Raw genomic sequence first — 58122 nt, 5'->3', positions numbered from 1 at the left:
CTCGGTGCGTCCTGCCTGGCGTCCTGCCCACTGTCACAATGCCATGCGTCGGTTCCATGGAGTGTCCAGACAGCCTGGGCCTCATGGTGCCGAACTGTGATCAAGAGGGAGAATCACATCACTTTGGGGCAAGACTGTGAAGTAGGCTCGCTGCTCCTGCTTCTCCTTCCTGAGGGGTATTGAAAAACCAGATGTCCTAGTCCGCTCAGGCTGCCATAACGAAATACTGTAGGACCCTCCTTCCCTCAGTTCCAAAGGCTGGGGGTCTGACATGGAGGCACAGCAGGGCCGGGTCCTGGCCACCCTCGCGGTGCTGGTGGGGAGAACACGAGCTCCCACTGCTTCACGGGGCCCCAGCTTCGTGACCACCTAACCCTACTCACCTCCCAACATCGTTGGGGGACAGCTTCAGTATATGAGCCCCGGGGGGTGGGGGGCACAGGCCCTAACAGCACGTTTTTGCCAGGCTGGTAGCTGCTTGCTGTGAACGGCACTGCTCGGCCCCAGGAGTCCTGCCTCCAGCACACCAGCTGCAACCAGGCTCCCCCTCTGAGTGTGTGCGGGTCGCTGTCCTCTGCCCCAGTCCCACCAGTCCTTATGGGGACCAGACTGTAGAATTTAACAGTGACAGATGTGACCCACTACCCTGAACCTCCATGTCTCTAAGAACAACAACGATTTCTGTCATTCTTCTCAGTATTGATGCTTTTCTTTTGGCTGGCAGGTGTGTGTGTGTGGTGTGTGTGGTGCATGTGTGTGTAAGCGTGTGGTGTGTGGGAGTGTACGTGTGCCAGTGTATGCATGAGTGTGCATGTTCCACGCACGAGTGTGCATGCAGCAGGAGTGCATTGTGAGAGTGTGCACGTGCGTGTGCATGCGTGCGCGTGCACATGTATGAGTGTGCATTAATGTGCAAGTGTGTGCACACGTGTGTGCTTGTGTGGGATTGTGCATATGTGCCAGTGTGTGGGTTAGTGTGCATGGGTCCGTGCGCAAGTGTGTGTGTGAAAGTGTGTGTGTGCACGTGTGTGAGTGTGTGTGCATTCAGAGGCTTGCACCTGGCCTTCCCTGTTACAAATGTGCTTCTTCTGTAGGCCAAGGAACCACTGTGTGGGTTCTGGCAGCAGCTACGTAAATCTATTTCAACTCTACATTCAGGATGCAGGGAAGGGAGCACTGGGGGCTGGGGAACCAGCAGATCCTGTGTGAGTTGGACAGGGCCACCTCACCCCAATGTGCTCCTAGGCTAATGGGGGCGGACATGATAGCACTTTGGACCCTAGATATCAGTGTCAACTGCATGAAATAGTCATCAAAATATCCCAGTATCATCTTACCCAGTTGTCTTTAAGAACAGGCACACCTTGCTTTGTTAAACTTCACAGATAATTGTGTTCTTTACAGAGTGAAGGTTTGTGGCAGTTCTGTGTTGAATAAGTCTCCTGGCACTATTTTTCCAACAGCATTTGCTCACTCATGTCCTGTTCCCATTCTGGTAATTCTCATATTTCAAACTCTTTTGTTGTATTTGTTGTGGTGATCTGTGTTCAGTGATCTTTGATGTTAGTATCGTCATTGCTTTGGGGTGCCATGAACCACGCCCATGCAAGAAGGCAAACCTGACCACTAAATGTGTTCTGACCACTCCACTGACCAGTTGTCTCTCTCCCTCTCCTCGGGGCTCCCTGTTACCCTGAGACACAACCGTATTGAAGTCAGGCCAATTAACACACCCTACAACGGGCCTCTGCTTGCTCAAGGAAGAGTCAATATCTCTCACTTTAAAATTTTTTTTTTTTCAACGTTTATTTATTTTTGGGACAGAGAGAGACAGAGCATGAACGGGGGAGGGGCAGAGAGAGAGGGAGACACAGAATCGGAAACAGGCTCCAGGCTCTGAGCATCAGCCCAGAGCCCGACGCGGGGCTCGAACTCACGGACCGCGAGATCGTGACCTGGCTGAAGTCGGACGCTTAACCGACTGCGCCACCAGGCGCCCATATATCTCTCACTTAAATCAAAAGCTAGCGGGGGCCTGGTGGCTCAGTCGGTTAAGATCTGGCTCTGATCTCGGCTCAGGTCATGATCTCAAGGTTCATGAGTTTGAGCCCTGTGTCAGGCTCTGTGCTGACAGTGATGAGCCTGCTGGGGATTCTCTGTCTCCTCTCTCTGCCCCTGCCCTGTGGCATGCGTTCACATACTCTCTCTCTTAAAATAAATAACTTTAAAAAGCTAGAAAGGACTCAGCCCAGCGAGAAAGGCATGTTGAGAGCTGAGACAGTCGAAAGCTGGGCTCCTGCACCAAACATTAGCCAGACTGAGAACACAAAGGAAGAGTTCTTGAAGGACATCGCAAGTGCTACTCCAGTGAACAAAGGACCATAAGAGGGTGAAAGTCTTGACAGTTTGAAAGGTCTGGAGAGAAGATCAGACCGGCCACAACACATACCCTTCAGCCAAAGCACAATCCAGAGCAAGGCCCTGACTCTTCGATTCTGTGAAGGCCGAGGGTGGGGGGAGCTGCAGAAGAAAAGTCTGGAGCCAGCAGAGGCTGGCTGGTGGGATTAAGGGGAGAAGGTGTCTGTCTCCACGACATCCGAGTGCAGGGCAAGGCAGCAGGTGCTGACGTAGAAGCTGCCACCCGTCATCCAGGAGGTCCGGCCAAGAGAATTCTCGAAGGTGGCTCCACTGACCCACAGAATCTCCGTGTAGATGGAGCAGCCTCCTTCTGGAAGGTGCCATCGGGACTTTCATAGCCAGAGAGAAGTCAGTACCTGGCTTCAAAGGACAGACTGACCCCTGTGAGGGGCTAACGGCTGGTGACTCAAAGCTGAAGCCAGTGCTCAGTGACTGCTCTGAAGATCCCAGTGCCCTTGGGAATTATGTTAACTCTGCTCTGCCCGAAGCCTGGATAAGACAGCACATGGGGTGCCTGGGTGGCTCAGTTGTTAAGTGTCCGACTTTGGCTCAGGTCATGATCTCACAGTTGGTGAGTTCGAGCCCCCGTCAGGCTCTATGCTGACAGCTCAGAGCCTGGAGCCCGCTTCAGATTCTGTCTCCCTCCTCTCTGCCACCCCCACTTGTGCTCAGTCTCTGCCTCTCAAAAATAAAGAAATGTAATAAGAAAAAAAAAAAAGCCAGCACATCTGCTCACAACATGGTTTACCAGATGATTTTAAGCCCACTGTTGAGCCCACAGTGGCTCAGAGAAAAAGATTCCTTTCAAATATTACCATTCACTGACGATGTGCCTGGTCACCCAGGAGCGCTCATAGATGTTCCATGCACTGACACGGCATCCATTCCTCAGCCTGGGTTCAAGGAGTCAGTTCACTTTCGAGACTTTATCGTTTGGAAGTACATTTCGTGTGGCCACAGCTGCCATAGGTGGTGATCCCTCTGATAGATCTGGGCAAAGTCAACTGAAAGCCTTCTGGAAAAGAATTCACCGTTCTGGATGCCATTAGGAACTTCCGTGATTTGTGGCAAGAGGTCAAACCTCAGCATGAACAGGAGTGTGGAAGGAGTTGATTCCAGCCTGAGGGAGGGCTCTGAGGGGTTCAGGGCTTCGGGGAGGAAGTCACTGCAGGGTGGCAGGAGCAGCAGGAGAACCGGCATCAGAAGTGGAGCCTGAGGGTGGACCTGAACTGCTGCATCTCGTGGTTACTGGACGTGGGGTCCATTCCTGGTGGAGATGCCCTGACGATTGTGGGAACGACAACAGAGGACCCAGGATATCACGTGGACTTTGTGGAGGGGGCTGCGGCAGGGTCTGAGCAGTTTTGGAAAGAAGTTCTGTGGGTAAAACGCTGTCAACGGCACCACACACCAAAGAGAAAACTTTGGTGAAAGGAAGAGAGACATCAGTGGCAGCGAACTTCCCTGTTGTCTTATTCTGAGTAGTAGTCACGGCCACCCCGGCCTTCAGCTGCCACCACCCTGATCTGTCGGCAGCCGCCAGCCTCGGGCAGACCTCCCCGCCAGCAAAAAGATGACGACTCACCGGAAGCTCGGAGGATGGTTAGCACATTTTAGTGATAAAGTGCTTTTAAATTAAGGTGTGAACGCTGTTTTGTAAGACATAATGCTGATGCAGCAGAATAGACCACAGTGTAGTTTCAACACGACTTTTTGTGCACACTAGGAAACCAAAACGCTTGTCTGGCTCACTTTATCGCGGTGCTCTGGAAGCAAGCCTACAGCACCTCTGACATACGCTGGCAAATAGCCACGGATCCCTATCACGTGCACCTGCTGTGGCGTCACAGGCTCCTTCCTCATGGGCACTCAGTTCCCCTTCAGTCGGCAGGTTCTGGACCTGGGAACTCACTTGCCCAGGTTTGGAAGCTATGCCTTTCTGTTGGGACTCTCCACCGGGGTGGCCGACCTCAGCCTTGTGCTCATCCTTTCTTGACCCTAAGGATACAACACCCTGTTAGCTTTCTCCTCAGAGCCCTGTAGACTAAGCCCCCGGGCAGTGAGTCTGACCTTGTCACCCAGCACCGTGATTATGTGCATTTTACTTCTGGTCTCTGCCATTAAGGGATCTGTCACCCCCCACCGCCACTGGCTGGGCATCCAACCCTGGTCGAGGGAGGACATCTCCCAGTGAGCCTCTCGGCTGGCGTCCCCGCACCGGCATGTCTCCTACTGCCTTGGCAAATAGACTGTCCTCCCTGCCCTTCCAAGAGCATGGCCAGCATGTGGGTTTTTAATCTCATGGAGCAGAACAGTGGTGATGGACCCATTTCTCCTCTTCTGACCACTTCCTCCACAATCTTCAATATAAACTCAAGCACTTAAAGTGAGTATTGCTTTTCTCAAACTTCCAAGAACTACCCTCAGCAACGTACTGAGCCGTCTCTCGTGACCCTTGCCAGGGTGCTAAGTCCTGCACCACTGAGAACACCCGTGTCAGCACAGTCTCTCTCTCCTCCTGCGCAGTGTGCCTCCCTTGACCCTGCACCTGCCAGTACGTGTCAGCGGGGCTCACAGCTCCTCGGGCATATTTCCTTCCCCTCCTCTCCTTGGTGGGTCCACCGCCTCCCCAGCTGGGCCACCCTGACATGTGGCCCTCGGTGTGGCCAGGAGGCGAGGCTAAAGCAGTTTCTGATGAGGGCTCGCCTTTCTCTTTGAGACTTCTGCTTGGTCTTCACGTGAGAGAGTCTCCTTCTACAACAAAGCTGTTCTGTGAGCCCAGAGGGCTCCTGGCAATCCTCACACCATCTAACCACACGCTGAGAAGACCAGTCACGTGTCCCTCTCCTCAACTCCTTGCTCGATGCCACGTTGACACACCTGAGATGAGCCACGGAGTATCAGCACCATGCGAATCAGAAGATGCCGCCACCTGCCGGCACCCAGCTGCACCCTGCAGCCTCCTCTGGGCCCTACAGTGCGTGCAGCACCTGCCCTCCAGCTCCGCCCACCTTTGGCTGCAGGAGACCAATGCTGCCGGGCAACCTCTTCCTCTGATGCTTCCTTTTAAATCCAGAGCCCCGAGCCAGCCGCTTCTTCTGTTTGGTGATCGTACCACCTCTCAGCGGCCACTCAGGTGCACTGACCCCTCCCCCAGAGCCTTGGTCCCAGACCACGTGGGTGGTGGCTCCCTTGGGCAGCAGGGGTGGGTGGGGGCCTTCGATGAAGTTTCTGAGAGCACGCTCAGAGGGTAAGACTGGGTGGACGCAGATTCGGGTCTGATCCCGCTAGGAGCTCTGGAGCGTGAACAGCGTCATGAGTTCCTCCATCATCCCTCCGGAGGGACAGATGCGGTACCCCTGTAGCAGTCCGCCGCTGGCCGGGGTCCGGCATGTGGAGGCGAGGGCGGCCAGGCTCAGCAGACGAAAGTTCAGAACGCCCAGTTAAATTTGAATTTCAGATAAACCACTAACGAAATGTGAATAAATGTCCCCAGTCTGCCAGTCCTAGGCGTGCACGATGTCGCCGGTATTTCCGGGTGGGGTGACTTCACAGATGGATGGGGGATCTCGGCAGGCCCCACACAGTATATTACAGACAGGACAGGTCTGCAGCAGCTCCACACAAACAGCCACAGTTGAGAGCTGAGGGTTAAGGAAGTAGGTACTTCGTGCTTTACACGCTTGCTACTGTGCAGAACTCCTAGGTGGACTGTTACACAGACAGAGTTTTAGTGACATTTGGAGATTTAGATGGAGTTTTCAGGTGGCATCCTTTTTTCCAATTAAAAACAAGTGGTGTAGGCTCCTCATGTTGGGAGTCAGGTCCCCAACACATTTTCCAAGGCTGCTGCACAGGTCACGAGTGCAATTCAAGCACCGTAATCAGGACACTCCGTGGGGAGCGGCGTCCTCCCGAGTTTGGCCAGTGGAGCAGTTACTCCCGGAGCAAGTCAGAGGGGCGAAGACAACGTTTCCCTCGATCCTTCCAGACATAGTGCACCCCACCCCCCATGTCTGCAGCTGGCAGGGCCAGAGCGAGGGGGCAGTGTGCGGGGAGCCCCAGCCACAGCCACGGGCTCTCAGACATGGCCCAGGCAGGTCAGAGGGTCAGGTCTCAGGAAGGCCGATCTGCTCACCCTCTCTGCTCAGGTCAGTTTTCCCGGAAAGCCATAACCTGGAAGGGAGTCCAGTCCAGCTCCTGCCTCGACTCCCTGGGCCTTTCTTGAGCCTGCCGTGTTGAAAGTAACTACGGGTTTGAGCCCCACGCCTTGCTTCCCACATGCGGCCGGTGTAAACACGGAGAGTCCTTCAGGCCACACCAGCCAACACTGAACTTCTCTGCAGGGTTCAGAATCTCATATAATGAACAGTCTGGAGTAGGTGGTTCGCAGCCCAGCACAGTGCCGGCCAGACGCCAGGCTCTGGGTCAGCTCTACTGACTATCTTGGCCTGCAGGCCACAGCGCCTCGGTCCAACACGCCCAGAGATGCTCCAAAAACAAGAAGGGCAGGACTTCTGCCCGTGTATCGTCCCCCGAGGCCTCTCTCTGCACACCTCTGGACATCTCACAAAGGAGGGTGTGTAACAGAAGGCTGGTCCGTCCCCCAGCACCGGGTGCATTGCCAGCGGGCCCTTGGGCGAAACAGAGGCTCCCTGGACAAGAAGAAGGGGGCTGGGCGGTGGTGGCCGGAAAGAGCGTGAGCCCCCACCCCTGGGAGCGTGGGCAGCCCCACTCACGGCCCAGGAGAGGCCCACCCTTCTGGCCCGAGCCAGGGCCCATGACCCAGTTGCAGAGATGGCTCCCAGGCCACTCTGGCCTCTGACTGTGGGGTAGCTGCTGAGCCGTGCGAACCTGTGAAGGGCTGGGGTGTCCCCTGGTGCTGGGGCCCAGGATGGATGGGGTCTCGCTGTCCTTTCAGCGGCTTCTCATAGCGATGCTGTCCAAGTGACGTGTGGCTGTGAGCCGGAGAAAGAGGAGCGGGATGTGGCAGGAGCCGTGCCTAGTGAGCCAGGGCCTCCTCGCCCCCGGGGATGAGGACGGCTCTGACTCGGGCAGAGCTGGCCAGGGCAGGGAGACTCAGCTGTCGTCCAGGAGACGACAGTCCTGCGGAACGCTGGGCTGCCTCTGCGCAGGTCTGGGCGGGGAGCATCGCTGGCTTCACAGGCACACAGACAAACCCACGAGGACGTGTGCTTGCCTGAGCCCTGAGGAAGCTGGGACCATGAGGCGCAGGTCCCAGGCCCTCCCGGGGAGAGCCCTGCCATGCAGGCAGGCAGGCAGGCTGTCTCTAGGGCCCTGTATCTCCCCTCCTCTGGCTGCACCCCTGCTCCCCTAGCCTCATCTGCTGCTCTTGGAGATGATATGCAGGCTGTAAAATTTACCTTTTTAAGTGTGCAGTCTGATGACTTTTGTCAAATGAACACAGGTAACCGGCATCACCATGAGGATACCATCCAGAGATTCTGTCTCCCAAATAGTTCCCTTGGCCCCTGCTCCTGGCTGTCAGCACCCCCTCCCTCTCCCAGGCCCTGGACACCATTGGTCTTTGGTTTTGCCTTTTGTTTCTTTTTTTTTTTTAAGTTTATTTATTTATTTTGAGAGAGAGTGTGCAAGCAGGGAAGGAGCGGAAAGAGAGAGACAGAGAAAATCCCAAGCAGGCTCCGTGCTGTCAGCACACAGCCTGATGTGGGGCTCAATCCCATGACCTTGGGATTGTGACTTGAGCCAAAATCAAGAGCCAGATGCTTAACTGACCGAGCCCCCCAGGCGCCCCTGAAGGAAGCCTTACCTATAAGTCAGAAAACTTTTCAAGTTCCCTTTCTCATGTCTAAAGTTGCCTGTGGATGCCTTTAGTTTATCCTTGATCAGATTACCAAGACTTTGCTATTTTATTGTCCTTTTCCAAGGGTTTGGGGTTTGCGGATCAACTTTACTGTTGGTTTTGTTTTTGTGTTTTCTGTATCAGTCATTTCTGCTTTTACCATTATTGAATTTTTAATTCTAATTTTCTTTAGGCTTACTTTGTTTTCTGCATGTTAAGGTTTTTAGCATCCTGAGGCGCATGCTTAGCTCACTGACTTTTGTAAGGGTATGAAATGTCCCTTTGAGCACTGCTTTGGCTATTGGCCATACGTTTTGTGTTCAGAACACTCATGGTTATTCATTTATAAAGGGTCAGTAACCAAACTCAAACTTCCTGTTAAGCCCAAGTGCCATTTACAACAGCCCCACTTGCTGGGTGTGTGTTAAGTTCAAGCCACTGTGAGTGTCTGTGTTTCTCCAAATGCTTCTGGCATTGTCTGCTGGCCCCTGTGCAGGGAATGTCACTCTCTACCTGCCATTTTCCACCCACACACAAGGGCTGTAGGAAGGAGACATGAGAGGCCCCGTCCAGAGCCCCGTCAGTCCCCTCCACACCCCCGAAAGACGTCGTGCTCTGCCAGCGTCAGCTTGAGCTGGTTATTTGCTTATTTCTTCTGCCAGATTGTTCGCAGCTACAGAACTGAACATGAGTCACTTCTGTAACCTCAGACAGAGCACAAATTAGGTACTCTATAATGGTAACTACAAAGCGATTCAAGGCCCTTTCTGGTCTCTGTTTTTGTTCACTGATGCTATCATTCTGGGTATTAATTAGGCCATGCTTAATTGCTGTAGCCAATTCACCAAAACAGGAAATATGTCAACTCCATGGACTTGTATCTCTCACTCCCCTAATAACCAGGTGCAGGTGTTAGCCAGCCACTGGGTCCTCTTCCTCATCTCCCTGCCCGAGTAGCCCACATAAAGTTTAGAAAGACCCTGGAAGCACCATTCACTTCTGAAAAGCCTGACCCACAAATGGACAGATCATTTCTGCTCAAATTTCACAGATACGAGTCACGGCCAGGGAGGCTAGGAATATAGAACGCAGGCCAGCCACATGCCTGGTGCTGTTACCATGGTGCATTGTGGCCCATACCCGGCAGTCTCTTCCACGGTCCACACACCCGGCCACAGCATGTCCACGAATGCCTATGTTCTTCACCATGGAATGCACACTCATCGCCTACAAAGGCAATGACATCAAATCACGCGCAGCCTCCATAGCAGGGGCCAGTGTGGGCATCTCCACTGCGTACACGCACCACTGAGAGTGAACCGGTAGTCTGGGAGCCATGGAAGCTTGTGTTCTTCCACACTTCTGGGTGAGGGGAGCACATGCAGGTGTCTTCAGCAAACATCCACATTGAAAGAGGGAAAGATAGAGAATACAGAAGATGAGCAGGTGGGGACACGTGTCTCCAGGGACTCAGGTTGCTCCCTGTGGAGAAAAAGCAGTGGCACAAGCCTCACACTTGGGGGGATCGGTCTGTGAGCCAACATTCCAAGAAAAAAACCCCTTCAAACCCTACTTCTCTACGACAAACTTTAAGGCCCACGGAATATTCTGTGGCTTGAGAGAGCAATGGAATTTTCAGGCCACACGCATCAGGCTTTCACAAAACAGTTCCACAAAAACTACGTAGACGTACCACCTGCAGGCTCACAGACAGTAACAGTAACCGGGCTCTCTCTCAGTTATGGTTTTCACATCTACTTTCTTCCTTCTTCCATAACCCTAACCCTAACCCCTAACCCTAACCCTAACCTCAGCTCTAACCCAACCCCTAACCCTAACTCTAACCCTAGCCCCTAACCCCTAACCCTAACGGTCCCCCTGGTGGCTTAGTAGCATCTAAGGTCATGGTGACAGGGCCTTACCATCAAATGAGTCTTCGCCGTAGGGCCGAGGCTCTTTGTTAACCAGACAACTGAAGGGGCCCTCTCAAAACACACTTCAGGCTTATGTCCAGTCCAGGGGGTCCAGAAGACGCTGACTTCCCTGCCCTGCTCACACCCCCAGTGCGAGGCACCTGCAGAGTGCATGCTTGAGTGCTGACCCGTCTGGGGAAGGAAGAGACATGATTTTACTGTAAAATAAGCAGCGTGGCCGTCAGTCTCTCTCTCTTTCCAAGTAGGTTCCACGTCCAACATGGGGCTTGAGCTCTCCACCCTGAGATCAAGAGTCACGTGCTCTACCGACTGAGCCAGCCAGGCACCCCCAATTCTCTCCTTTTTTATTGTGGTAAAACATAAAATTCACTACTTGAACCACTTTTTACATGTACAACTCCGTGGCACTGATTACATTCTTGATATTGTGGAACTGTCACCATTTCTTCCAAAACCCTTCTGTTGTCCCAGCGAGAAAGTCAGGAAGACCTCATCCCTCCTCCCACATTCCCCTGGGAGCCACGATCTGCTTACCGTCACTATGAATGTGCCGTATCTAACGTCAGCGGGGTCACCTACCATGTGTCCTTGGGTCTAGCTTAGGTCACTGAGCGCAGCCATTGGGTGCCACCATTGGGCGCGTGTCAGGACCGGATTGTGTCTCATGACTGAACAGTGTGTGTGCCCGCGTGTTCTGTTTGCTCGTTTGCCTTCTGGCCGTGGTAATAGCATGGTGACAGATACTGATGCATAGGTGTCTGAGTCCCTCGTTTGGGTTCTGCGGGGAGTGTACCCAGGCCTGCAATCGCTGGGCGGCCCATGTTTTCCACAGCAGCTGAACCAGTTCACACGGCTGCCAGCAGTGTGTGTGGTCTCACTCTCTCCACAACCCCAGCCACACGTCCTTTTGATGTGTAATCTAGCTGCCCGCGAAGGCTTCACGTGGCATCTCACTGTGGTTTGGTCTGTGTTTCCTAAATGTTACTGACGTTGAGCATTTTCTCGTGTGCTTTCTGTCCACTGGTCTGTCTTCTCTGGAGAAGTGTCTGTTCACATCCTTTGCCCGTTTTTCAACTGGGTCGTTTGTCTCTTTGTCGCTGAGTTGTGAGAGTTCTTTGTACTAAAACCTGCATATCAGACCCTCATCAGACAGATCCCGTGGGTGTCATCTCACTGTCCTGGCAGCGGGCTTTCATGTACAAGATTTCAACTCTGATAAAGTCAAATTTACCTATTTTGGGGGTCATATTTAAGAAAAATCATTGCCAAACACAAGGTCATGATTTGCACATACGTTTTCCTCTAAGAATTTTATGGTTTGAGGGGCGCCTGGGTGGCTCAGTCGGTTAAGCGTCTGACTTCAGCTCAGGTCACGATCTTGTGGTCCGTGAGTTCGAGCCCCGTGTCGGGCTCTGGGCTGATGGCTCAGAGCCTGGAGCCTGCTTCCGATTCTGTGTCTCCCTCTCTCTCTGCCCCTCCCCCGTTCATGCTCTGTCTCTGTCTCAAAAATAAATAAACGTTAAAAAAAATTAAAAAAAAAAGAATTTTATGGTTTGAGCCTCTTGAATGTGTATATTCATGTATTTCATTATGTCTGGGAAGTTGTTTCCCCGTGTTTTTTCCAAATACTTTTTCTGCCTCTTTCCGTCTCTCATCACCTTCTGGGACTCCTGCAATACTCACGCTGATGTGTTTCATGGCACCCTGAAGTTTCCTCGGGTTCTGTTCATTTTCTGTCACTCTTTTCCCTTTCTGTCGAGCACACTGGATAGCCTCTGTCTTCCCTTCGGGGTCACTGACTCTGTCTTCTGCCTGCTCACATCTGCTGTTGAACCCCTCTAGCATTTTATGTTTTTCATTTCAGCTATTGTACTTTTCAGCTCCAGAATTTCTGTGTGGTTCCTTTATATAACTTCTACTTCTTATTGTCATTCTCTATCTATTCATACATCATTTTCTTAATTCCCATTAGCTCTTTGTCTGTGGTTTCCTTTAGCTCATTGAATGTGTTTAATTGAATGTCTTTGGTAATTTCAATGTTTCCTCAGGGATAATGTCTATTAATTCTTTTTCTCCTATGAATGCACCGTATTTTTCTGTTTCTTTGTATTCTTTGTAATTTTGTTGTTGTTGAGAACTTGGCATTAAGTTTTTTTAAATGTTTACTTATTTTTGAGAGAGAGAGAGAGAGAGAGAGAGAGAGGGTGTAAGCAGGGGAGGGACAGAGAAAGAGGGAGACACAGGATCCTAACAGTCTCCAGGTTCCGAGCTGTTAGCACAGAGCCCGACGTGGGGCTCGAACTCACAGACTGTGAGATCATGACCTGAGCCGAAGTCGGAAGCTTAACCAACTGAGCCCCCCAGGTGCCCCGAGACCTTGGCATTTGAGTAGTATAGTATGGCAGCTCTGGACACTAGATTCTCCCCCATAAGGACTGGTTTTCTTGCTTGTTGAGGACTGCAGTTGTCCATTTGTATAGTGACTTTTCCAAACTATTTTCTGCAAAGTCTGTATTTATTTTTTAATGTTTTTCAAAGTCCGTATTTGTATGTGGTCACTGGAGAAGTTTCCGTTCTGATGTTTCTGCATCAGAGAAACCTGACCTGACAGAGAATTCCTTAAATATCTGGATTTAAAAACAAACAAACACACAAAAAACAAAAACAAAAGCAAAAAACATTGAACTGGCGTTGTGTATCTAAGTCCTCTGCTACATGTGGCCAGGGAAGCTGCTGGGGCTGGAGCTGAAACAAAGACAAGGTGTGCACTAGGTCCTCAAGAAACCCAGAGTAAGCAAAGTACACACACAGCCTCAGTCAGCCAGCTGCTCTCGGGACACGGGCTCTGTCCCCATGCCATGACAGGGATCAGGTGTGGTGGCTGGTTTGTGCACGCTGCTCACTCACAAGCCATCAGCAACCTCTCCCTTCTATAGCACTCCCCTGGCTGCTGTAACTGTCTGATCAGACTCCCCAGTTCCAAAATACAGCAGAATCTTGGATTGTGAGTAACTTATTCTGCGAGGGTTCTGCAAGATGAGCAAACATTTCTAACAATTTTAATTTGAAAATGAGGGGCGCCTGGGTGGCTCAGTCGGTTGAGTGTCCGGCTTCGACTCGGGTCATGATCTCGTGGTTCACAAGTTCGAGCCCCGCGTCGGGCTCTGTGCTGACAGCTCGGAGCCTGGAGCCTGCTTCCGATTCTGTGTCTCCCTCTCTCTCTGACCCTCCCCCCATTCATGCTCTGTCTCTCTCTGTCTCAAAAATAAATAAACGTTAAAAAATTTTTTTTTAAAAAAAAGAAAAACGAGTGATGTCTTGCAATACAAGTTGTACGTGACGCCAAATGGCACATGATCACAACTGAGCCAATGGTTCCTCTCTCTCTCTCTCTCTCTCTCTCTCTCTTTCTCTTTCTCTCCACCATTATTTGTGGTGTCCCCCAATCATTCTCTTTTCAGATGATAAGCCTCGTTGATTTCGGGCAAGGCAGGTATCAAAAAGACTGTGCTCCCTGCCTGTCTCCTTAGAACACTACAAAATAATCGGCAGGCACAGGGACAGAAGATTGGCTTTAGACCCACATAGACCTAGAGTATGGGATGGCCTGTGTTCTAAACTCTGACCCGGGGGCTAAAGCAACCTCTGGTAGCAAAAATAGCTACAAGTTATCGAATAGCGTGGATAGCCAAGAATCTTATCTGCACTGTCCTGTCCTGTCAACAGCGCTGTGAGGGAAGGAAATTGTTATCTCCACTTTACTGATAGGGAAACTGAAGCTCAGGAAATTAAGTGACTTGCCCAAGTCCTACAGGCAGAGAATGGCAGTCAGTCTTCAGGCAGTCAGTCCTCACAGTCCTGTTCTACCCCAGCACTACCCTGCCTCCCCCACAAGGGGTCCTGGAGGATCCATCACTCTGCCTACCAATGTGCAGAACCCTTCCTCTCCCTCACTCTCACTCTGCCCCTTTCTGCCCAGGCCTCCTGCCCCAGCCCCACCTGCTGTCAGAAGCAAGCCCTGGGCACTGCAGACCTCGGAGGCTGTGACGCTTCACCTGCCAGCTGAAGCTGAGGTCTCTGAACATTTCCAGCCTGGAAGCAGCTCCAGAGGCTATTTCCTGACCCCTGGTGTGTGCTTGGCCTTGACTGACCTTCTAGCACACCTGAGGTCAGGCTGACCTGGGGACCTTTCCCATGGGCCTCGGTTTCTCCACGTAAAAAGTGCCAGCCCTGAGTTCACAGGTCATTTGTGGTCCACATAAAGCATGTGGGACAGCAGACAGTGTGTGGAGGCCGCTGGGGGCTCGGTGTCATGACCCCTTATGTTCTGCGGCATCTAGGCTCAACTCCGCCTTGCTCTGTGCCTGGCACCCTCCCTCCCCTGGGCCCGGGCCGGCCCTCACACGAGGGCACAGCCAGTTTACCCCGCGGTAAGCAAACACTTGCAACACTGTGCTGACCTCCAGGCCCCGTTGCATCAGTGCAGAGAGACCCCGCACAGGTGCCCCTCGTGCTGGGTGCTCTGGCCCTGTTTTCTATCCCATGGGGATACAGGGTCAGCCAAGTTGAACAATTTGACTGTGAACCTCCATCCTTCAGAGCCTGGACTGAGTTCTTCTCAGGAGACCTCCCCTTAGGACCTGCCTGTCCTCCCAGGCTGGCACTGGCCAAGCCTGTGAAGGGTGAAGAATCCAAGAGAGAGAGCGAGGTGGAAGCCACTGTGTCTCTGACGGCCTCGCCTCAAAAGTCACACTGCCATTTCTGCAATATCCTCGTACTTACACAGGCTAGGCCTACTCAGCATCAGTGGGGACCGCACAGGGGGCAAATGACAGAGGAGGGCTGGTTGGAGGCCCTCTCGGAGCCAGCACATTCTCTTTAGAGAGTGTGTCACGGGCATCTTTCCACGCCAGCAAAGGCAGATCAGTCCTACCATCTTCCGTGACTCGTGAATGTAGCGTAACTGATTGAACTGGTTCCCTGTACTTGGATATGTGGGTCACGTGCCACTTTTTGTTTGTGTGTGCCACTTTTGATCCTAGAACCTCTATCACTAAACATGTCAGATTATTTCCTAGAGATAAATTAAGAAGAAAATGAAATAGTGCTGTTGCTCCGCTTTCTGAGTGATCAAGGGATGAGAATGGTTTCCTGTGACCCTGTTCTGTCACATGTCCTGCTGCCTCTCCCCATTAAGGGGGGGAGCCCACTGTCGGGCAGCTCTGCACTGTTGTTGTTTTTAAGAACCCTTAAGCAGAAACTATGTTTATCCACTCCTCTTTAGGACCACCTGTCCCTCATAAGCCATTGTCTCTGAGGTCCAGCCTTTCCAGGACCTTCTTCTCTGGACAGGTCAGACCCTCATGTGGAGTCCAGTACTGAGCCATTTGGTGTCACCTCCGCATCTAAAGAGGAAGCAGTGACATGGGGCAACTGGTGGTGCATAGGAGGGCTGGGAGTCTGGCTCCGCAGGACTGACTGGTGTGGGGACGTTGGGACCTTCTTCCTGCCACACTGGACACCCAGAATGCAAGGAGGTGGCCCCAGGAACGGGCTCTGGGGAAGGATGCAAGCTGGTCAGAGTGCAAGCTAGAGAGGGCAGAGCAAGTCCGACAGACTAGAAAGGTGGAGGCCTTGTCCACCCCTGCCTCCAGGAGGAGAGAGCCAGAGGACCCGGAGCCTCTTCCCAGGTGCTGTGCACAGGAGAAGGGCAGCTGGTCCAGAAGCCCTGCCCCATCCAAACCTGGAACGAGTGCCACTGCCTCGCACACACAGAAAAAACAGTGGCTCAGAGCCAGGGACTGGTGGGTCAGTGACCCATCACACTTGGGTATAGTGAAGGCGCTTTCGCTCTATTTTAGGAAAGGGATTGATCTTGTCAAGATTTTCTTCTGGGTGACCGCACTGGCCATTGGCGGGAGAGCCTGGCATTCTGTCCACCCACCATCCCTAACCCTAATCACTCAGGAGCCCCTGCTAATTTTAGCATGGCCTGGCAGGTGCCACGGGGCTTGACAAGTTCACTCCGCGGGCGGGGGGCGCTGTGCACCATCCAGCATCCAGAGCCAGTTCCATCCTGGACCTTGCAGGCCCAAAACCCAAGAATGACCTCCTGACCTTTAGAGGCAAGTTTTGACAGTTTGGAGGCAGTTTACGGTTTACAAGCCCGGAAGGAAACAAGTATTTGTCACCTGGGGGGATGGCCCTGGGCTCTCCACCCGGCAGACGGTCCCCCCACCTCCCCGCCCCCTACCTCCCACCTACCTCCCCGCCCTCTACCTGCCACCTACCACCCGGCTCCTTCACAGCTCACCCCACTTCTTCTCCCGCCCCGCCCCCGTCCCCGGGCTCCGCTCTCATTGGCCCGAATGAGGTCTTGCGCACGCCCACGGACCAATCCTGCGGCTGATTGGCCGAAGGGACACGCCCGCACCCCACCCCCAGAGGAGGGGAGGGGAGCCTTGAGCATCCAGCTCCCTGGGGGGTCTGCCTAGGCCAGGCGAGGGTCTGGTCCCCACCTTCTCTCCCGCCTACCCGGGAGCAGCACAGCCCTACCCCCACCCCACCCCCACCCCCGGAGCATAGGAAACGCAGGTCGGACCCCTCTTCAGATGAAAGTCCGCCAGGGATCCCCTGTCCCCCCCTCTGGCCTGTGCGGGCCAGGCTCTTCCCTGCCCCTCCATGTGTGGGGGGCTCTCCACTGCGGTTTCCTGCCCCCCAGCGTGCTGACCACCAGCCCTGGCACATCCGAGGACTGGAGGCCACATGGACTAGTCCTGTCCCCTCCCCAGAATCACTGGGCAGCTAATCCCCACACCACTGTGCAGAGGTCGTGGACACCGCCCCACGGCCTTGTCCCCGCGCCTGTTGTCAGCCCTGACCCCAGGCAGGCCCCGTTTGCCCTCTGCCCTGACCGACCTGGTGGCAGTGGGCAGAATATTTCAGCAGCTGCCTGCTGGGCTCAGTAGGTGCAGAAGCCCCGGGCAGTCTGCTGAGGGCAGCTCTTTGGCAAGGTGGCCCACACCTGCCCAGGTGGACCTCAATCTCCAGGGCTGCTGCCCTCCCTGCCCCTCAGCAGGTAGGAGTGTCCCCACCTCCCCAAAATCCTACCTCTTGGCCCCTCGGAGAGATGGCAATGGATGCCACGAGGAGCCAGACCCAGATGCCCTTGAATCTGGTGAGGGTCATCCCAGAGCCACGAGGGTGGTTCCTTGGGGGCACACAGGGCAATGGGTTCAGCAGAGTCGGGTGGTGCTGTGCCCCTGGAAAGAGGCATCTGGGCCAAGAGGCAGCTGTGCCTGTCACTGGCCCTGTCACTGCCTATCCTGACACCCATGGTGCAGACTTGCCAGGAGGGGTCTCTAGGGTACTTGCTCCTGTGCCAGCAGGCTGAGACTGCTGTAGGCCCCTGAGAGTCAGGGACTGAGGACCCTGAGCCCGTCCCAGCGCTCTGGAGGGCAGTGGGGGCCCTGCCACGTGTCCAGCTGCAGCCTGGCCCCTGTGTTCGTGGGACCTCGGCGGCTGTACACACAGTGGGCAACCCTGGGCCAGTTGCCCACATATTCCTGAGGAAAAGGATCCCCAGTGCCAGTCCCAGGCCTACCATGAGGACCAGAAGAACCAGTTGGACATGCCCCCGAGTTGGAGAGCACTGGGCAGTCTGTCTTCCTGCAGAGCCCAGGCCAGGGCGCCAGAAACACTGCCTGGAACGTGGGGGAGACAATCAGCAAGAGACCCCCCCCCTCCATGTTTGGGTATAGACATGAGCCCTAGTGATGTGTCCTGTGGCCTCCTCGCAAGCAGGGGGTGGGTGGTAGTTGTGGGGAAAAGGGGGACAGGCTCTGTGTGAGCTTTGTTCTCCCAAGGCTGGGTCTGGAGGGGCAGGCAGCTTCCTGGAGCTTCTCAGGCAGCACCATGACTTTCCCAGGCAAGTCTTTTAAGCCAGTGTGACTGACAGCAGCATGACACCCGTAGGAGACTTTTGTAGTGGGGTCTGGACCCTGAAATTGGGCAGGAAGCAGCCCAGTGGGGTGGGGAGGTGGGCCCCCGGCTGGCGCCGTGGGCTGGGGAAAGTGTCCTCATTTGTAAGAACAGGGACCCCTACGGTACCTGGGTCCTGGGGTGATTTTGCAGGATAAGGGAGAACTGCAGAAGCTCTGAGCAGGGCCTGGTCTGGGATGTTCCCAAGGGGTCTGTGAGGCAGACTCCCACCCCATGACTTGAGCCCCACCCATGTCCCCCAGACACTTAGCCTTGAGGGTGGAGGGGGCTGTGCAGGTCAGAGCCCCTTCTGTCAGGGTTGGGTGCTGACAACATGTGGCATCTGCGGGCCCTGATGCGTCTGAGGGGTGTGCACCTCCCACAGTGAGAGGCAAGGTCAGCTGGAGGCCAGTGTCAGCTTGCGGCCAGCCAGAGTATTGGACCACTGCCACAGACCCTCCCAGCATCCCTCCCCAGCCTGTACCCCCAGGAACAGGGAATGAACACAGCAGGGTGGGCAGGGGAATGAATGGGTCCCCACGGTCCTGCGGTGTGGACAGTGCTGGACCCCGCAGTGCCCAGCTTGGGCAGGGCATGCTGCGCTGGCAGGTGACCCCGTGTTCCCTGCATGCCCCACATTGCCAGACATGGGCCTCCACACCACACACCCTGCCCAAACAGTGGCCGCCCCAAGACCTACAGTTACAGAAATGCCATCAGAAATCCAGATTTGCCTGGGAAAGTGCCTGTATTTAAACGTTGGCAGCAAATTTAAGTTTTTGAGAATATTGCACTGGACAAATGAAACCCACATTGATGCAACTTTATTTACAGAATGGAATCAGGTTCTAGTGAACAAACATCACCTCACGGGTTCACTCCCCCTCAGACAAGGGGCTTCCTTACCTTGCACTGTCCCCTCCCTCCCCTGCTGTGTTCTGTCCTCTCCCTGCTGTGCAGTATCCCCCTCTACTGTGTGCTGTCCCCTCCCTGCTGTGCAGTGTCCCCTCCCCTCCCTGCTGTGCAGTGTCCACTCCCTACTATGGGCTGTCCACTCTCTGCTGTGGGCTGTCCCCTTCCTGCTGTGTGGTGTCCCTTCCCCTCTCTGCTGTGCAGTGTCCCCCCTACTGTGCACTGTCCCCTCCCCTCCCTGCTGTGCACTGTCCCCTCTACTGTGCACTGTCCCCTCCCCTCCCTGCTGTGCACTGTCCCCTCCTTGCTGTGTGGTGTCTGGGAAGGGACGGCAGGGACAGGAAGGTCTGGGTGACATGGGGTCTTCTAGAGTCCCAACCGGCCAAGCACCATGCTGTTGCAGAACAGGATCTTGGACAGAAGTTGCTGGGTGGAATGAAACATTAGTAAGTCCAGGTTGCTCTTTGACCAGGTGTGTGACTTCCTGTGATCTCTGGGGTTCCACAGAAGGATCTTTCTAGAGGACCTAGAAGCCGGCCAGCCAAGCTGGGGTTTCACCCGATGTCAGTGGCAGGCAGCCAGGTGGGCCTGGACACAGAGGGTGAAAAGCCCCTCCTGTACTGGGCTCCAGCCATGCCAAGTGTGTGTGTGGGGGGGTGTCACAGCAAATGGGCCGGGACGCGGCCCAGCAGGGCTTGAGGCTGGACCTGCGCAGGGTCTGCCTCTGTTTCGCGGAGTCTGCGATGTCTTACAGTCGGTCCCTGGGACAATTCTGTGTCGGGAAGCCGCCCAACAGCCTCTTGAGGGCCTCAGACAGCAGCTCTTGCATGTGCGGCCTCCGGTGCTGGCCAGGAAGCGAGCTGGCTGACGCACCTGCACTTGAGGTTCTTAGAGCCTTCGCTCCATCTGGAAGATGAGCAGCTGCTGGTGGCTGCTCCCCGTGCTCTGTGACGCTGTGACACTGATGCTGTGACGCTGTGGTGCTGTGACACTGTGATGGGATGGGAGGCAGCTTATGTGGTGCACTCAGCTCCAGGCACGGCGTGTTGGCAGAATTCTGCAAATGTTAATGTTTCTACTCCTTCCTGGCACTTTACGTTTGCGAGACTGCAGCCCCAGGCCTCTGCGAACGCGCCTGGATCGCTTCCCAAACGGTGAGAGCGGTGAGGGCGGTGAGGGCGTCTAGCGCTGTGCCCTGGAGAGACAGCCTCGGGCAGGGACAGCCTGGAGCCGCAAATGGCCCTGCAAACACTGGTGTGTGGTTCTGTGTCTAGTCACAAAATTTATTCAGCCCCATCCCTTTGTGACATTCCCTGGGCTCAAACTCTAAGTATGGAGACTCGAAGGGTCCTAAGGGAATGTCACTCGAAAGGAGACATGGTCCCTAAGCAAAGGTCTGTGTCCATCAGAAATGCTGTCGGGTGCAGGGAATGAAAGCCCTGCCTTAACTGCGGCTTTCGGTGATCAGTGTTCGCTCCCCCATCACTGCCTGGAGGTGGGTGGGTGCAGAGCCAGCCAAGATCCGCGACCCCCTCAGGCGGGGCCGCCCTGCCTCTCTTCCCACTGTGGGTGGTCTGCCAACAGCTCTTCCCTCAGCCTCGCCTCCGCCTTGCTACAGGGCAGCTGCTCTGGTGCCGGTCATCACACCCTTATAAACCTGCATTCACAGAATGGAGGGGCACTGACCTTCCAGGAAGGGACGGTCCTGCTAAAGCCAGGCTTCTCTCCCTGTCATTGGCTGGAACTGGGCCACCTGCTTGACGCTCAACCAGATCCCCAGCAAAAGGGCGCAGGATAGCTGTGCTTGGCTTAGCCCCATCACAGGCTGTCCCTGGGGCCTGGGGAGGCACTGCCTTCCTCGAATGTGCTACACCTGTGCCTCCGTGCACACTGCTCCCCTCAGTCCCTGGGCATGGATTCGTAGAGGCAGGATGACCAGAGCTTTCTGGCGGTAATGCCAGCTGCCCGCTGGCCGCCAGACAGGCTCCCAACAGGCTCTTGCAGCCATGTCCCACTCACTGTCCTGGGCGGCACTTTCCTCCCCCCACGGCAGGCATCTGCAGTACCGAGGGGGGCTGCCCTGTCTGCACCCCACCCTTCGGCATCCCTCAGGCCACACGTGTTGAGGGACTGCTCTCGGAACTCTGCTGTTTTCATCTGGGACCCAGGGCCGGAGGACGAGGGAGGCCCTTGGTGCGTGTGGGACCCCTGCACCCCCAGCTGCCCTCACCCGCCCAGCTGCCCTCACTCCCCCCAGCTGCTCTCTCCCCCCAGCTACCCCTCCCCCCACAGCTGCTCTCTCTCCCCAGCTGCCCTCACCCCTCCAGCTGTCCTCACCCCCCCAGCTGCTCTCACCCCCCCAACTGCCTTTCCCCACTAGCTGCTCTCTCCCCCCAGCTGCCCTCACCCCTCCAGCTGCCCTCACCCCCAGCTGCTCTCACCCCCTCAACTGCCTCTCCCCCCTAGCTGCTCTCTCCCCCCAGCTGCCCTCACCCCTCCAGCTGCCCTCACCCCCAGCTGCTCTCACCCCCTCAACTGCCTCTCCCCCCTAGCTGCTCTCTCCCCCCAGCTGCCCTCACCCCTCCAGCTGCCCTCACACCCCCAGCTGCTCTCACACCCCCAGCTGCTCTCACACCCCAACTGCCTCTCCCCCCCAGCTGCTTTCACCCCTCCCAGCTGCTCTCACTGCCCCCCAGCTGCCCTCTCCCCCCCAGCTGCTCTCTCCCCCAGCTGCTCTCACCCCCTCCACCTGCCCTCATGCCCCCAGCTGCCCTCACCCTCCCAGCTGCTCTCACCCCCCCCCAGCTGCTCTCACCCCCACCCCCGCAGGCAGAGCAGATCCTGGCCGACTTCCAGCTGCAGGAGGCCGACTTGAAGAAGGTGATGTGGCGAATGCAGAAGGAGATGGCGCGAGGCCTGCGGCTGGAGACCCACGAGGAGGCCAGCGTGAAGATGCTGCCCACCTACGTGCGCTCCACCCCGGAAGGCTCTGGTACCGAGGCCCGGGACAGGCAGGGGCGGGACCCACTGGGGAGCTGGTAGCTCCTCACCTGGAGGCGGCTGTCCCTGGTCCCAGGGAGCAGAGGCAGCCAGAGTCCGTGCTGACAGCTCGGACTGTCCCCAGAGGCTCAGGACGGCTCCACTGGCCCAACCCTGCATCTTAAGGATAACTGCCCCCTGCCGCCACCTCAGGAAAACTGTTTTTGTCATCTCGAGAAACCGGTTCTCTGTGGTCAGTGGGGGGAACCCCAAGCCCAATCCTGAGTCTGGGCCCTTCACTAGGCCTTCACTTGGGCCCTGGGCTTGGCGTGACTTTGTCTGAGGCAGGGGACTCCCACTGACTTCCCTAGCTCACCTTTGACTCTAGGGATCCCCAGATGCCTGGCGCCAGCAGCCCCTTGTCCAGCTCCTCTGAGCCCCACCCTGCCCTCCTCTCCTTCCCTCCCTGGTCTTGGGGTCCTGCCGGCTGGCACCCAGAGGCTGATGTGTTTCTCCCTGTGGCTGCAGAAGTTGGGGACTTCCTCTCCCTGGACCTGGGCGGCACCAACTTCAGGGTGATGCTGGTGAAGGTGGGGGAGGGCGAAGAGGGGCAGTGGAGCGTGAAGACCAAACACCAGATGTATTCCATCCCCGAGGACGCCATGACGGGTACTGCTGAGATGGTGAGCAGTGAGGGGCAGGGGCTGGGGGGCTGGGGGCTGGGGGGCCAGGGTGGGGGCTGGGCATCAGGGGCCAGGGGCCCGTGGGGCTGGGGCCAAGGCGCTGGGGCTGGGAGGCCAGAGGACTGGGGATGGGGACCAGGGGGGGTCAGGGGCCTGGGGAGCTGGGGGCCAGGGGCTGGGATCAAGTCTGCCTGGGATCTCAGCACTCCCTCATCCTGGCAGGACGGCCTACCTGTCCACCAGGGGCAGGGGCACCTATTGGCAGGAGAGCTACTCGGCCTCAGAGGGCCCAGGGAGGGGGCTGAGTGGCCACCAGGCATGGCCCCAGCAGGTCACATTCCTGCCCAGTTTTCCAGAAAGGCCAGACATGTGACAGCAGCTGCGGGAACACGCCCCTCCAATGGGCACACAGCCCATTCTGCCGTCTCCCTATGTGTCACCCCATCACCTTCCACCAGCATGGACATCAAGTGGGGTGATTGCAGTCATCACGTCTGTCCATGGTGGGGGGACTCAGGAGAGGGTGCAGAAGTACAATGAGCCCTTGGGGGAGGTGGGCAGAGGCAGAGGGTTTCAAGGCAGGAGTCCCGTGGCAGCCTGGGCCTCACCACACCCCTGCATGCTGTGGGACTGGACGTGAAACAAGGCAGCAGGGATGGTGCGGATGCCTCCTGCAGCCCCAGCTGCCAGCAGGGGGCAATACCCAGTGCTGCAGACAGGCCCACATGGGCAGGCTGGAGGCCAGCGGGTGGTGGAGACAGAAATCAGCATTACGGCCAGGGCTGTGCCTCTGTCCAGAGTCTGCGGCTGGATGTCACTGGGTCCGCCGGGAGGGACAGGCTGACAGTGCACGGCCTTGGGCAGGAGTCCCGCAGCAGGGGTCCCGCAGCCAGCTCTCCCATGGCTGACGGCCAGCTTGCTGTGTGTCCTCCAGCTCTTTGACTACATCTCTGAGTGCATCTCCGACTTCCTGGACAAGCACCAGATGAAGCACAAGAAGCTGCCCTTGGGCTTCACCTTCTCCTTCCCCGTAAGGCACGAGGACATCGACAAGGTGGGGCAGGTGCAGGGCCAGGGGCGGAGGGCCCCCATGAACCCCGCCGTGCCTTCACGTGCAGCCCCCCTTTGGGGAAGAGCCTTGGTCCAACCCATGGCTCCATCACTTACCTTTCGGGAGACTTTGGGAACCGGTTACACGGCTGATGCTGTCTGCCTTAGTCCCCCAGCGCCCTACAGGCCGGCAGCACCATCACCCATCAGAGATCAGGAGACAGGCTCAGGAGGCGGTGCTGGGGCTCAAACACAGACTACCAGACACCAGCACAGCTGTGTAGCACCACAATGGGCTGAGGCTTCCCCTACGTGCACACACGTGAAGTATACACACACGTGCATTATAGACGCTATGTACACATGTACGTGTCAACCATACACGCACATATACACGCAGGTCAATTACACGTACACACCAACACACGTTGGTTACACACGTGCATACACATGTGTGTACATCATACATACGTACACCCATCAACTGTGTGCCCTGAACAGGTGCACACACACCAACTACATGTGTACACATGTAAGTTGCACACATTAAGTGTAAACATGTTGCACACACATATGGCCTCTCAGAGACAAGCCAGCTCGGTACTTCCGGCAGGAACGGCATCCCATGCTGGTCTCCCAAGCCCCCTCCCCACAGCACACCAAGGGCCAGATGGTACCTTCTCATGCCTGAGGGGGCGTCCTGGGGGACATGAACCCTAGCTCCATATGGGGCTGCTCTCCTCAGGACCTCATCCCTACTCTGGGAGGATGCCTCTGGGCTTGACAGTATAAACACTGTCACAGTGGCTGGAACCCAGCCTTGCAGAAATAGGAAATACTCATAGAGAATGCTTCTCAAACTTATGGGTCCGCTTGGAGCCTGTTTCTTGCACTGTGCAGCGGGAGACCCTCACCCTGCCCCCAGTGTCCATCAGGAGCCACAAGACCTCACCTCTTCCCTCAGGGCATCCTCCTCAATTGGACCAAGGGCTTCAAGGCCTCAGGAGCAGAAGGGAACAACATCGTGGGGCTCCTACGTGATGCCATCAAACGGAGAGGGGTGAGGTGGCTCCCCATGACTGACCTGGGACCTCCCTCCCCTCAGGCCAGGATGCCAGGGAGGGCCTTCTGGGCATCCTTCACCTGGCTGGACACCAGCCCCATCACTGCTGCCTCTGTGCCTCCTGGCAGGACTTTGAAATGGACGTGGTGGCGATGGTGAATGACACTGTGGCCACGATGATCTCCTGCTACTATGAAGACCGCCGGTGTGAGGTTGGCATGATTGTGGGTAAGGATCCATGCCCTGCCCTGCCCTGTCTGGGGGCCTTGGCCTCCACGAGAGACAGAGCAAGGCTGTGCACCCCTGCTGGCCTTGGTCTCCAGGCCTGAGGACTGAGCAGTCAGTGATGGTCAGAGCAGGGTCCCTGTGCCAGGCAGAAACCCCAGAGGTGACAGGGTCTGGGGTGGTCTCGGGGAGATGCAGGGGTGTCCTGGGTGCAGCCAGTGCTCACTGCTGATGCACAGCACTGCACGGCACAGCAGCTATACATCTGTCGGGCTCATCAGGGTTTAATCACACCACCTTGTCTGGCAAATCGACCAAACTGGACACATTTGTCCAAGTGGACGAGGGTTAGCACAAGTGATGTCATCCCTTCCTGGACGGTCTTCCTGTGGCCCAGAGCAGCCGGCCTGTCCCACCCCGAAGTGAAGGCCGGTGCTGGGAGTGGAGGCAGCTCTGGCCCAGTGGGCCTTCCACACCGGCCTCAGGACTTCCCAGAAGTTCCTGAGGCCTCAGGAGTGTTTGCTGAGGATCAATCCCATTTGATTACTTATCTACTGGGCACACAGGCTACTCGAGTGTCCTGCAGCCTCCAGGCTCTGGGTCCCCAGAAAGTCAGTGGCAAAGTTGTTTGCTTCACTGGGCCCTTCAGAGCCAGACCTGCAGCTTGTCTGTGCCCCCAGGAACCCACTTCCAGCCATACACACATCCTCACCTTCAGCCTGACCGCTTCGTCCCTCTTTTTGTTTCTCACATCTTCTGCTTCCGTTCTTGACTTTCAGATGGCAAGCTGCCTCTGAGTTCACCAACGGAACAGAGGCTGCAGGAACCTGCTGTCCTGGCTCTCCCCTTCGGAGCTGCCCAGGGCAGCTGAGTGGGGGCACAGTTCCCCAGGACACCCGGCTTGGTGCCTGAGCCCTGCAGCTGCTGCCCAGCACAGACGGCAGAGGGGGCCTGTGCTCACAACCACCCTGCAAACACTCTGCTCAGGGCTTAAACGCATGTTTGTGGGGTGCCTGGGGGGCTCAGTTGCTTGAACCTCAACTCTGATCCCAGAGGCGTCAGGCTCTGAGCTAAGCATGGGGCCTGCTTGGGACATATTCTCTTTCTCTTTCTCTCTCTCCCCCTCTGCCCCTCCCCTGCTCATATGCTCTCTCTCTAAAAACCAAACCAAAACAAATATGTTTATGATAATTACCAGAGTCCAAAAATCGGGATAATGCACATCAAAGTCTGGGTTTCTGGGTTTTTTCCTACAAAAAACTGGAAGGGCCTGCATTACTGGGCCCCCATTCCCCCTGGGCAGCTCCACCAACTAGCATTTGAGATGATGTCCCTGATGGCTTTAGGGGCGTGCTGCCCATACAGTCACCCTCAGAAACCATTTTGCAACTTGATAATTTATCACCAAAGGACACCACCTTTTCACTCTGCAAGGGACTCTGCAAATTACAAATCCCAGAACCAGCGCCATGTGCAGTAACCCACGTGCTGCTCCCTGGGGCCCAGGCTGTGCCTTACTCACCTCTGAGTGCCCCTGAAAACAGGGCCCAGAGAAGCTCAAGCACATGCAGGGAAAATACAGGAAAGCAAGGCTGGTGCACAAACAGAATAAAACCATAACCCCACACACCTCTAGGTGGCAGAGTGCTTGGACACATTTCATGGAGTCCTCCCAAGTCCCCGGGTAATAGGAGGAGAAGGTGTCACCATCCCTTCCTGAGGAAGGGGAACAAGCCCAGAGAAGTGGCCTCATTTGTGCCATGTCACACAGCAAACCCAGGTCTTCTAGTGCCTGGGAGAGCCGCCTTTCCATTAAGGCGTGCAATGCAGTGGCGGGTGTGGAGGGCTCCCGGAAGACCCGGCCACAGGGGGCTTCCTGCAGGGTGGGGGTGGAGAGGCGGGTTCGGGGGGGGGGGGGGCTGACCCCGCGCCCCCCACAGGAACAGGCTGCAATGCCTGCTACATGGAGGAGATGCACAACGTGGAGCTGGTGGAAGGGGACGAGGGCCGCATGTGCGTCAACACCGAGTGGGGCGCCTTCGGGGACTCCGGAGAGCTGGACGAGTTCCTGCTGGAGTACGACCGCGTGGTGGACGAGAACTCCCTGAACCCCGGGCAGCAGCTGTAAGGACTACCCCTCCCCCTCGTCCTGCCCCTGCAGGCAGATGACGGGCTTGTTTTTAAACAACTCGGGGGCGGTGGGGGGAATCAAACCGACCATGCCTTCGCCAGCTGGCTCCTCTCTCCTTTGGCTCACACGCACCCTGTGAACCCGGAACAGTAGAGATGTGAAGGGTTAGTCCGCAGAAAGAGCGGCTGTGAGCGGATGAGCCGGGCTCTCCCCCGGCCGGCAGGTGACCACCAGCATAGGGCGGCTCTGAGACCCCCAAGCAACGGGTTCAGCCCAGAGTTCCCCAGAGTAGACCTCTGTTCACGTTCACAGGATGTACAGTAGGGTTTCGCAGAAGGCTGCGGTGTAGCCTGGACAGCTCTAAACCGGCCGCGCAGAACCTGAGTCGTTGCTCTCCTAATTCTTGAGCTTCGTCTCTGGCCCTCATGACCTCCGCTCTGTCAGTCGTACCCAGTGTACTTACCGATGAAAATACGCGGGCTCACAAATGCGGAGCACGTACGCGCCAGCTCTGCGCACACCAGGGCGCAGGGCCCAGGGCCGCGAGCGGTGGCCGAGGCCCCAGGCTGGTCACCAGTCCCTCCGCGCCCGAGTTTCTGTAACCGCACCGGTACTGGGCGGTGAACGCAGCACCCATCACACGGCGGTGGGGGTGGGACGATGCCTGGGCCTCAGAGGGGCTGGACCGAGGGGCAGGGTGCAGAGGCCCCAAACCCAGGTTGATAAATGAGGGAACAGGTAGGAACCCGGGCTTGCACGCAGTGTCAAGTGCCCCACCTGGCCCTCCTCGTGGCTGCGCGTGGGGACCTCCCTGGGGCAGCTGAGCACCGCACCCTCTCCCCCACTCCCCCGCCCCCGGCTGCGGGAGATGACCCGGCCGCCCTCTGTGCAGATACGAGAAGCTTATCGGCGGCAAGTACATGGGCGAGCTGGTGCGGCTCGTGCTGCTGAAGCTCGTGGACGAGAACCTGCTCTTCCGCGGGGAGGCCTCGGAGCAGCTGCGCACGCGCGGCGCCTTCGAGACGCGCTTCGTGTCGCAGGTGGAGAGGTGCGCGGGGCGCGAAGGGCTCGGGGCGGCATCCAGGGAGCGGGGCGCAGGGGGCTCGGGGCAGGATTCCAGGGGCGGGGCGCAAGGAGCGCAGGGGGCTCGGGGCGGGGCGCAGGGGGCGAGGTCTGGGGGCGGGAGCGCAGTGGAGCCCACTCCTGGGCAGCTGATGCGACCCACGCGCCCCCTCTATGGCTCCGCACCGCCGTGGACGTCGTCTCACTTGATCCACGCAACAGCCTCGAGGCGCGCCTGTGTAGCCAAGGTTAGAGCGGAGACCCTGGGCTTAGAGAGAGGCGCAGTGACCAGCTTACTGCTGGTCCCTGATGGAATCGGACCCGCCCCTCTCCGGAGCCCGAGCCCCAAGCGCTTTGCCTGGGTGAGGTGGGCAGGGGAGGGGTAGAGGCCGCCGCCGCAGGGGTCGGGGTCGGGCCGGCCCGGGGCCGAGCGACCCTCCTGCGACGCCCTCCCCTCCGGCCGCCCCTGCCCCGCAGCGACTCGGGCGACCGCAAGCAGATCTACAACATCCTGAGCACTCTGGGGCTGAGGCCCTCAGCCACCGACTGCGACATCGTGCGCCGCGCCTGCGAGAGCGTGTCCACACGCGCCGCGCACATGTGCGCCGCGGGGCTGGCGGGCGTCATCAACCGCATGCGCGAGAGCCGCAGCGAGGACGTGATGCGCATCACCGTGGGCGTGGACGGCTCTGTGTACAAACTGCACCCCAGGTGAGCGCGCGCACGTCTGCCCTTCCCGTCGGGCCCCCGCGGCCCTCCTGGGTGCGCGTCCTGAGGGCGCGACGCAAGCGGAAACGAGCTATCCCGGGACCCAAGGGTTATCTCCTCGTCTGCCAGACGAGGAGGAGGGAGGGTCCCCTAGGCTTACCCCCTCCGCGTGCTGCGTGCACCGTGAAGCTGAGCTGCTCTGAAGAGGCGGGGTGGGGGGGGGGCGGCGTTTCGGGAGTGCAAAGACAGGGGGCGCCAGCCCTGCTTCCCCTGCTCAGCTTCAAGGAGAGGTTCCACGCCATCGTGCGCAGGCTGACGCCCAGCTGCGAGATCACCTTCATCGAGTCGGAGGAAGGCAGCGGCCGAGGCGCCGCCCTGGTGTCCGCGGTGGCCTGTAAGAAGGCCTGCATGCTGGGCCAGTGACGACAGAGGCCACGAGGCAAGGAGGAGGCAGGGCTCGCTGGACCTGGGCTCCTGGGGACTCGCTCCCCACAGGAGCCCCCAGCCTGGCCCAGTGAGGAGGTCTCTTCGTTGTAAGGACCTGGACGCCTCGCTTTCCATCCCCGTGGTGACCCTGGAAGATGCGGAAAGGCCCGCGGGGAGGAGGGGACGGGGAATTGCAGCGCCCAGGGCAGGCCTCTTGCCTCAGAGGCAGTTGGTGGGACAGCCCAAAGCCCTGACTGGGTTGGGAGCTGAGATGAGCAGGAATGGAGACCACCCCCCCCCCCAAATCCCCCACCTATCCTGCTGGAATCAAGGACCCACACAGAGGGGAGCTGCTCACTCAGGACTTTGTTGCATTTCTGTACTGCCTGCCTCTTGGCGCCTTTGGCCATGTCAGCCTCCCGTGGGCCCTGCTCTGGACCCTGCGGTGGCATGGGGACTCAGCCCACTGGGAATGCAGCCCTGCTGACCTGGATGGACCTAGACCCGGGTTCCACAGGGGTCCCAGGCTGCCAGCCACCCGGGCCTGGCTGTTTTCCTGCCTGGTGGGGGTTGGGAAGTGGGAGAGGATGGGCTCCAGGACCGGTTCCACAGTGGAGGCAGCTTGTCCCTGAGGCCTGGAGATGGTGGCTTTTGTGCTGTCCTATTGCCATCCACCAGTGGTTTGTGGTTTTGGGATGCACCCTCACAGGGGGTGCAAGACACAGAGCCCCTACAGCCCCTGCCCAGAGGGACCCAGGAGGAAGAGGAGCCCCCCACACTCCCACCCACCGGCAGGCCTGGGAGCACCTCTGTGATGGAGTCTTCAGCTCCCATGGGGCTGGCCTGGAGAGAAACCTCGGGCAGCACTCAGCACCCAGGGACCCCAGGCCTCCCTCTTCCCACCAGATCTCCATGTGCCACACCAACCTCTCATGCCCAACCTGGGACTGTGTGGTTTTTTAAATAAAAGTTGTAAAAATTTAGAACGTGGCCTTGACCAGTGTTCTCTGATGTCTGTGCATACTGGCTGTGGGACAGTAGGGAGACCTGATCACATGCACACAGACACTTGCAAGCCTAGGTATGTCTTGGAATTCACACCCCCCCCCCTCCGGCCTTGATGGGGAGTGTGCAGTGACACACAGACCTAAGAGTTAGAAATGAGGTGGCATTGGCGGGTGGTGGGGGTAGGTGCTGCATTGCCCCGGCTGGCTGCCTGTGGGGACGTGGGTGTGGACCCACTGTATCTGCTCACTCAGCAGCTCTGTGGTGTCTGAGAGCCCCAGGGAGGGGCTTCGAGGAGTTAGGGGCCAGGGCACTGCTCTGGGAAGTGGGCCGGGCTGCTCCTGCTTCCGGTCGGTCTCTGCAGGGGTCCCCTTGGATCCACTTGGGTTGTGACAGGGATGGGGTGAGGGGGGAAGGGGTTGCTGAGGTGCCTGCAGTGCTCCTGGGTGAGGCCTGTTTTGAGTTAGCTGAGCCCAGGGCCTGACACTGCCGACTCTCACCTTAGCCCGGTTACCTACAAACGCATTTACAGGATTAGAACATATGCTCGCTTTTCAGTGACAGGAGCTACCAGCAAATCTGGAAAGACTATTATTTCACTCTGAACTCAGCCTGCAGCTGTGGTTGGGAGCTGTCACATCCCCGTCCAGATGTTCTCTTGTGTTCCCAGATGTCTCGTGTGGGACTAGTCATAGCCTTTGAGTTCTCTTATTTTTTTAAGCTTTTTTAAAAGTTTATTTATTGTGTGAGAGAGAGAGAGCACGTGCACACCCACGTGAGTGGGGGGCAGAGAGAGAGAGAGAGGGAGAAAGAGAATCCCAAGCAGGCTCCACACTGTCAGCACAGAGCCTGAAGCGGGGCTGGATCTGAGGAAATGTGGGATCATGACCTGAGCCAAAGTCAAGAGTTGGATGCATAACCGACTGAGCCCCCCAGACACCCCAGGCCCTTTCAGTTCTCTTGAATTGGAGTCACGCACGAGAATTTGCAGGAGCGTCACCCAGTCACTTTGTCATCACTACCACTTGCTCCTCTCCCCGCAGTCGCATGTTGGACCCGTGTCGGTGTAAACTACCTCCTAATTGTTCTTCACAGTGCAGTTCAGGGCATCCTGTTGATTTTTTAAGTTTTCTTTGCAGGTAGGTATATATTTTATGAATTTCATTATAGTCAGGGAGGAATTATAAAATAGTTACTGTTACACGAAAGGGGCGTTGGGTCTGGCGGACTGACGCGGATCCCTGCCACAGCAGCTGCCCTCTTTGCATCCCTCGCCCCAGGGGCAGAGCCAGGTTCTGGGGTAGAGGCGGCGGGCAGCCAGTGTGCCCCCAACTTGTGTTCTAGACAGGCCCCGGCCCCCAGCCCCTCTCTGCCCTGGGCCCGGAAGCAGCCGGTGAGGCTGCGACTCTGGCAGAGAAGAGGGTGACGGGCCTCTGGCTCCACAGTGGAGCCTCACATGAAGGGCTCGTGACCGCTGTCATGGGGGTCCAAGGGGGTACTTGGGGTCCGGGTAGGGCACCATGCTCCAAGAGCATCACATGCAGGTGCTGTTTGGGGCCACAGCCAGCTCAGGGCTGCCTTCTGCCCCTTTGTCAGCGAGCCAGAGGCCAGGACCAGCCATCCTCACCCAGGCCTCTGGGAGTCCCTGGGCTCAGGCCAGAGCCACACACTCAGAGCCACACACTGTTCTTCCCAAGCCAATAGAGGCCCCAGGCCAGCGCTCCTGTCCTCCTGGCCTGGGCAGATTCTGGGCTGGACCTGCAGTAGGGTAACAGGGGAGACTTCTCCTTCAGCGGGGACACCTCATTCAGCATCCAGAGTGGTGACAGCCAGGAGCCTGTGAGCTCTGCCCTTGGGACACGTTGCTGCTGATGGGTACATGCCCGGATGTTACACATCAGGGGGCCTGAAGGTCACCAGGAACGTGGCTGGAATCTGCCTGGGGCCCTGTCCTCCCCCAGCCCAGGCAGGGCTACCAAATTTGGGCCTGTCCTCTCCTCCTGTCCTTATTTGGTGCTCCAGGTGATAAGGCTGAGGCATAAAAGGGGCTGTGGGCCCCTTGCAGCAACCAGGCGGCCACAGAGAGAGGATGGTGAGTGTCAGGTAGGGTCGCCAGAGGCCAGCAGACTACCAGGTGCTGTCCTTGGGCTGCAGGAGGGGTTTGGGGGTGGTGGTGTCATGGAGCCCACATTGGGCCTGGAGAGGTGGTGTCTGGGGACAGGAAGAGGGCCCTGGCCTGGGCTCTCCTGGGAGCTCTGGGGGTGCACCTGGAAACGGGGGCCTCTCCCCACACACGTGTTGCAGGCCAGCAGGAAGGCGGGGACCCGGGGCAAGGCCGCAGCTGCCAAGCAGGCCCAGCGAGGCTCTTCCAACGTCTTTTCCATGTTCGAGCAAGCCCAGATCCAGGAATTCAAGGAGGTAAGTGGTGTACCCCCAGTGGCCTGGAACCTGTCCTGGCCCCTGTCCTTACTATGCCCACCATCCAGGACCCTCCCGCCTCCGGCCCTCCCTGGGTGGGGGCTGTTCCCGCCTAGACACTCTGCCCCCCACCTCGCAGGCCTTCAGCTGCATTGACCAGAACCGTGATGGCATCATCTGCAAGTCAGACCTTCGGGAGACCTACTCCCAGCTCGGTGAGCACCTCCCCCTTCTCCCCACCCTGGACCTGCTCTCACCAGGGCTGCTGGGTCAGCGGGATTCCACCGCCCACTGAGAAAGGACAGGCCCCTCACTCTCCACTGCTCTTGCCTCTGCTCCCCTCTGTCTCCTCCCCTGCCCCACCCCCACTGGGCCCAGCTTCCTTCCAGGGCACCTCCCTCCCCAGCCCTCTCCACATCTGTGGCTATCACCCCCCCAGGGAAGGTGAGCGTCCCGGAAGAGGAACTGGATGCCATGCTGCAGGAAGGGAAGGGTCCCATCAACTTCACGGTCTTCCTCACGCTCTTCGGGGAGAAGCTCAACGGTGAGCCAGGCCTGGAGTCTGCCTGAACCCCGCCCAGACCTCAGCTGGACCACCCCGCCGCCGGCCCTTGCCCACCCAGAGGATATGGAGTCCTCCTCTGCACCCCAGACCCATGGGCACTGCTCACCCCAGCTCCCGACTTGGAATTGGGAAATGTGCCTTCAGCCTCCATTCCCAAGTCCCAGATCCTAGTCTCCCGGCCAGGCCTGCCCGCAAGGCCCGCCCAGCATCCCTGAGCCCCAAGGGATGCTGTGGATGCTCCTACCTCTTCTGGGACATGACGCCCCCCCCCCGGGTTCCTCCTTGGTGGGGCCAGGGAGGCTGGGGGTGTGGGTGCTCACCTGTTCCCTCCGGCTCCCAGGGACAGACCCCGAGGAAGCCATCCTGAACGCCTTCCGCATGTTTGACCCCAGTGGCAAGGGCGTGGTGAACAAGAATGAGTAAGTGTGAGCAATGGGATGACAGGGGGTGAGGCCCAGGTGAGGGTGACCCCCCCGCCTGTACTGTGGGGCTCTCTCTGCCTTGGGGGTGGCCACCTGGGCCATAGGAGCCTCGTCCCCCTCATCAGGCCACCCGTCGGCTCTCCCCCACCAGGTTCAAACAGCTTCTCCTGACCCAGGCAGACAAGTTCTCTCCGGCTGAGGTGAGGATTCCTGGTTCCTCGGACACCCCTCCCTTGCCGACCCCTTCACAGGGTCCTCGCCCCGCAGGGCATGGGGGAGGCCTTGCGGACCCCCCACCCTCGTGGGCCTAGAGCAGGGCTCCGTGCAGGAGGGACTGTCTCTACCAAGGGTGACAGGCATGGAGTTAGATGGGAGTGTCCTGGGCCGGAGAAGCTGTAAAGGCCCGGGCACGAGAGAGCGGCACTGGCATCTGGAAGAGCCTCTGTCCGTGCAGTGTCAAGCAGCACGGGGAAGGGAGGGGAGGCATCCCTATGGCCCCCTCGGGCCCCCACCCTCCACCCCTGTGTCCCTAGTCTGCCCACGGTCAGGTAACAGAAAACATTAACTCAGAGTTTGGGGCTCCCAGCCGAAGAGACGTAGGGCCAAAGTACAGCCCTGGGAGTGGGGAGGGGGGTGAAGGGTCGGCCCCCACCAGGCTTTGCTGGATGGACTGCCTCTCACCAGTCCCTGCCGCCCCAGGTGGAGCAGATGTTCGCCCTGACACCCATGGACCTGGCGGGAGACGTCGACTACAAGTCTCTGTGCTACATCATCACCCATGGGGATGAGAAAGAGGAGTGAGCGGAGCAGCCCCCAGGGTCACCACAATAAATGCTGTTTTCAATCAGACCTGCTGTGGTGGCCTCTCTGTGACAGATGGGGTGGGGGCAGGCAGGAGGGGTCTGTGAGATGAGGCAGGCACTTTGCCAGCTCACCTCCAGGTGCCCCATGCAGTTCTGTGACTATGAGCCATCATCTGCCCGGTTCACAGATGGGGACACATAGGCCACACCTCTAGGAGAGGAACCTGTGGGCTTGGCACAGCCTCCCAGTCCCGAACCAGCCACACGGCGGGCCCTGCACTCAGCATCCTGAGGCCGCTCAGCCATGTTCTGGGAGGGTCCCGCTGGTGGGGCAGACCCTGTCTCTGTGTGCTGGCTCAGGTGGGCCTCCCTGTGTATGCGTGTGCTCTGTGTGTGCTGCGTGTATGCTGGGCGTGTGTGTGCATGTGCGTGCATGCATGTGCTCTGGGTATGTGTGTGCACATGTGTGCATGAGTGTACTGGATGTGTGTGTGTGTGTGTGTGTGTGTGCGCATGTGTGCTGGGTGTGCTGGGCTCTGTGTGGAAGGCACTGAGAACCCATCTGGAAATAGACTTACTTCACTTTGGAAATGCAGAGGTTCCATAACAGGAAGCAGGGGCCAGAACGGGCTTCATGTCTCCTGGCAGGGCAGGGCGGGGGGAGGGGATGGGCGGGGAAGGGTCAGGCGGCTGGAGAGAGGGAGAGTTTTTCTCTGGAAGGGATTGTTAGTGTCTGGTCCCCACCTCATGTGCAGAAAACGGGCTGGGGGCACGGGGGTCATGTCTCCATCTGGGAACTGGAGGGCAGCAGGGGGACAGGAAGGGCCAAGCAAGGGCTTGCACTGAACTGCCCCCTCCAGCAAGCCTGGCTGCAGCCCTCAGCTGGGGTGCTGGAAGAGGGAGGAGCTGATCACACTCCCTCCCTGCAGGCAGCAAGCAGGAGGAAAGAGCCATTTTCCCCTGGAGAAGTGTTCAGTTTTTATTTTTATTTGGGACTTGCACTTGCAATTACGACATTGAGACCTGAGATTTAAAGTCCGCAGAGCACTTTCTATGGCTGATTAGTGATGGCAGGAGTCGTGGAACTGCCGTCTTCATGAGGAGAGCAGGCCTGCAGGGATGGCGGGAGACACAGCCCAGCAGGTGTTATAATTCTCGCATGAGTCCTGCTTGTTCAGCAGACTGATTTCAAAAGATAAGGGGTAATTTCAGAAGTCAAGCTTCTGCAGAGAAAAGTTGTAAAAGACGCAAGGGACCAAAAACATCAGTGCCTTCAAAAAAGTGCTGGTCAGCAGGGCCCCTGTGACCTTGTTGTCTTCTGTAAGGTGTAGATGACCTACAGCAAGGCCAAGGGTTCCCATCCCTAGACACAGAGAAACACGTGACCCAGGGGAAGAACAAAGGACCCCCCTCCTCCTCTGCAGAAGAAGCCATCGTTGCCCCTATTAAAACAGCAAGTTCTGGGAGCGCCTGGGTGGCTCAGTTGGTTAAGCATCTGACCCTTGATAGCGGTTCAGGTCCTGATCTCATGGTTTCATGGTTTTGAGCCCTAGGTCAGGCTCTGTGCTGTCTGTGTGGAGCCTGCTTGGGATTCTCCTCTCTCTGTCCCACCCTCCCCTCCTAAAATACATAGATAAACATTTTTTTTCCAAAAATTTAATAAAAAATAAAATAGCAAGTTCCTGCCAGCATCTGTGAACTGCACCCTCAACCCTGGACAACACGGGTTCAAACTGTGTAGGTCCACCTACACGTGGAGTTTCCCTGACAAATACAGGACCGCCCCACATACCCACTTGTTTATGATTTTCTGAACATTTTACGTTCTCAGGCTTACTTGACTGCAAGAACACAGCATATAATACATGCGACACACAAAAGACGTGTTACACGACTATTCACGTTATCAGCCAGGCTTCCAGTCAACAGTAGGCTGTCAGTGGTTAAGTTTTGGGGGGGGTCACAAGTCATACACGGATTTCCGGCTGCGGGGCACACCCTCAGCCCTACGCTGTTCAAGGGTCAGGTGTACAAGCATCCGCTCCTTGGCTCTTCCTCTGAACCGGCTGTCACGTGCTGGTGGCTTCCTCGTGGAAGAACGGGCACAGAAAACCTTTGACCAAGGCTTGTTTTATCTCTGTGTGCGAGCCGCGGTTCTGCTCCCACTCCCGGTGTCATTGTCCAGTAAGGTTCGTCCTTTCTGCACCAAAACAGCCTGCACGAACTAGCTTGGGGTAACCTGACAGCAGAGTGTGTGTGTGTGAGATGCGGAAGGCACAGAAGCGGAGACAGAGAACAGACCTGGCACACGAAAGACACGGTACTGCCCGAAATGGTAGCCCCGGCCACCTGTGCCTGTTGGGCACTTAAAACACGGTGTGACTTGAGATGTGATCATGTTCTGAAGAGTGAGTACAAGAAAGAACATAAAATATCTCATTAATGATTTGCACATAGATTACGTATTGAAATGATAACATTTTTGATATATTGGGTTGGAGACAAATGTTACTAAAATCAATCTCACCTTTTGCTTTTTACTTCCTTAATGTGGCTACAAGGAGATTTTATAAATTTTTTAAATGTTTTATTTGTTTATTTTTGAGAGAGACAGAGCACAAGTGGGGGAGGGGCAGAGAGAGAGAAAGACAGAACCTGAAGCAGGCTCCAGGCTCTGAGCTGTCAGCGCAGAGCCCGACGCAGGGCTCAAACCCACAAACCGTGAGATCGTGACCTGAGCTGAAGTCGGACGCTTAACCGACTGAGCCACCCAGACGCCCCAACGAGGAGATTTTAAATGACGTGTATGGCACCATCTTTGGCTAACATCCCCTTTCCACTGGACACTGCTGAGCCAGCTGTGTGATGTGCCTGTGGTCTCTCAGGAGCTGGGGTTCTGACCCAGCACACAGGGGTCACGCCAGAGCTCTCTGCGAACCGAGCCCAAACGAAGCCCATTTCATTTGGGCAGAGCTGAATCTGCGTGTTGTGGCAGAAAGGAGAGAGGGTTTTGTTTGCAGAGAGCAGAGCCCACACTAAGGTGTTCCGAGTCCGGTGGAGCAAAGCAGGTGCATCGGGGATGGGCCGGGCCTGTGAGTCCTGCCTGCCTCTGCCAGGCAGTCCACCTCGCCGGACACGGACATGGGACATGCACACCCCAGGGACTCAGGGTCGGCAGCCACCTGCCCCAGTTCTTTCCTAACCTGCCCTCCCGGGGCAGGGCCCCATCTGCAGATGTCCTGGACTCCCTGGTCCTGGCGGTCCCCTCCCCACACCTCACCCACAGCAGCTGGAGCCCATGAAGGAGGCTTCCAGCCTCTTGTCCTCACGGGGACCGTGTCCACTCTGGGGGAACTTCCTTCAGCTCCGGCCCCTTCCTCCTCCTTCTCCAGGGGTTCACAGAGAAATACTGCCCCGTCTCCCCCAACACCCTGCAGACCCTAGATGCGAAGCCTGGCATCCCCGCAGCAGCCCAGGCCTCACAGGAGGGGGGTGGTGGTTGGAAACGCAGAATCTCAAGAGACCCCGGCAAACACTTGTTCAGGAGGGCCCTGGAGCCAGTGTGGCCTGCTGGGCCGGAGTAGTGGCAGGCAGGGACCCTGTGAAGGCAAGAAAACTTGAACCTTCTTCCTTGACCTCTTTTTGCGTCCATCTATTTGAAAGCTAAGAAGCCTCTTGCCAGTTTCACAACACGGGAAGCCCCCTCTCCAGTTTCCCGGGAGGGCAGGAGCATCAGTGCCAGGGACTGCAGCAAGCCCACTTCGGAAGGAAGACGGGAATGTGGTTGAAGGTGATCGGCAAAGCCAGGTCCCTGAGCTCAGCCGCTTCCGTGGAGAACGGAGAAGACCTGCCTGCGGGATCTCTTAGGGGACTGCTGTGATGAGCTCTGGGTGAGTGCCGAGTCAGTAAGAGACCCGGTCCTTCTTTCGGGACTCCTGTGGCTGGTTCCCTGCCTTCCCAGGGGACCTGCATCTCCATCCGTGTCCACCCGGCGCAGCTCCGTCTGTGTGGGCCTGGCCTGTTTGCTTCCCGTTTTATCCTGGGGTCCCTCCAGCGCCCCCCCCCCCCCAGCCTGGGCCCCGTCCCCTGCCCCGCGTCCTCCCACCTGGGGCCGCTCTGGCTGGCTGGCGGTGGCTCACAAGTTCTTTCCACCACCATAGACGGGGTGTGCAGCTGCTTCAGGGGCGTGGGCGGTGCTTAGGTTTCTGGGCGGTCGCCCCAGCCCCCCTCACCCCTCCTCAAGCCTGGACCCTCTCCATTCTCCAGTTTGGGCGGGAGGGTCTGGGGGGTGTTGCAGAGCTGGTGCTTTGCTCTGAAAGCAGGCGTGTCTAGTCAGGTGGGGAGACGAGTAAATAATAGGTCTAAGTACACTGGCCTCTTCTCTGCCGTGAGCCTTCTAGACTCTCGAGGCCTGAAAGGCTGGGGTGTGGAGGCACAGGGGCCCTGCACTGGAGAAGGCCCCCCGGGAGTCAGCCTGCAGCCTCCCTCCCTGTGCATGTGAGCAACCTCGAACCAGCCGCACTCCTCCTCAGCGGTGCGCTTTCCTCATCTGTGCGGGAGAGGCTGCCGGTGTGTGCCATGTGCCTCGGTGAGCTTCTGGCCCCAGAGCAAAGAGCACACTTCTCAGGCTCACCACTTGCTGGGAGATGTGACCCAGCAGGTGTCAGACCTGTATCGTGGAGCAGTTTTGTCCTCAAGAGACAGATGTGTGCCCTCCTCCACATCCGTCCCTGGAACACAGCTGGACATGGCCCCCGGGACTGTAGGGCTCCTGCACTGGACTCAGCCGGGACCCCAATGCCTGGCGGCACCACACAACCCAGATCCCCCCTTCATATCCAACACAAAGAGGAGTGAGCTCTGGTGTGACTACAGCCCTGATATTTGGACTTTCTTACCCTTACAGCAGAACCTGGTCCTGACCAGTACCGTCTGACCGCTATCCCCACTCCCAGATAAACTGAGGCAGCACATGGCTGAGCCACCAATCCAAGACCACACAGAGCCAGGAGGCGGCTGAGCCAGGTGTGACCTGCTTTGATCTTTGTGCAGACGGAGCCCAGAGCAGAGCAGTGGCCATCGAGGAAATGGGTCTGGGGCTCCCTCGCCAGGAGCGAAACAGGTCACGGGAGGCCCCGCACAGCCTGCCCACATGCTGGGTCTGTGAGCCCCAATGTCTCCAGGCTCCACACACACCCGGGGGGTTGAAAATGAGGACGTCTGACAGCGCCCACCATGCCCTCCCAGCCTCCTGAGGACTGATCTAAGTCCCAGACTAAGTCCCTGCGACACTAGTTTCAGTTGGGGACCACTGGACATATACACAGGGCCAGGTGCCACCTAGCACTTGATTTCATTTTCCTGACTAAATGTGCAGACTGGGACATGCGGATGGGCTGGGGTATGGGCTTGTTGGTGCCCAGTCAGCCTCTCTTGCTGTCTATTTGGGCGACCCGACAATTTGCTAGCACAAAAGAAGGCAGTGGCAAGACCACGGAACTTGGTGGCCTCAAGGCGGCAGGGAGGCTGCATGGTGTGCCCAGTTGTCTTTGGGGCTGCTCCTATCGGAAGGCCCGGCCTGTTTCTCCAAGGGGAGTCCAGGCTGGCAGCTTGTTGGCTTCTAGCAGCCTGGTGGCTTCAGGGAAGCCAGAGGCCACCAGGCCAAGACAAAGCCCGAGATAAAATCTCAGGGAAGGAGAAGCGTGGACCCTCCCACCTCAGGCTGAACTCTTGGGCCCCAGCCCCAGTCCAGTGGCCACGTCCAAGCTCAGGCGGGAAGAGATGGCGAGCTGCCTGGCACCATGAGAAATGAGAAATTGTGGCTTTAAGTCAGCAAGACTTGGACGGCTTGTGATATGGCAGCAGAGTGACACAAGGTCTTATGCTCCGTCCTGATGAGGACAAACAGCGGCCCTTCGGTAACCGTCTCCCCCACCCCAGGGGTCCAGAACCCCCCTGATCTCCTGCCTGCAGCCGGCCCTCTCACCATCTGGGGACCATCCCCACAGGGACGTGCTGCTGACACGCAGACACATACAGCACCGAAATAGAACTCTGTCGCCCGGCCTGCCCTGCTTTGCGTCAGCATCACCTCCACTGCCCCTCTCGCAGGGCCCCTTCTGACTCCCTGCTTCCTCTTCCTCCTCCCCCACTCTGCACCCCTCTCCCCGGCTTCGGGCAGGCCCCTGTGGCCCCCTCCCATGGCCGACTGGGCTGGACCACCTCCAGTTCCCGCCAGGTTCCATCTTGGCCCTCCTTGCTATGGTCCTCTCGGGAGATGAGACCCTGCCTTGGGCCACTGGCGACTGAAATGGGGTGGCCACTGCTCCAGAGGGACACAGAGCAGAGGCAGCAGGTCTGTGGGGGACAGAGAGGTAGGGGTTGGGGGGGAGTGCAGGCCAGGTGACAGATGGAAGGGGGTGTCCTGCCTGCCCTTCATCCGCAGACCTGTGCCTATGTGATGACACCCACACTGTGCTTGGGTGCCTCCAGCTGGTTCCTGTGACTTGTGATTGGGACCCAGTTCCCTGCCTCAGGCCCTGCTCTGGGGAATGGATGTTCTTGGCTGCCTGGCCCGGGGCATACCTGCTGTGTGCCCTGGGTCTGGGCCTTCAAGCCTCACCTTCCTCTCCTCTGCGCCTCCTGCACAGAGGCCTCCACAGCCTGGGCTCCTGCTGCTGGCCTTGCCCGGCCCCTGGGACCCTCCCTACATGGGCCTCAGCAAGGAGAGGCCTTGCCATGGACAGGGCTCAGTATTTAGAATTTCAGTTATGGGGAAACTGCAATCTCTCTAAACTTGTTTTCCTCCAAGTTAAATTAGAAAGCCACAGCTTCTAAACGAAAAAAAAAAAAAAGGCTGAATGAGATGCCTATTTTTCTTAATGTTTATTTTGTGTGGGGGGGTGCAGATAGAGAGGGAGACACAGAATCAGAAGCAGGCTCCAAGCTGTCAGCACAGAGCCCGATGTGGGCTCGAACCCACAAACTGTGAGATCATGATCTGAGCTTGACTGATGGAGCTGTCCAGGAGCCTGGTGGGATACCTATTTTAATTGATGACACCTTGAGGCTTCTAAATATTTTCAGGATTCTATGTTTGCCTCTTTGCAAAATACTATTTATAAAGTAACTGAGGCAAGCAATGAATGGAAAGAAGTCAGAAAGGCTTCTGAGACCTTTTTTGCCCTCCTGTCTTCTCTGTCTGCAGGCTAGTGGTGGCCACCTTGTGCCAGAGCCCCGCCTCCGGGGCCACTGTGCTCTGTTCTTTCTGCCAAGACTCCCTTTTCCTCTGAATCTCTCCCTAGTCCCTCCCTGCCCCTCTAAAGTTAAGTCTTGTGGGGACCTGGGGGACTCAGTCGCGTCCGACTTTTGATTTGGGCTCAGGTCATGACCTCATGGTTCATGAGTTTGAGCCCCGTGTGGGGCTCTGTGCTGACAACTCAGAGCCTGGAGCCTGCTTGGGATTCTGTGTGTCCCTCTCTCTCTCTGCCTCTCCCCTGATCCTGCTCTCTCTCTCTCTCAAAAATAAATAAAAAATTTTAAAAATTTAAAAAAGTTAAAAAAGAAAAATTTTTGGCCTTAAAGGGACATAAAATTCCCAAGGAAACTGTAAGTTTGCTCAAACTCAGTTTTGATACTTGCAGCATCTGATCTTGAAATGAGGGCTACATCTGGATCCGGATGAAGCCCTTCACAACTGCTTGGTGCTGACAGGTTGCCTTCTGAATCCCCATGACAATGTATAGAAAACTCCTCCAACCAATGAAGATTTTTAATGATTTAAATATTAAATATGAAATATTATTAAAATAGCAAGGTGTCCTTACCTCCAACGGGATCAAATTATGAATGGCTCCAATATGCAAAGCTTAGTAGACTCCATGCTGTGCTGGCTCTGTCATTAAAGTTCCTGGGCATTCTGGCTCAACTCCCCGGAGGCTAAAGTGAACCACCCCACTGATATTTCTGCCAAAAACACTGCTCTCAGGCCAAGCCTCTGTCACAGTGCAGAGAGATGTTCTCTTACATGGTAACTTGGAAAAAGTGACAAGAGATGCCCAAAAACAGGCCCCGGAAAAGGAAAAACAATACTGGGAATCTAATAATTTTTGGATCCATAAAAAGAGAACTCTGGGAGCGCCTGGGTGGCTCAGTCAGTTGAGAGTCTGACTCTTGATTTCGGCTCAGGTCATGGTGTCAGGGTTGTGGGATTGAGCCCCGCGTTGGGCTCCATGCTGGGCGTGGAGCCTGTTTAAGACTCTCTCTCTCTCTCTCTCTCTCTCTCTCTCTCTCTCTCTCTCCTTCCCTCCCCCAATAGTGCACACACACTCTCTTTCTAAAATTAAAAAGAGAGAGAGAGGAAACTCTGGTTTAGACCAAATAACAATCCAGCCCTCCCAGAAATGCTAAAAATCCTACTTACCACTGTACATGCATTGAACTATTGTTCTAGTGACAAAATGAAAGCACTCATGAACCAATGCTGATGGCAAGTCTGAATAAGGCCATGACAAGTGTCTACCTCATTTGTCCCACCTCCCCAAAGTATAAATCCAGAGAAACCAGTTCTTACAAATGGATTTCATACAGCTTTCCCTTCTCATGGATATAAACATGTTTTAGTCATTTTTGCCTTGCCTTCTCACTGGACCAAAGTTTTCTCTTGTAGACAGGCCAACATCTGTTCTGTGGCCAAAGTTTTATTAGCAAAGATAACCCCCTACCTAGGGAACCCCCTTTACGGTTAGCAGGAAACCCATTTTACCAGTCAGACGCCTTGATGAGTTCATTGCAGTCTGACTGGTTTTACAATACTTCCGTTGTGCATACGTCCTCAATCCTCAGGGCTAATAAAATGCACTAACAGCACTGTTAAGACTCAATTGGCAAAATTTGTAAAGACCTTCCAAATACCGTGGCCTAAAGCATTGCTGTTGGTCCTCTACATCTGGGATCCACCCCCTCGGAGCTCACAGATTCTCACACTCTGAGGTTGTCACAGGACATCCGGTACACTTGGCCTCTGCCTCCTCTGACACACAGTTGACGTAAAAGGTGATATACTTTCATATCGCAAAGGCCTAGCTGCTTCAATTAAAATAGTCTTGCTTTTTATGGAGACCCCTCATGGTGCACTCCTGGGAGACAATGCCGGAAGCCTCACACCTTGCAGCCTGGAGATTTCATCTGTTGGAAGAGACACCTCCAGACAGACTCTTCAACCCTCTGGAAAGACCCTTATCGGGATCTGTTGAGCAACTTTGTGTAGACACACTCCCGGGAATAGACTCTTGGAATCTCGGGACTGGCCCTGCACTACGTGTGGTGGCCTGAAAGTGCAGATTGTCTGGAATCCACGTGGATGACATCTGACGAGACTCTGTCCCAAGATGCCTGGACTGGCCCGTGTACCTTTCCTCACTTCTGCATCTTCTCTCTCTCTGATGGAAAGAAAATGCCCTTGTCTGCACTCCCAAACTATTACAAAAGGAGGATACCTCTTCCATGATTATGACCTTTTGGAAACAGCCTCATCATCACCCTGGAAAAATTAATCTCTCTCTTGCTTTTTCTGAAGGATTAGAAGGTTCAGAGTTCACAAAAGTCTTTCTTTCATCTGAACTGTTAACTGACTCTGGATTCTTATCCAAATTCATGTCTCTGAATTTACAACTTTATGGACTATTATTGATAAAATGTGTGTTTCTAAACAGTTCTTTTGCGATACCAATACTGTTTTAAAACATCTTTGAAGTTTTGCTGTTTTCCAAAAAGTTTATCAGCTGTTGCTTCACGTTTATTCCCACCCCGTATCTTCCCAAAGGCACCTGGGTTTTCTCTCATTGTGTTCTTATGGTATCCACTATTCTGCTTTCCTGGTCACTTAACAGGAGGCATGCGTGACCCCCCGGTTTCCCTTTGTGGAGACAACCCTCCACCCCTGAGTCAGAATAAATGCCAGTAAATATTTCAGTTGGCTACTTTCAGATATAGAGTCCTGGTTTACAACCATCAAACACTTTGGAGTTGTAGCCTTACGTCTTCTGTTTTGTATAATTAAGTTTCATATTTTGTTTTTAAAAAAATGCTGTGTCCAATAGTGATGTTGGCTTTGTGCCTCAGGATGATCTCCGACACTCAAGACCTAGAGAAAATGTAGACTTGGGATGGGAAGCACCTGCGAGGTCTCCCTCCTGACCCTTTCTTGTTGCTCACGTGGGGCCTAAGTGGTCAGCCGTCTCCTCCCTGTCCCTCCCATACAGCCCAGGACAACTAGGGAAGCTTCTTCCCGGAACTGAGGAAACCCTGACCCTCCACTAGGGATATTTTCAAGGAAAGATCTTGACCAAAGTGGAAAATGTGGAGATGAATACGAGGAAGGAAAGCTCTCACACCACCACTCGCTGTCGTTGTTGGTGCTGATTCAACAGGGACACGCTCCCTGGTGTGGTGGCTCCTACTTTACTAACCCCTGCAGGAGGAAGAAAGGGCTCCTCCTGCCCCAGCAACAGCTCAGCCAATAAGAGACAGCCACCGCTCAGCCAATGGGAAGCCACTACACTTCCAGCTCCCAGTTTACTCCAATGGACTTTCAGTTTACAACAGCCCCCCTTTTCTCTGTGGAAGAACCTCTGCTTTGTTCTCTGGAGTTGCCTATGGTTTTGCTGTAGCTTGCTTGTCCTGGATTCCAATAATGTTATTCCTCCCCCTCCAACCCCCCCTCCCGTTTTCTGGTAAAATAACTGACAGTTTCATTTTTTAATTTCCATTTAAAAAAATGTTAAGGTTTATTTTAGAGAGACAGAGAGGGGGACAGAAGATCCGAAGCGAGAGCCACGCTGACAGCAGAGTGCTGTCGCGGGGCTCGAACTAACGAACTGCAAGATCATGACCTGAGCCGAAGCTGGTTGCTCAACAGACCCAGCCACCCAGTTGCCCCCCCCCCCGCCCTTTTTTTAAAGCTTATTTATTTTGAGAGCGCGACAGAGCACAAGCAGGGTCTGGAGCATAGAGGAAAGAGAGAATCCCAAGCAGGCTCTGCACTGTCAGTGCAGAACCCAGTGTGGGGCTTGATCTCATGAACCATGAGATCTTGAATCATGAGATCACGACCTAAGCTGAAATCCAGTCGGAGGCTTAACCAACTGAGCCACCCAGGTGTCCCAAGATTTTATTTTTTAAGTAATCTTCACACCCAGTGTGAGGCTCTAACTCAAAACCCCAAGATCAAAAGTCACTCAGCCAGGTGCCCCAGTAATGTTTCTACATATTATTGGAATTAAGCTAGTATAACTCTGAATGTGATTCTGATAGTTAAGATGGATAGGGTAAACCCTAGAGCAACCACTAAAAAACACAATCAAAAACATAGTTTAGAAAAAATGAATGAAATTACAGTGCTATCTCAGAAAATCATCACTCTGTGCAAAAGAAAGCAGTAAAGGAGGAAGAGAGGAAAAAGACACAATGCAGACAATAGTAAAAAGTAAAATGGCAGAAGTAAATACAACTATATCAATAACATTGAATATGAATGGAATAAGTCACCCAATCTGCTTTTTAAAACAGATTATCGGACTGGATTTGAAAAAAAAAATGATTCAACTGTATGTTCTGTATAGGAGATACTTTAGGTTCAAAGACACAAATAGACTGAAAGTATTAGGATGAAAAAAATACCCTGCAGTGACTATACGCAGGGTAGACAAAACAGATCTTAAAGAGAAAATGTTACTAGAGGTAAAGGGTAATCAGGAAGATACAACAAATGCAAACATACATGCATCTAATAAAAGAGCACCAAAATGCATGAAGCAAAAACTGACAGAAAGAGAGAAATAGACAAATCAATGATAACAGTTGGAGACTTCAGCACCCACTTTCAAGAATGGATAGAAAAACTAAGCAGAAGATCAATAAGGGAATAGAATCAACCAACATTATAAACCAACCAGACCAAATAGACACCTACAGAACACGCCAACAAACAACAAAATATGCATTCTTACAGGATACACAGGGAATGTTTTTCAGGATAGGGCATACTACATACTACATCACAAAAGAAATATTAATTGATTTAAAGGGATAAAATAATACAAAGTATGTACTTTAATCACAATGAAATGAAATTAGAAGTGAATAATGGGGAGATTTTAGAAGTTCATAAATACATAGAAATTAAACAACACTCTTCTGTGTAGCCAGTGGGTCAAAGAAGAAAGCAAGAAGTAAATCAGAAAATATTTTAAGCTAAAAGAAAAGGAATTCACAATATATCAAAACATACACAATGCAGCCAAAGCAGTCCTTAGAGAGAAATTTACTGCTGTAAATGTCAACATTAAAAAGAAAATCTCAAATCAACAAGCTAACCTTCCAATTTAAGATCATGGAAAAAGAAGAGCAAAATAAACCTGAAGCAAGGAGAAGAATGACAATAATGAAGATCAGAACAGGAATTAATGAAATAGATAATAGAAAAAAATAGAGAAAAATCAATGAAACCAATGCTGTTTGTTTCAAAAGATCAACAAAAGTGATAAACTTTTAGCTAAATTAACTAAAACAAAAGGGAAGAGGCTTAAATTACTAGAATCAGAAATGAAAGTAAGGACGCTACTACCAACTGTACAAAAATAAAAAGGATTTTAAAGTAATAGTATGAAAAAGTGTACACCAAAATTTTAGTCATTTAGGTGAAATGGACAAATCCCTAGAAAGACATGAATTACCAAAACTGACTTAAGAAATGGATTGTCTGAACTGACGTATTAGCTAGTGTAGAGACTGAATCAGTAATCAAAAAACAATCCACAAAAAGCCAAATGCTTCACCATTGAATTTTACCAAACATCCAAAGAAATTTAATACCGATCCTTCAAAGACTTTTCCAAAAATAAAAGGGAAGAGAACACTTCACATCTCATTTGAGGCCAGTATTACCCTGATACCAAAACTATACGAAGACATCACAAGAAAATAAAACAACAAATATCTCTTATAAAGAGGAATGCAAAACTCTTCAAGGAAACACTAGCAAACAGAATCCAGCAACATGTAAAAAGAATTATACATCATGTCTGAGTGGGACCATTAAAATAAAAAAAGTCTGCTCTGTGACAGATACTGTCAAGAGAATGAAAAGACAAGCCACAATAATGGGAGAAAATACTTGCAAAAGGTATCTGATAAAAGGCTGTTATCCAAAATATACAAAGAATTTTTAAAACTAAAAATAAGAAAAAAATCCAATTTAAAAATGGGCCAGAGGCGTAGCAATTTCTTACTTGACACATCCCCAAAGGCAAGGAAATTAAAAGCAAAAATGAACTACTGGGACCTTATGAAGATAAAAAGCTTCTGCACAGCAAAGGAAACAACCAACAAAACTAAAAGGCAACCAATGGAATGGGAAAAGATATTTGCAAATGACATATCGGACAAAGGGCTAGTATCCAAAATCTATAAAGAGCTCACCAAACTCCATACCCAAAAAACAAATAACCCAGTGAAGAAATGGGCAGAAAACATGAATAGACACTTCTCTAAAGAAGACATCCGGATGGCCAACAGGCACATGAAAAGATGCTCAACGTCGCTCCTCATCAGGAAAATACAAATCAAAACCACACTCAGATATCACCTCACGCCAGCCAGAGTGGCCAAAATGAACAAATCAGGAGACTATAGATGCTGGAGAGGATGTGGAGAAACAGGAACCCTCTTGCACTGTTGGTGGGAATGCAAATTGGTGCAGCCACTCTGGAAAACAGTGTGGAGATTCCTCAAAAAATTAAAAATAGACCTACCCTATGACCCAGCAATAGCACTGCTAGGAATTTACCCAAGGGATACGGGAGTACTGATGCATAGGGACACTTGTACCCCAATGTTTATAGCAGCACTCTCAACAATAGCCACATTATGGAAAGAGCCTAAATGTCCATCAACTGATGAATGGATAAAGACATTCTGGTTTATATACACAATGGAGTACTATGTGGCAATGAGAAAGAATGAAATATGGCCCTTTGTAGCAACATGGATGGAACTGGAGAGTGTTATGCTAAGTGAAATAAGCCATACAGAGAAAGACAGATACCATATGGTTTCACTCTTATGTGGATCCTGAGAAACTTAACAGAAACCCATGGGGGAGGGGAAGGAAAAAAAAAACAAAACAACAAGAGGTTAGAGTGGAAGAGAGCCAAAGCATAAGAGACTCTTAAAAGCTGAGAACAAACTGAGGGTTGATGGGGGGTGGGAGAGTGGGGAGGGTGGGTGATGGGTATTGAGGAGAGCACCTTTTGGGATGAGCACTGGGTGTTGTATGGAAACCAATTTGACAATAAACTTCATATATTGAAAAAAAATAAATAAAAATAATGAAAAATAAAACTATTAAGAGTTACAAAAGGGGGCCACAAAGCATTAAACCCCTAGCATGGGCACTTAAAAAAAATGGGCCAGAGATTTTGACACCTCACCAGAAAAGATATACTGATGGCAAATAAGCATGTGAGATGTTCCACAATGTTTCATCAGGGAAATGCAAATTATAACAATGATACCACTACACCCTTATTAAAATGGCTAAAATCTGGAACGCTGACAATACCCAGTGCTGGTGAGGATGTGGAGCAACATTGCTGGTGGGAATGCAAAATGAAGCTGCCATTGTGGAATGTAGTTTGGCAATTTACTACCATGTTAAATACTCTTATCATACATTCCAGCAATTATGCTCCTGGGTATTCACCAAAGAAGTTGAAAACTCACATACACACAGAAACCTGTACACAGATGTTTATAGCTGCTTTACTCATAATTCCCCAAGTGGAGAGGCCACCAAGATGTACTCCAGTAGGTAGATGAATAAATGAACTGTGGTCCATCCAGACAGTGGAATATCATTCAGTGCTAAAAAGAAATGAACTGTCAAACCATGAAGACCTGGAGGAAATTGAAATATGCATCACTAAGTGAAAAAAGCCAGTCTGAAGATGCTGCATACTTTGATTCCAACTCTGTGATGTTCTGGAAAGCATACAACTATGGAGACAGTAAAAACAAAAAACAAAAACAAACCAGCAATTGGTTAGGGTGAAGGGAATGGATGACTGGCAGGACACAGAGGATTTTTAGGGAAGTGTCTGTACAAATCTATAGTGGTAGGTACATGTCATGATACATTTGTCCAAACCCATGGAATATACGACACTGAGAGTGAGCCTGGATGTCCACTCTGGACTCTGGGTGACGATGATGTGTCAGTGCAGGTTCATCAGTTGTAGCCAATGTTCCATCTGGTGGGGATGTTGACAATAGGAGAGGATAATCATGGGTGGGGGCAGGGGGCACTTGGGAAATCCCTGTACCTTTCACTTAACTTTGCTGGGAATCTAAAGCTGCCCTAAAAATAAAGTCTGTGTTTAAAATGTACAATAACTGAAGTGAAAAATTCACTAGAAGTGTTCAAAAGTAGGCTTGAGCAAACCTGAAGACAGGACGGTTGAAATCATCAAGACTGAGAAACAAAGAATGAACAATGAAGAAGTGTGAACAGAGCCTGATGGCCTGTGGGACATGGTCAAGTTGACCAACGCACACATTGTGAGAGATCCAGAAGAGAGACAGAGAGGGGCAGAGAGACTATTTGAAGAAATAATGCCCCCAAACTCCCCACATTTGACTAAAGACATGAATACAAACATCCAAGAAGCTCAACAAACTCCAAGTAGGAAACATTCAGAGAGCCACACAGAGACACATTACAGTCAAGGTGCTGAAAGTGAAAGACAAAGAGAAAATCTTAAAAGCAGCAAGAGAGACAGAAGTGATTCATCACATGCAAGGGTGTCCTCAAAAAGAATGTCAGCAGATTTCTCATCAGAAACCTTGGAGGCCAGAAGGCAGTAGGTTGATAGATTCATGCACTAAAAGAAAAAAAAAAAAACCTGTCAGTTGAGAATCCTATATCTGGAAAACTGTCCTTCACAAATGAGGGGGAAATGAAGAAATTCCCAGATAAGCAAAAGCTAAGAGAGTTCATCACACGAGACCTGTCCTACAGGAGACACTCAAGGAAGTCCTGCAGGCGGAGATGAAAAGACTCTAGGCAGTAACTCAAAGCCAAATGAAGAAGTAAATTTCCAGTATAGATAAATACATGGACAATTATAAAAGCTAGTGTGAAATAACAAGATGTACATGTCGGGTTCTGCCTCTGTCTGCTGATAGAGCTCCTAAAACTCTTGTAATTTCCTAAGTAATGAGAGCACTGGGCACATCTTTTTTTTTAATATTCAGTCTCTGGTGCCAGTTCCTGACGCAGAGCTCTTAAATCTCATGGGATTTCCTGGGTGAAAGGAATGTTTTTTGCTCTAATGGGTGATTCTGAGTGGGCTCCTGGATGGCTTTAGGAGGGCTGCTCACCAGAAACATGAAGCCACGACTAAGAGCTTGGAGTGCTCAGCCTTGCCCCACAAATCCTCTGGGAAGCAGAGAGGGGCTGGACAGTGAGCCAATGACTGATCTTGACGACATGATAAAGTCCCTACAGTACAGGATTCCCAGAGCTCCAGGGAACATCCATATTCCAGGAAGGTGACACAGTCCGGCTTCACAGAGGCAGGGGCTCTTATGCTCACGATCCCTTCTGACATCACTCTGTATATCCCTTCATTTGGCTCTTCATCAGTCTCCCTTGCCATATCCTTTTATATAATAAAATGGTAAATATAAGTGTTTCCCTGAGGTCTATGAGCCATTATAGCAAATTATTCAACCCAAAGTTCAGGGTTGTGAGAAGCCTGATTTATAACCCACTGGTCAGAAGTGTAAGTTACACCTTGAACTTGAGATTGGCATCTGAAGTGGGGACAGTCTTGTGGGTGTGAGCCCTTACTCGTGGGATCTGACAGTAACTCCAGGAAGACGATGTCAGAATTGAAGTGAACTAGAGGAGACTCAGCTGGCATCACAGAGAATTGCTTAACGTGTGGAAAACCCACACATCTTATGTCAGAAGTACTGTGAGTGTGTGCTGAAAGAGAAACCACAGAGGAGCGTGTCTTTCCAACTCAGCTAGTGTTGTGGTAATATTGCTTTGTAACTCCATCAACTGGTTCATAAATCCACCAAGTAGGATTTATTTCTGAAATGTAAGAATGGTTAGACATACCACAACGGATCACTGTAACAGACCGCATTAACAGAGATTTTCTTAACTGATGCAGAAAAAGTACTTGACAAAATTTAACATCCTTTCATGATAAGAAAAAAAAACCCACTCAACAAACTAAGAATAGAAGGAAAATACCTTAGGTAATAAAATACAGATACAAAAAACCCACAGCTAAAATCAAACTCAATTATAAACGACTTAAAGCTTTTCCTCTAAAATCAAGAAGAAGAAGTGGTGCCTGAGTGGCTCAGTCGGTTAAGTGTCCGACTTTGGATCAGGTCATGATCTCGCAGTTCGTGGGTTTGAGCCCCACGTGGGGCTCCATGCTGCCGGTGCAGAGCCTGCTTGGGATTCTCTCTCCCCCTCTCTCTCTGCCCCCCCCCCACTCAAACTTTCTCTCTCAAATAAACTTAAAAAATAATAAAAAAGATAAAAATAAAAGCCATTTACATAGTATCAAAAGAACAAAACACTTAGGAATTAGCATAACCAAGAATGTGACACACTTGTACACTGGACACTAAAATACATTGCTGAAAACAGCCACGGACATACTCTCTTAGCCTTAGCACCATCTTCTTGGAAACCTCTGCATCATGAAAGCCAAGTGGAGGAAGAAGCGAATGTGCAGGCTTAAGTGTAAAAGATGAGGCAGGGGTACCTGGGTAGCCCCATCAGTTGGGTATCTGACTCTTGATTTCTTCAGCTCAGGTCATGACCTCACGGTTTGTGGGTTAGAGCCCCACATCGGGCTCTGCACTGACAGCATGGAGCCTGCTTGGGATTCTGTGTCTCCCTCTCTCTGCCCCTCCCCCACTTGCTCTCTATCTCAAAAATAAACATTAAGAAAGAAAGAAAGAAAGAAAGAAAGAAAGAAAGAAAGAAAGAAAGAAAGATGAGGCAGAGGTCCAAGTAAACCACTAGCTTGTGAACCCACAGAAGTCGCAGGAGCAGAAACAAGGAAAGCCAGAGGCCAGGGATGCTGGTACGAATTGTTGGACTGCATGCCTACTTTCTAGAACTTGATTCAATGGCTCTAGAACATCCATCATCATCTGATTGCAATGACACAGCACAAGCCTTGCTCATACCAAAACAGTCCCTTTTAGTCCTTTGCCCTGGACCTGTGACTTTCAGGACTAACTCTGTTTCCACTTGTGGCTGAATATAACATGTGTACAACAAATCATCTCTTCTGCTGTCTTAGCTGAAAAAAAAACAAGACAAACTAAAGACATAACTGGAAAGACATTCCATGTTCATGTATTAGAAGATTTCGTATTGTTAAAGTGTATTACTCAAAGTGATCTACAGATTAAATGCAATCTCTATCAAAACCCCAATGATATTTTTTTGCAGAAATGGAAAAACCCTTTCTGAGATCCATATGGAATCTCAAGGGACCCCAAATAGCCAAACAATCCTGAAAAAGAACACAGTGGGAGGACTCACACTCTCTGATTTCAAAGCCTACAACAAAGCTACAATAATCAAAACAGTGTGGTATTGGCATAAAGACAGACAGATAGACCAGTGAAATAGCTCAGAAATAAACCTTTGCATGCGTGGTCAAATGATTTTTGACAAGGATGCCAAGATCATTCAATGAGAAAAGGACAGTGTTTTCAACACATGGCATTAGGAAAACTGGATATGTACATGCAAAAAGTGAAGTTGAACCCTTACCTAAAATTATATATAAAAATTAATCCTACACAGATCAAAGACGTAAGCCTAAGAGCTACAACTATAAAACTCTTAGAAGAAACCATAGGGAGAAAGCCTCATGACACTGGATTTGGCAATGACTTCTTGGCTATGACACCAAAGGCACAGGTTATAAAAAAAATAACAGAGTGCATACACTCAGTGTCACTAATCATTAGGGAAATGCAAATAAAAACCACACTGAGATTCAACCTCACACCCATTAGGATGGCTACCATCAAAAAACCAGAGGGGCACCTGTGTGGCTCAGCCGGTTAGGCGTCCAACTTCAGCTCAGGTCATGAATTCACAGTTCATGGCTTCAAGCCCCACATCGGGCTCTGTGCTGACAGCTCAGAGCCTGGAGCCTGCTTCTGATTCTGTGTGTCCCTCTCTCTCTGCCTCTAAAAAAGGCTCATGCTCTGTCTCTCTCTGTCTCTAAAAAAAGATAAACATTTAAAAAATTAAAAAAAAAAAGGAGTTCGTGTTAAAAAACCAGAAAAGAACAAGTGTTGGCCAGGATGTGGAGAAACTGAAAAACCTTGTGTACTGTAGGTGGGAATGCACAGTGGTGCAACAGCTGTGGAAAACTGTGTGTGTGTGTAGGGGGAGGTCCTCAAAAAACTAAACATGGAAGGGGCTCCTGGGTGGTTCAGTTGGTTAAGCGACCGACTTCAGCTCAGGTCATGATCTCACAGCTTGCGAGTTTGGGCCCCAAGTCGGGCTCTGTGCTGACAGCTTGGAGCCTGAAGCCTGCTTGAAGATTCTTTGTCTCCCTCTCTCTCTGCCCCTCCCTCACTGATGCTTTGTTTCTCTTAAAAAAAATAAATAAATAAAAATTAACCATAGAATTACCATTTGCTCCAGCAATTGCACTTGTAGGTAAGCAGCATTATTCATGGTAGTCACAAGATGAAAACGAGCCAAATGTCAATTGACGAACTGAATGGATGCACAAAAGGTGGTTTGTACCCACAAAGTATTATTGGCCCATAAAAAAGAAGGAAATTCTGACACGTTACAATATGGAGGTATCTTGAAGATGTACCCCTTAAATACATGATAAGCCAGATACAAAGAGACAAATATTTATGATTCCACTTGTATGAGGTACCCTAGAAGAGGCTCATTCATAGAGACAGACAGCAAATTGGAATTAATGGAGATGGGGGGAGGGAGTGGGGGATTACTGTGTTATGGGGACAGAGATTCAGTTTGGGATAATGAAACGGATCCAGAGATGGGTGGTGGTGATGGCTGCACAACACTGTGAATATATTTAATGCCCCTGAACTAGACACTTCACAGCGGGTGAAGCGGTATTTTTCCAGAATAAAAAACTGCACATAAAAACACGCGAGTGCACATCACAGAAGACCCCTACCCTGCACCGCAGGCGCAACCACCCAGCCCCGGCTTTCCGGGGACACTCTATCGGGCTCTGAGGGGCCCACTCCCAAAGGCGCAGCTTCTGTCGAGCCTTCAGCTCCCTGAGGCCTTTTATGTATCTACACATTTAAGAACATCTTTGGTTTCACGTCCAAAGAGCCCTAAGTGGAGAGAACAAATCGGGGTTCGTTTTCTGTCGCAAAGTAAGAACTTAGCAATTGCCAGCCGTGGACCAGCTGCCACGTGGCATCGGTGGGCCGCAGGTCTGCGCCCGAGCTCGGGGCAGCAAGGAGCACAATTCTCCAAACGTTTCACGGATGCTGCACAAACGCGTCCCCACCGTCGGGAGCCCGTCCCACCCCCCACGACCGACGGCACCGGCCCTGGGCCTCCGCCGCCTTCCCCGGGCTGTGACAGCATGCGATGCAGCAGCAAGTGTGAGGGACCTCCTGCAGCCGGAGCTCTGGGGTGTCACCCGCCCTCACGACCCCCGTTGTCCTGGAGACCGGACCTGCACCGGAAGCGGCGCGCAGGGAATGACGCTCAGTGCGTGCGACCCGCCCCGCGGCTGCGCGTGCGAAGGAGGGAGCGAGCTCCGCGGCTAGGGCGCCCTGGCTCCGGGCATCGGTGCCGTGCGGGGGAGAGCACCCCGCAGCGGGCGCGGCGCCGGGACAGCCGAGGGCGGGTGCAGGATGAAGGAGAGTTCAGTGTACGCTGGGCCACGGCCTGTCCGCTTCCCTAACACTAACCCTAGCCCGAAGCGCTTCTCCTCTGTCCCGGACTGCAGTCCCCAGCTCTGCTCTCCGCCCGCGGACCTCAGGCACAGGCCTCGGGACACGCGAACGCTCGGGTCTCGCAGCACCCATCTGCCCGCGTAGTCCGGGAAACGCGGGGCGCGACCAGAGGCGGGGCGCTCGCGGATTGGCAGGCCCCACGGTGATGGACGGAACGGGCGGGTTGGTGATTGGTAGAGGCGTCAGGGGCGGGGCGCGCGAGCCCAGGGAGGTGGGCGGGCCCCGAGGTGATAGACGGAGCGGGCAGCTTGGTGATTGGCTGGAGGCAGCACGCGGAGAGGGGCGGGGTGGTGCGCGCGGATTGGCGGGAGGTGGCCGGCAGCGCGCGGCTGGGTGAGTGAGGTCCCGCGTTCCCCGGTCCGCGTGGCGGCGGCGGCGGCGGGGCCGGGGTTCCGAGTCCGCGCGTGGCGGAGGCTGGGCGGCTTCTCTCAGGGTCCCTGCTGCATTCGACAAGCTGAAGTTAGAGCGCGGGCCAGGACTTCTTCCAGGGCTGCGGCCCCGCTCAGCTCGTTTGGGCCGGAAGTCAGTCCGATTCCGCCCCGGCCCAGAGCCGTGCGGTACAAGCAGGGTACGGGCACCTAGCGGCTGCCCTGAAACCATGCACGAAAAAGGAGGGACCGAAGGCCGTCCCATGTGCACTGTCCGACGGTTTGCACCGGGCTCGTGGTTCAGAGAGCGGCTCGGTGCGGCCCGGGCTGCTGCCGGGAGGCGGGGTTGGGGCTCCGTGCGGTTTGGGCGTCCACGGGAGGCGGGGTCGGGGCTGTGTTCGGTTTGGGCGGCCGCCGGGAGGCGGGGTCGGGGCTCAGTAAACAGTAAAATGGGAGAAATAGAAGTGCCAGGGGACGGTTGCAGTTGGAGAGGGTGAAGCGTTAGCAAAGACAGGGAGAGCAGGGTATGGGGAGCCAGCGAGTCTGCACCTGTAGGCAGTGGAGGGAGAAGAGCTGGGGCAGATGTCAGTAGAGACTTGGGGTTTTAGTCACTGAAACGGAGGGCCTTTTGAGCAAAGGAGTGACTGATTAATATTTTGTTTTGTTTAAAATAGGCTTATTATTTTATGGTAGACTTATATGATAATGAGACTGCCCTCATGCCCTGAGATGGGGCAGGTGCGGGGGAGCAAGATGGGGGTGGATGGCAGGTAGAATTGGGACGCCCGCTAGTTGTCTAGGTGGAGGTGCGAGGCCAGCCGTGGATACCTGGGGCAGGTCTGGAGAGCTCTGGGTGGGAGAAGCATTTCCTAGCTCTCCTTTCTGGATGAGGATTCCGAGGCACACTTTGGTATCCAGCACAGCTGACTTCCAGGTGCCATCCTGAACCATGTGTGGGGAGAGCCGCAGCTCTCCCCTCCTCTCCCAGTGCCCATGGGTGCAGTGGAGACACACCAGGAAAGCCATGGAGTGGGCAGGGGTTGCAGGGACACGTCTGTGTGTTCACAGTGACTGCCTCCTCCTCGGCGTGAGCACCAGGTCTGGACGCATCCAGCGCAGCCATGTTCTCTGAGCAGGCTGCCCAGAGGGCCCATACTCTGCTCTCCCCGCCGTCAGCCAGCAATGCCACCTTCGCCCGCGTGCCTGTGTCCATGTACACCAACTCCTCGCAGCCCTTCCGGCTGGGGGAGCGCAGCTTCAGCCGGCAGTATGCCCACATTTATGCCACCCGCCTCATCCAAATGAGGCCCTTCCTGGTGAGCCGGGCCAAACAGCACTGGGGTAAGTGATGAATTCGGGGAAGTGCTTCCTCCCCACCAGCTCAGAGGGTCCCTGGAGTTTTCAGAAATGTCATATGAGGGACCTGGTAGAGCTGGAACCTTCTTCAATTTATCCCACTTCTCAGTTATCTTGGGAATGTAAACCTCTTTGTGCCTCAGTTTCTTCTTCAGGTAGTCATGAGGATTAGCTTAGGAATTGCTAGGTTTAGAGTGAGGTTTAGTTCCGAGGCTGGGTGAGATGGGGCTGAGCTCTAGCGTAGCCGTGATGATTTCACTGGTGTAAGCGTACGTTTTTCCTTTTCTTGAGTTCAGATTGTGTGTCCATGCTGTGGCTAGCAAGGGGCTCAGTGTGGCAGGCCAGCCACCAGGCACTGGGAGCCAGGGTGTCCGTGAAGACACCCACCGCCTCTCTAGGGGGCTTCCTGTGTGCTTGCTGATGTCTGTCTGTCTGTCTGCTTCTCCTCTGCACCTTCCGTGTTGGTTGGGCATGAGTCTTCTGTCCCTGGGGCTCTCCTGTCTTTCCTAATCAAGGGGCCTAGGCAAGGCACATCTTTTCTTTTTTCCCCACTTCTTCTGTGCTCTCTCCTGCAGGACTCCCACCTTTGACTTTTGCTGCCTCACTCAATTCTTCTGTTTATAAGAGTGGCTTTCCATGTAGTTTTCAACTCCTCTGTTACGTTGTTAAACTGGAATGTTCATAGGTGGGACCGTGTCTTACTCATTTTCCT

At 54.0% G+C, this 58122-nt stretch overlaps 3 protein-coding genes across 7 annotated transcripts in view; all 3 read left to right on the top strand.

The window, feature by feature from the left end:
- Nucleotides 1-17305: 17305 nt before the first annotated feature.
- Nucleotides 17306-29392, top strand: GCK (glucokinase). The gene is made up of 10 exons (XM_030294520.1): nt 17306-17353; nt 21898-22060; nt 22576-22730; nt 23665-23784; nt 24745-24840; nt 24972-25071; nt 27009-27192; nt 28092-28247; nt 28739-28972; nt 29248-29392. The coding sequence occupies exons 1-10, from the start codon at nt 17306-17308 to the stop codon at nt 29390-29392; spliced, it is 1401 nt and encodes a 466-aa protein (XP_030150380.1).
- Nucleotides 29393-32272: 2880 nt separating this feature from the next.
- MYL7 (myosin light chain 7) lies at nt 32273-34654 on the top strand. Of its 2 annotated transcripts, none has more exons than XM_030294530.1 (7): nt 32273-32503; nt 32705-32818; nt 32958-33033; nt 33258-33362; nt 33724-33802; nt 33957-34005; nt 34505-34654. In XM_030294530.1, the coding sequence occupies exons 1-7, from the start codon at nt 32288-32290 to the stop codon at nt 34604-34606; spliced, it is 741 nt and encodes a 246-aa protein (XP_030150390.1). In that variant the 5' UTR covers nt 32273-32287; the 3' UTR covers nt 34607-34654. The 2 variants fall into 2 exon arrangements, with proteins under 2 accessions (XP_030150390.1, XP_030150399.1); XM_030294539.1 differs by having other exon boundaries at nt 32436-32492.
- A 20903-nt stretch (nt 34655-55557) lies between these two features.
- The window catches only part of POLD2 (DNA polymerase delta 2, accessory subunit), a 7696-nt gene continuing 5131 nt past the window's right edge, over nt 55558-58122 (top strand). Inside the window, exons 1-2 of one of the 4 annotated variants that reach the window (XM_030307593.1) lie at nt 55558-55601; nt 57123-57395. In XM_030307593.1, coding sequence (XP_030163453.1) covers nt 57176-57395 — 220 coding nt within the window. In that variant the 5' untranslated portion in view covers nt 55558-55601; nt 57123-57175. Of the gene's footprint in view, nt 55602-55982; nt 56020-56084; nt 56370-57122; nt 57396-58122 lie in introns of those variants that run through there. The other 3 variants (XM_030307589.1, XM_030307592.1, XM_030307590.1) reach the window with 3 other exon arrangements.

The sequence above is a fragment of the Lynx canadensis genome, chromosome A2, assembly GCF_007474595.2.
Source record: "Lynx canadensis isolate LIC74 chromosome A2, mLynCan4.pri.v2, whole genome shotgun sequence".
Taxonomy (NCBI): Eukaryota; Metazoa; Chordata; class Mammalia; order Carnivora; family Felidae; genus Lynx; species Lynx canadensis.
Note: the sequence above shows the minus strand (reverse complement) of the source record. Positions and strands in the feature narration are given on the sequence as shown.

Bases quoted from the DNA above. Each gene is read 5' to 3' on its own strand.
- GCK (XM_030294520.1), top strand. From the start codon at position 17,306: ATGGCAATGGATGCCACGAGGAGCCAGACCCAGATGCCCTTGAATCTG. The intron at 27,193-28,091 runs GTAAGGACTACC...CCCTCTGTGCAG, and splicing joins CTGAACCCCGGGCAGCAGCT to ATACGAGAAGCTTATCGGCG. The intron at 28,248-28,738 runs GTGCGCGGGGCG...CCTGCCCCGCAG, and splicing joins TTCGTGTCGCAGGTGGAGAG to CGACTCGGGCGACCGCAAGC.
- MYL7 (XM_030294530.1), top strand. From the start codon at position 32,288: ATGTTACACATCAGGGGGCCTGAAGGTCACCAGGAACGTGGCTGGAAT. The intron at 32,819-32,957 runs GTAAGTGGTGTA...CCCACCTCGCAG, and splicing joins AGATCCAGGAATTCAAGGAG to GCCTTCAGCTGCATTGACCA. The intron at 33,034-33,257 runs GTGAGCACCTCC...TCACCCCCCCAG, and splicing joins GGAGACCTACTCCCAGCTCG to GGAAGGTGAGCGTCCCGGAA.